Below are 72,089 nucleotides of genomic sequence, written 5' to 3'. Positions count from 1 at the left end.
AGAAGTTGTGTTGCACGTGCATGCAGCCATGTGAGTGGATGTGGTTCCCATAGGCTGTGTTTTTCTCTAGTGGTTGTGGTTTCGGTTCACCAGGAACAAGTGGACCCGCTAAGAACTCTCTTCACAAATAAACACTGGCTTTGGTTCCGTCCTCATCGTACCGGGGCTCTTCATCATGTTGAGCAGAAGGGAACTCATCGGAGGCTCTTAACTGATCATAATACTCAGGTTTGATGAGAAAAGTAAGAAACATGTTTTTCTTCTTTCTTTCTTTTTTTTTTAGGATTTTCTGACGGACCTAAAATAAATGAGTCGAAACAGATCGTTCCGGCTATGATAGCGAATTACCGGCAACAGATAGAAAATATGAAATTATAAATAAATGGTTAGATCAACGTTCGATTTCGGATACAGATTCGTCGGGCTATGATCTTTAACCAAAGATACATATTCACCACTCCGGATAATAAACCACGTCTAAGAACACCACTTGAGATGCCAAAATCAAGCTAGCAAAGGCAAGTCAATTCTACTCAAAATCCATTGAGAAAAGTTAAACAAAAAAACTTTTCATTAAAACATACACTAACTTTTGCATTTTACCATCTCTCGTACATATAGGAAATAAACAAAAGAAACTAACCCACTACTTATCGATGATCTCTAAACATGTGCAAAGTTAATAAAAATGAAATAAATAAACATGCAGAAAACAAATGCTGGAAATTGTAAACACAGAAACTGAATATTAATAATCTTGGAAGTGGCTGCTGATGAGTGTACGATTCATGGCGGGTCTTCGGGTACGGGTAATTATGCCCATTTGGTGATCTGGACCTGGACCTGATGTATAACACAAGCAATCTCTTTAGGTTCGGGTACGGGTAATGTAGTCGATTGATTGTTATCGTGTATTGGTGTTTGTAAGCATGTAGGCCTTGTGCCATGTTGATATATATTTACTATTTAGTTGGCCGTTAAAAAATATAGGTTTAAAATGTAACATGAAATTTCAACTCACGTAACATTCATCATAATCAAAGGTAGCCAATGGAACTTTAACAAGGTGTTCCAACACAATCAATAGTTACGTAAAATACAAAGCAGCTATTTAACTAAAATCTATGTTTAATCATGTGCTTTCGTATCATTCACTTCAACAACTGTTTTGTCATTAGCATCTGTTTGTGTTCGCCTTGCAAACCTGCCCCTTATACGAGGTCGAGTCTGTGCATATGTTTTCCTTGATGAATATATCATTTTCTTTTCATATTTCCTCACTTTCTTTTTCGCAAAATAACGTAGGATTCTATCTTGTCTGGTCATTGGAGAGTATTCAGGTTGTGTTTGTGAAGCATCTTGTGAAATTAGTTGTTGTGTCCCTAATGAGGATATGCTTGTGTTCAATGAGTTTGAATAGGTTCCAACTGCATCATCTATCAAATTTCCAGGATAAAAAGGTGAAAAGGAGAACTGGTAATTTGGTGCCCAATATTCTCGTGGCAAATCCATGATGCCAAATGTTGCCTCCGGTGCAATGCCAGCAACCATTGGTAGGAGAGATGTCTAATAGCATGTTAACACGCGCGTTTATTATGATAACAAAACAGTATTATTACAGTAATAACCTTTCTCATCTGTCCATATTATGAAGTTAATTTATGGTTTGCTGTGTTTGTAAAAACAATATTATTACAATAGCAATCTTTTCATCTTACCTATTATCAAAATTATGGTACGCGTTTAAGACCAAATATAATCCTGAAACTGTAAGCTTAGAAATGTATGTAATTAAGATATCCTGAAACTGTAAGCTTAGAAATGTTTGAAACAATATGGAAACCAAAACCGAAAAAGTATAGTGGATATACTGCACATAATACATGATCAAAAGAAAGATCCAAAGTTTAGTATTGGAATGGTTATTAAATTATTAACAAAGACATGTTGTGTTTAGAGAGTGTGTTATGTTTTGTATTTTATGTTAAAAAAGTGTCTGTATTTCACATGCATAGATATACAATAAAACAATATCATTAGAGTGAAAATTTCAGAGAGCATGCTCATGAATTAATCTCTAGAACGATAGAATCTTATGACATTCCATGTAAAGGGAAATTCAGAACATAACTCCTCATGCTATGTGATAAGCATGCATGCCCATGACAGATGGGAAAAACTTTTCTTCTCTCAAATTGGCAAATCAAAATTATCATATCTGGTGCTAGAACCTAATTGCATATAAGCCCATCAAAGAGAAAGAGAGGCTGTTAGTTCTTGTAGAATTAATTAAAAGCCAGAAACGATCAAGGAACTTACGCGTAAGAAGAAGAAGAAGAAGAAGAAGAAGAAGAAGAAGAAGAAGAAGAAGAAGAAGAAGAAGAAGAAGAAGAAGAAAACCCTTAGATATATATGATCCCTTATATGGTGTATGTCACCACTGGGCGTCCCCTGCCTATCGACTGATCTCAGGGTCAACATGAGGGAAGTAAATCACATGTCGCAGAGTAAATCGGGTGGTGCTAGGGTTTGATCGCTTGGCCTCCACAATAGAAATGATTTCTTAGGGATGAACTTTGGAGAACTATGTGTCGTATCTTTTTAACATTAACATATTCATTTAAAAAAAGACCGGAAACCTTACATTTTAGGAGTTATAAACTTGAAAATTTGCTGAAGATTGACCATAATTTCCATTTTATAATACCTGAAAGCCCTGAGTTTGCATCTGAATAAACTGACTCTGGTACTGACTTCCACCGCAGAAGTCGTAACTTTGAAGATTCATACTCCCATCCATCTGATCATTATCAGGGTTAGACAGCAACCACGAATCGACTTCATTTGTAGCCATTTGATAACTTTGATCACTAGCTTCTTGATCATAGATGGTGTTGTTTTCATAGGCACTTGGGTAATGTAAATAATTTGAATTTATGTGTACATTAGTGGTCATGGGGTTGGTACATGCGCAAGGCATTGTGGCAGTGTGACACATACAAACTGTATTATAACCAAAGCCATAATTAGTTGTATTATTTCCCCACATTGTGTTCTAGTGTTTTAGCAAGTATATATCTCCTTATATATGTATGTAACTTATGTGAAAAAGGGTGAATAATAGTAAAGTGAAGGGGCTGTGTTTGTGGCTGAGAAGACTACTGAATAAGCTTGTGGCAACCTATGCTTCTGGTGGGGTACCAATTCAAGAAGCCCATTAATGGTGTAAGGGGCCCATCATTCCCTCGTGGCCTTGTTGATTCTAATATTCACTTGTTGTGGCTTTTGTGTGTGTGTATGCCCTTTGGTTAAAGTGTGTGACATACAAGTGCATATTTTACCTAAGGTTGCTTGCTTTATATTAAAAACTTCTTGTGCGTAAGCAGACTGCATCATATGTGTTACGTTTCATTTATTTATATTTATGTTTTATTGTTATTATTATTAAGTTAGAGATTGGGGTTGGCTATTGGATTAGTTTGTGGGTGTCTATTGTAATTTGGATTTTTATTTAATTATGTACGTGATTAATGGATGATAAACTAGATTTGAGATAATATTCTTTCCCCTTATTCAAGTTTTTTTTTCTCAATTGGCTCTAAACCTACCAATATGCAAGTTCAACTTAGATGACTTATCAGAATATTACATAATTTATTATTATTTATTATTATTAGTTGTAAGATATGTATATCGTATTGCCCCTCTCTATTTTAGGATGTTATATCTTCATATTTAGTTTTCTGTATTCAGTTTCCCAGATTTACTCCATATTATATTTTTCATTCAAATCGCATGTTTCGACTAGGCAGAAATCGTTAATCTTCATCAACACAACTAGTTCTTTAAGAACTATCGATATTGTGCAATGGATCAAGACATGATGCAAGGGTTTTTTGATATCTACTTTTTTATTGATTTCTTCGGTTTGTTTATGCATTTCAACAATCAATAGAATTCTTTCGCTCCATCTAAATTCTTCAAAAATCGATTCAATTCGATGAAGACTGAGAACACGATGAATATGAAGAAAACGAAGAATACAAACTAGAAGAATAATGCCAACTGAATTTAAAGACTGAAATGCGTAACATTCAAAACTCTTTTATAGTACACTAAATGGTAGAATTCCAATCAAAACAACAAAAGAAGACTGCTACCGAAAAAATAAAAGTTACTTGTAAGAAGATGTGGAGACAAAAGTGTAGTTATATAAGCTTGAGGTTTACAGAAGACCGACGAATATTAGAGCTCAAGGGGTTGATGATGAGATTTGCATCTAAGTTCAACAACAAAAACTAAATAGCGTTTTAGATTAATCTTAGACTGTGTATGACTCGATACGAATGAATTCAACAATCATTTCATAAAAAATGAAGATGTGTCAGTACTTCGTTAAAGATTCGGAATAAATGGTATTGATCTTTTAAAAGTGTCAATGTTTCATTGAAAGGAACCTCAATTATCTTATATACATTCACAAACTTTAGTTCGTAGAAAAATCCGCATACGAACACTTGTGATTTCTCTGTGTTTTGCTCAAAGCTAGTCTCTCCCTAAACCTAATGTGCCCTCAATACATGTACGGTTTTCGTGTAAAATCAAGGCAATATTGGGTTAAAATACTACTTTTGGAAGTCATAAGAGACAATCAAAGTTTTATTCATGGTAAGGTTATCCGTTATGGTGGGGGGCTTCAAATCCCCTCAACAGTGTCACGTCAAGGTCACATCATCGTCTCGTAAAAAACGGGGCATCAAAGCCTGTCCCGCTATGGTTTAATGCCCCTTGGGCGCCCCAATATATATATATGTGTGTGTGTGTGTGTATGTGAGACACGAGAGAGAGAGAGAGAGCGCGCTAGAAGGGCACCGGTCGTCAGAACGGCTCCACAACCCCCCGGTGGTGTTCCCTCCTCCACGGCGCCCATAGCGTCCAGTCTAGTTGCTGATTATCAACAACCTATAAACATAATAATTCCGTTAACCTATTCAATGATAGTCATGGTTTCTGAGTTTGTTCGAGGCATGCCTTCCAAGTTTAAGAAATTAGATTGAGTTTTTGACGCCAAAGATCATTGAAGATGAACAATTTTACGAGAAATGAGTATTATATATGTCAAGGCTACACTACTGAAGAGTATGTTCGGTGCTCTCTTTGATGTTTGCCAAAATATCCACTTAGAAGCTATGAGATTATATTGAATTAAACTATGTTATAGAGAATATGATGTTTCAAGAAGAAGGTTTGGCTAGTAATGTCAGTATTAACACAATGATTGATTTAAGTAATATATATATATATATATATATATATATATATATATATATATATATATATATATATAGGGGGCAAGGTTAAAATAAAAACTCACTTGAGTTGTAAAAACTCTAGAAACTCTTTATCAACCACATGTTTTTAATTAAAATTTAAATCTTGTGGTCCACAGTTAAAGTGAATAAAAAATGTAAATATAAATATAACTTTTTCTCTCTTCTGAAAACATATATAAAAATTAGTAAAAAAATGTTAAAAAATAGCAAAACAAATTTTTTTTTAGTTTTCGATGTTTTGTATTAAATGTTACAACATATATTACGTGTGTAACAAAAAAAAACGATATTATATAGAGTTTTCAATGTTTTTCACAACTCAAGTGGGTTTTCATTCTATCATTCCCATATATATATATATATATATATATATATATATATATATATATATATATATATATATATATATATATGTTTAAGTTCATGAGAGAAATGAGATTACTGTGAGAAATGTGATAAATGAATATGGGCCACTAGTTTTATTTTATGTTTTAAATGTTTAAAAGTAAATAAAAAAAATGTAAATGCAACAATAAATGCATTCTCTCTCATCAATTAATACAACTAATATAACCATAATAAATCCTCTCTAATTAATAAATATCAAAACATAATAATTTTTTTTCAATTGATATACTTATAAAAATTATTGTTATAAATAATAATAAAAAATATCATATAAATGTGTTCATTAAATATAAATAATAAGTATACAACATACACTAAATTATATAACCTACACTTGTTTTGAGCAATAAAAATGTACAACATACAAAAAAGTATACAACTTACATATATAATTCGACGTCAACAATTATATAAACTAGACAAAGATACACATGTCCTATACATGTGTAGGTAATATGTTTTCATATTCTTAGAACAAGTGTATGTTATATGTTTTTGTGTATGTTGTATTTTTTTATTGACATTTAATGCTAACATATATAAGATAGTTTTTTGTATTATTCATAACAATGTACCTACATGTTGATGGATATTGATATATTGAGTTGGAAGAAATTGGTTTTGAATAGAAAAAAAATTTTAATGTATGATTAAATTGTATGTGTGTAGGATAAAATTTTCGAGTGTAAGTTATATGTTTTTCGTGTATAGGTTATACGTTTTCGTGTGCGTGTTTAGTTTCTTGATGCTGAATTTTGTGTGTCAGTTATATGTTTTTCGTGTGTAGGTTATATGTTTTTTTATTCTTAGAACAAGTGTAGGTTATATTTTTTGTGTAGGTTGTGTACTTTTTTGTTGATATTTAATACAAACTCGTGCAAGATAGTTTTTTGTATTATTCATCACAGTGTAACTACGTGTTGATGGATATTAATATATTGAGTTGGAAGAAATTGGTTTCGATAAAAAGTAATTTTAATATATGAATAAATTATACTTGTCTAGGATAAAAATTTAAGAGAGGGAGAAAATAAATTATAAAAATAAATGAATTCTTAATATTTTCCAATTTTAATAATTTAATTAGTTATATTAATTAAATAGATAACTGTAATATTTATTAGTTATATTAATTGAAGAGATAGCATGCATTAATATTTTCCTAATTTATCTTTAATCATTTAAAACCTAAAATAAAACTAGTGGCCCATATTTATTTCTCACATTTCTCACAGTAATCTCATTTCTCTCCCGAACCATCCCCTATATATATATATATATATATATATATATATATCTTTGACATGTGCGCATATCCAGATTTAACGAAAAAAAATTAATATGGTTAGTGCCAAAGGACGTAACATGAATAGGATTTGAAACATGAAGTATGTTTTCTGCCATTTCTTTTGTTAAAGGACGTCAATTGAAAAAACGATTAAACATAAATGAAATCTTTTGCTATTTCAGTCTATTATAAATATACACTCAATTATACCTATGAAAACAAATTCCAATGAAATTAACAAAAACAAAAAAAAATAAAAAGAAATAAGAATTACCAAACTATGTTTTCAAAAGAAACTGTATATCAGAATCACAACTGGGACCTCAATCAACTACAAGAACAAATTCAAACGTTGTTAAATAATACGATTCATGAAAATTAAGAACGATGAGTAAATAGTGATTATCGTCTCCGATGCTAAAAGGAGGGTTTCAACGACCAAATTAAGAGAAAACACCAAGCAAAATGGAAGAACCTAACCCATTCACACAAACCATCGACTCAAAGTCGCTGGAAGCAAAATTTAGAGAGAGAGAAAGCAAGCATGCAAGGAAAACGACTAGCAATCGGTATTTGATCGGCAACCATAAAACAACAACAATCAACAAAACAATCACCATCGCTACAAATCTAACACAACCGTGCAATCACAATTGTTCAGCAGATCGATTGAACCCATCCATGGCGATAGAGTCAAAACAAAGGGAGAGAGAGAGAGAGATCAAGAATCAAGAGGCATAAGGGGTCGATTAATCTTGACATGAATCAGTTAACACTTGTATATGCATTTCCTCCTTATTGAAAATCGGCCCTGTGTTCAGGGGCGGACCTATGATTCGACTACAAGAGTCGGCCCTACCCTAGCTATGAGAAAAAAATAATTAGTGTTATATATACGGAAAAATCCTGACCGATCCCTGTGAAATTTTGACACCGACCCTTGTGAAACACTGAAAAAAGAAAGAAGAAAAGATGGAACTGAGAAAAAGAATAAAGCCGAAAAATTTTCCAGTGAGTTTTGAGATGCAGAGGGAATGAATAAGTGAAAGGGGAGAGAAAAGTTGACTTGAAATTAATATTTTATTTTTTTTTATTTTTCTTTTTTTTTCTATAATGAGTCAATGACTCACATTTCTTTACATCTTTCTCTCTTTTTCAATTTTTTATTTTCAATAATAAATATCACATAAATATTAAATGACTCAAAATTAAATAAACTTAAGTTATTAAATTTTGTTTTAATCAAGTTACCGGATATTTCCTTTTTCTGAATTTTTTTTTACTTTAGTTTGTTTTCTTATTTTTTAATCTTTTTATTTTATACAATAGTATTATACTTTATATATATAGTAAAAGTTTTTGACTTTCGCGGTTTTGTTTTTATAAACAACATATAAAGTTTATTTCTTATTTTTATCATATACGTAAAACGGGACGCAAAATATATTCATATTTTTATCACATACGTAAAACGGTGCGCTTTTGCGCACCAACTGGGCCCTTGTTGCCTCAATGCGCCTCCCAGTTGACGTAATTTTGTTTTGTGTTTTTACAACTTAATTTTGTTATTTTTTTATGTGACCTGATCCAAAGATACCGGAAAAATTTAATATTCACCGGCATCCAAAATTTCCGACCCGTGTGAGAAATTTTTCTGAATCCGCCACTACATGTGTTTTTGATTATATGAATGTTTGCATAAATTACCGTATGTAATGTCACAATGCTAATACCTAATATAACTCAGTAAAACATAATAAGCCTTGTAATGGATCTAAGTAACATTTTAACCAAACACCCGTTAGTATTTAAATTATTTGTACAGAATGATTATGACACATAGTGTCATCGTTAAAATTATTCTTTTACTTCCAATTTAATCCTCCATCCTATACGTATTGCTAACATTATTTTTTGTTTTATGTCTCATGTCTAGGTTATTGGTTTGACGGCCCCCTTCTCTTCATGGGCTAATCTTTTTGGTTCCTGTTCACAGCTTTTATCAACGGCTCGCTTTCAACGGTCGAAAACCTCTATTACGTCTTTTCTATCTCCAAGCTGTTAATTCCTTCTATTAAGGATTCAATCTTTCAAATTGATCTTGTGGTTGGGCTATAAAAAGGAGTCTTGATATTCATTAAAAGAAACAACTATCAACAATATAGTCCTTAATCCTTTTGTTATTCTAGACGCGTTGGTTTCACAAAATTCGTGAGAATTCAAAGAAACTGGAATTAAAATCTTGTGACATGGCGTGTTCGTTTCGTTGAAATTGGAATCTTAATTCCATTTTAGTGTTTTCGGTTACTAAAGAATTGGAATTGAATTAGAATTCAATTCCTTCAAATTCCTTTATTTAAAGGGGTTCCAAATCTTTCCAAAATTTAGAGTATTTCAAGTAAATTCATTAGAATCTTTTCTTAATTTTTTTTTTGAACGAGGACAACAAAAAAAAAATTTAGTTTTTTTACTTTTTTTATTTTTTATTTATATTTTGAGTTATGAATTTTTTTATTTTTGAATAACTTTTTGAGAGCTTTTTTATCTTAATAGAAAAACCCATAAAAAATGTTTTAAAAATAATTAAAAAAATCATAACGCAAAATATAAATACAAAACAAAAAATCTAAAAAAACTAAAATGCTTCCGCAGTTATTCTCATTAAAAAGAAAAAAAACGATTCAAATTTATTTGTGGTGATAGATTAAAATTCATTTATCAAACGAACACATTAAGAATGGAACTGGATTTTAATTCCTTCCAATTCCATTTCCTATTGGAATGTTCATATTCCAAATCCAATTCTTTCCAATTTCAAATCCTATGCAAATTTCAAATTCAATTTCATTTCATTCTTTGAAACAAACGTGCTCGGTTTCATCTTCTTCATCTTTTAATCTGTATGAATTTGTTTTTCCTTTGATTATCATAAATAAAGAAGCCCTTATTTATTTGTTTATGACAGTCATCCATGGTAACTCATAGTGTGTATTACAGTAGTAGTCAATGTTCGGAACAAAGCGGCACGCGGAAGCGAAACAACACAAGTATGTTCAACGATAAACACGCATAAACGAAAATATAAACGACAAAAGAATTTAACGTGGTTCAGTCCCCGCGAGGGGACCTACATCCACGGCTACAACTAGGTTTTCTTATTAGCTCTAAACCAAGATTACAAATACATGATGGGTATATATAATATATAAGATTAGGGTTAAGCACAATTAGGAGCCAAAACCGGGCCCTAATAAAACAGGCCCAAAGGCCTTCATAACCCAACAATCTCCCACTTGAAGGCCTTGCAATAAATTTTAGCCCGACGTCCAAGCAAATAACAATAACCCAGTCATCCAATAACTCCATAATCTTCAGTAACATAAATCTACCAAGCCTCCATTTCCAAGAACAAGCTAAAACTTCAACAACAGAAGTTCTTCAAGCCTCCAGTTCCCTAGGAACAAGCTAAGATTTCCACCAATCCACCCTAATTGCAACGGCCCTTCTCATCAGTTACCTAAAATGCCCATTGAAGCTCCCGAGAGCTCCAATCCGGTCATCACTACCCAATCATGACAAAATCCGCCAATGACTCATCCTTAATCTTAACCGGACCTCACTTACTTACACTACCGGCTCCAAAGACTTCCAGAGGATAAACACTCTCCAAATCAGCAGACTATATCATGAGAGATTTTCACATTCGGATTCTCGGTCTTCCGAACCCAACGTCCCTTTGGAAACGAACCTAGAACACACTGCGTGCTCCCACTATTACCAAAACCCCGAACATGTTTAGACCTCCAAATACGCTCATGCTGACATCCCTGTGGCTCTAGGCTTCATGTCTGTAAACTGAAACCCCTTAGCTCTACCCGATTCAGCGAGCCAAGACCTTATAAATCGGAAGTTGGTTCACTTCTTCCGATGATACGAAAATCGTATCTTCCAAAGTCTTTAACTAAAAGATTCACCAATGCTTCACTGAAGTGAGTTACAAGAAATAAAACATACCAGAATCTTGAACCCAAGAGTCTTCACCGCCTTCACCGAGTCTCAGTGCATCAACCCCAAATACATTCTCAGAAGCAGAATTCTAAACCTTTTGATATCGACTCTTCAAATGTCCAACCTCCATGCAGCCTACCAAGTCAACTATACTCAGCTCCCACTATCTCTGTTATCCCAACCTATGCCACACCAATACACCATGAGATGAACCCCACTCGTACTTTCCCGGCAAGTAACTTTACCCAGCACAAGATCCTGACCCTCTCAAATGTTGTACCAGTGATCACCACCGAACAAGATATGACTTCACAATTCCAAACGAATAAGAAGTAATAATCACAGTTCCAAACCATCTAACATGCAAACAGTTATAACAGTAGTATAAATTTCATGGAAAGCAAGCGGTACCAAGGGTTCTATGACTGTACACACGACCAGTTAACGCAAACCCTAACCGAAAGATCATCCAAACGAGCAATAGTTCACATGACTTCCCATTGACCTCTTTTTTCACTTATGCCGTTACTAATACACCCGCCGGTTCCATTTTCTCCATGTTTATCCCATATCAGTACCACATCCAAGTTCCCTTTGACAAACCAACCAACCTAAATCTTTCACCATTGAACACTCCGATCACAACCATCCCGTCTTCAGCTATAACAATAACAAACAGGAACATATTGGAAACAGTGAAGAGACACATCAATAACACGGGCCTGAACTTGACGACTGTTCTACTAAACACTATCAAATTTAACCAATTTGCGCCTGTAGTAACCGATAAATCAAGTAACTATATAAATTAACTAGTTACCTCAGACAATCTCCTACAGATAAATCTTAACCCGAAGTGCTGAATTTTCACATAATTTGGTTCCTCAAATTTATGGTTGATAATAAACCGTCAATACTCAAACTCAGAAACAAAAAAACTCTACTTAGCCTACAACCCAAACTCGATCAACGACTGAATATCAAGGTAGTGGCTGCCCAAACCTAATCAGCGGCTCCAATGAAATTCAATAAAAAAATAACAGTGGCTAAATCTAAAGTTTTACCGATAACTAAACTTTCTAGTGGCCCCAATGAACAATTTAAATTCGGTCAAATCTTTATCCTTGGTCAAAAGAACAAAAACATGTTCTTATCTACTTGTGCGATGGCAGTAATGCTTAAAAAAAGGAACAAATCAAACTTACAGAAACAAAAGTGCCCACTAAGTCACTAACCTTGCAACTTGGGCCAGCCCAAATCGCTACACAAATTAGTCAACTTAGGTTTGCCTGGGTTCTTAACCTGGACGCTACTGCCACGATTTTCCCAGCCAACAAAATCTTTCTTCTTGTCGGCTCTATAACCAAAAAACCAGAAATCGGCGAAGCAAGGTTTCTGATGATTCCAGTCAACTTTAATCTGCTGACACACCAACCCAATCGCGACTTCAGAATTGACCTAGCGACTATGTTCCTTCGAATAGAAAAAGTATCACGGCTCCAAAGGCTCAAGCGTCGACACCAATAGCTAACCCTAACACATCCTAACCGACTTCAAAAACTCGAACGGGTTAAAAAAAACTCCTGCGAATCGTTACAGTACAAACCGTGTGTAAACAACGAGCCAAAGCTCTGATACCACTTGTTAGGAACAAAGCGGCACGCGGAAGCGAAACAACACAAGTATGCTCAACGATAAACACGCATAAACGAAAATATAAACGACACAAGAATTTAACGTGGTTCGGTCCCCACGAGGGGACCTACATCCACAGTTGCAACTAGGTTTTCTTATTAGCTCAAAACCAAGATTACAAATACATGATAGGTGTATATAATATATAAGATTAGGGTTAAGCACAATTAGGAGCCAAAACCGGGCCCTAATAAAACCGGCCCAAAGGCCTTCATAACCCAACAGTCAAATCATAAATTATGGTTAGACATAGTCAATAAACTCAAATCCCAACATTCGACGAACATGAATATAAATGGGCCGCTAAAACTTCATATGGCCCATCATAACCTATAATTATCCATTATCATATATAGCCCATTATAACCTATAATTATCCATTATCATATTTTTTTTCCTATTGTTTGTAACATTTTGTTCTCGATGTATATATCCACCCTTTTTTGGGCTTTACTCATAGGAAGTAGGATTTTATACCGGTCCATTAATTTTAGACAATGTTGTAAAAGTAAGTATTTAAGGTCGAGTATTCCCTGAGTATTCATTATAAAGTATGGCGTCGGGAAGAGTTTCTTTAACTCTGTTTAGTTACTAAGAATCGGTCAAATGTGGCCAACCTCAGCCAGAATCACATCTAGTCGGTTAACTTGGGCCGATTTTGACTTAAAAAATAAACATAATTCATATTTTTATAATTTTAAAAAAATATATATATATTTTGTTTAATGATTATCAAGTTTTAGAATAATTTAGTCTTTAAAAATGTATTTCTTTTATTTATATTGTTACTCATTTATTTTGTTATAACTATTAGCAATACTTGTGATATTTGACATATATATAATATCAAAAAATTAATTTTCTTTATATTTACCATTTCTAAGTACTCCCCGAGTACACCAACTCCTTAGTCGTCCGCCTAGCGACTTTTGCAACCTTGATTTTAGGCATGGAATCATGGATGGTTGAGACCTGAGATGATTTTAAAACGTTCATAACTTATTTCTACGACATTTAAAAATATCGTTATAACAAAGAACGTTTTTCATCTTTAATATGAGTACCATATTGCTATATAAAAATTATAAAAAAATAGTGGGTTGTTTACAAAATTGTGTTTTACTAAATTTTGTTTTACATAATGTATTCTCCATTGCGTTTTTTTCATAGTATTTTCAATGTTGAAAAACACAATTTATGGATAGGGCTGTAAATTTATGACACAAATATGTTAACATGATATGACACGAGTTTTAACGGGTTTGGGTTTATGCTTAACAGGTTTCGTGTCTTAAACAATTCGACCTAAGGCATATTTAAATTCTTGTCATAACAGGTAAAAGAACTGCTAACCAGTTAGTAACCGGTGTAGATTTTTAATTTAAAAAAATAAATAAATATACACTCCTAAAGTCTTAAAACTAAAGTTATATTTACATACGACATTTCCCTCATGCTCGTCAGAACCAGATATTATATTTTTAATAATGGATGTTATGATTTGCTTCTATATTTTTTTTTTGTTTCAAGTATGTTATGGATTTATGGTTTTTTGTTTCAACTATGTTATGGATTTGCGGTTTTTTGTTTAAATTAAGTTTATGAATTATGTATTAATTAAGAATTTTATGCTTGTTTTGAAACTTTTTGTTTCATTGGACACATATTATTCATTGTGTCTTTATGCATGTCCCTTAACAGGTCTTGACATGTTAACCTATTACTAAACAAGTTCGTGTTCTTGTTTGGAAAAAATGACACGATTTGTTATCGTGTCGTGTTCGTGTTTAGTACCATATGCCATCGTGAATCATTTTGTGTCTTATCGTGTCGTGTCCGACATGTTATGACAACCATAGTTATGGAGATGGTGATCGATTTTCCGGCTATGGAGATGACGACCGTTTTTCTGACGACAGGTTTTCCGTTTTTCTGACAATAGTATTCCAATTTCCATTGACTTTTTCGGTGACTTTTCTAGCAAACTTTTTCCGACGAGGTGGTGGCAGTGGTGGTGGAGTGGTGGCGATGGATGGTGGAATGGTTTAGGAAGTGGGTGAAGACGTAAGCGAGTTTTTTTTAGACGAAAGTGGTGTGGCTGGAAATTCGGGTCTTATCATGTTTAACAGGTTAGAAACGATATGCTTAATACAAGTATCAAACATGAATACGACTCGTTTAACTACTTTATATATCATGGCTATAAAACAGTTTTAAGTTTCATGTACTAATAAAGAGAAATGATGAAGCATAGCCTACTAATTCCAGTTAATTAAACTTTAAAGTATGTTTGGCAATTTCAGTTCATTATGTCAAAACTTAATTGTATGTTTGGCAATTTCACAAACTTTAAACTTATTCGAGTAAGTAACAGCAATATATCCACAACAAATAATTATAGAGATAACTACTCTCCAAAAAATTAATGTATTAAAGAAGAGACTTAAAGACATTTTTACTCTTTCGTTTTTTTCTCTAATTCCTATTACAAGGTATTTATAAGACTATAAATACTAAAAAAAATAGTAATGGAAAATACATGCATAAAAGGTAAAAGTAATATCATAGAAAACATTTATGGATTAAAATATTGAACATTTGAATTATGCAACTTGACTTGTGATTGTCATTCAACATTAATACACCATTTTGATCGGGTTATAAACTTTTTGATGAATCTTTATTATTGGTTATGTCATGCGTGGTCTGTATCATTCTCGTCTTCCATGTAAATCAAATCATATTATAGAATAAAGTCATCGTAAAGTCATCGACCTACAGAATAAAGTCGTTATCAGTTTGTGATCCTTCTTTAATCCTGCACCAAATCGTATGTATGGATAGTAAAAGACCTTGTATAATTTTGATTGGGTACTTAAATAAAAAATTTCACCAAACGTGTAAACATGCACTAAAAGAATAGTCTAATTTATTGCAACGATATTATAATAATGAGGCCACGTTGGATAATCAATGGAAAATGTCAATTTCCAAAGGTAATAAGAACAAGAATTTGGAGCTCACATAGTCTCTTTAAGCAACATGGATGATTGTAAGTCTTAGGTTTTACATGGGAATATGGGATACTTCTGATGACGTGTTGGTGCATATAAAAATCGATGAGCTTAATCAAAAGTATTAAAGATACAAAGTCTTTAGATCAAAAGTTGTTATTTGTTTAGTAACATTTAATGGAAAGATTGGTGTAAGTTTTGTTGTTTGCTTTGTTGTTTGTTGCTTTTGCATCTTGTTAGTTGTTTGAATGAAGTTGTCGTTAAAAAAAAGTTCTCTCTTTTAACCAATATGCATATCTAGTTATATACACAATAACAACTTAACAAGATTGGTCATAATTCATGTCAATTTTAAGTTTGATTAATTGATTCAAGAACAAGAATTTGGGTTGTGATGTTAAGTCGCCTATAGTTAATAAACAACCAGTATTCAAGCTGACATGTTTAACCATTTTGATTAAACAATTCGACTGTCAATCCCTTGAATATAGAATTAAAAATCTTAAAAACTGTTAAAAATCAACTCGTTTACACATTGTTTCACTCTTTTATTACATCTCAACAACTCGTTAACACTTTACAACCTTCTTACAACTTGTACGTATAACTCACCAACCCATTTACATCTCGTTAATCAATTTTACAACCCCTCATCCCATTTAGGTTACACAAGTCGTCTTCACGTCACATGATTACAAACACGCCTATGATTATGTGTACATCACAAATAAAAATATTTAAGTCCTAGTTGTTCATGAATTCAACCCGTAAACCCGATACAGTCTTCCTACAAAAAATAAAAAGAAAAATACACTATAGCATTCATAGTAACATATTGACCTTATTATTCATGAACCAAGTCAAAAAGCTTTCACCTTTACATTAAATGAATAGTTGATACCAAGATAAAGATGATTGGATTGGATTGGATCTTTCAAATTCAAACAACTGTCTTCATCCCCTTTTCTTTTCCAATTTTTATAAAGTTTTGACAGCTTGTAGCTGTGAATGTGATGGTGAACAGGTGAAGTCAGAGGAATTATTTGATTACTATACATGTGTTGAATTTGGAATGTAAATCACCAACTGTTTAGAGAATGAATATAATAAATGACTTAAATTAAGGAGGTCTGTTCCCTCTCTCTCTATATATATATATTAATTATTTATATGTATCTATATACACACACGCGCAAGAAACAGAGTATCAGTACCCCTGTGCTTTGGGTGTGTCAACTTCCCCAAATTGGTTCTTCTTTTTCAAAATATTTTACAAAATTATTAGATTTCGTGTTTTTTTTTTCAAGATTTTGATTTATAATTTTGGTTACTGAAACAGAGCATGAATGCCCCTGTGCTTTGAATGTGTCAAAATCTCCAAATTGGTTCCTTTTTTTGATCCGGGTAAGCTTTAATTAGCCTTGAATATACTTTGTGAAATTAACGAATTCGTTTTTTTTTTTTTTTAAGATTTTGATTTTTGAAGCTGGTTGAAACAGAGGCTGAATACACTCCTTTGTTTTTTAATGTCAAATTTCTCTTGTTTGGATATTGGTAAGATATAATTATATGCATGTACATTTTGAAACTGTTGTAATTCACTATTGGGCAAGGTGGCATTCATTGAGTGAACCCAAATTTTGGTTTTATTTTAACGGATTTACATCTAAACAGAGTTATCAACTTTAGTAATTCTTTTTCTTTAAACAATTACCTTCGAAGCCCATAACTCGTTTTCTTTTCTAATTTCCCACATTTTAGGTTTATTTTTGTTATATTTACATTTTCAAAATTCTTGAAATTTGTGTGTTTTTTTTTTCAAGATTTTGATTTGTGATTTGTTTTAACAGGGGTAAAATAGTAAAAATGGAGTCTTTTTCCAAAACTTTTGTAGAGGAGTGTGAAAGCAGTGAATCTGGATGGACAATGTACATTGGCTCCTCCACTTACGATGATGACGTCAGCAGAAGTGGTGGTGGGTACGATGGTTGTAACTGGAAAACGATGGTGGTGGAGAATGATGACATGGATACGGATGATTCGATGGCGTCGGACGCATCATCAGGGCCGGGTCTTGGTGAAACAGAGGATGGTAATGGAAAGTACAATACGTTGAGCAAGAAGTACAAGAAGCCACTGCAGAAGAAGAAAGTTGGGCGTGAAGAAAAAAAGGTTGTAGTAAATGACCAAAAAGGGATTACGGGCAGTGTTCAAAGTCGAAATAGTGTAGTATGGTTTTGTGGGAGAATAAAGTAATATTGTTTTCTTGATTTTTGATAGGTATTTTAAGGGTCTGGTCCCTAACATCTCAGATATTATAAGGGTCTGGTCCCTAACATCTCAGATATTATAAGAGTCTGGTCCCTATCATCTCAGATATTATAAGGGTCTGGTCCCTATCATAAGCGCATACTTTACTTGCCTTATGCATATAATATTTACATACACATTCATTCACATAACCATCCTATAGCAATAACTTTCAATGCATGATCATACACGCATCATATACCTACCACTTAAGATAAGCCTTTTAACTGCCACTTAGAAGTATGCACACAGCCCCGAAAACATAACAATGAAATGGGGCTAGAACTCACTTGGAGTCAGTTTCTCTCGCCGTTAATGGTAATGTCCTTCCTTAGTTGTGCACGGCTAACTGTACAATACATTATGCGTGTCAATTATCCATTACTCCTACTTCCTACATCTAAGTTAATGAAACTCTCAACTAACGGGGGTCCGGGGGCAGCGCCCCTGGTAGTGGGGTCTAGGGGCGGCAGCCCCTATCAGGGTCCAAGGGGTAGAGCCCCTGGCTGGGGTTGAGCTGCCAGGTCAGCTAGGAAAAAAATTATTTTCGTTAACAGTCCTTTAACAAAAACTCATCAGAAAATTAATCGGGTCACAGATTAAACAATTTCGCATGGGAGGTTTCGTTTCGCTTCACATGGGAGCGTTTCGCTTCGCAAGGCTGAGCGAAGCGAAATGCCTGTTTCGTTTCTCAAGGTTGAGCGAAGCGAAATGCCTTCATTTCTTTGTTTTTACCATTTTAAAGTCATTTTACGTCGTAGCTCTTCCTCATGACCTGATTTTTTTACTCTTTCCCAACTTTCGACACATTCTTACCCCATGCACCTAATCCTAAACCCATCTCTCAAAGTCCAAACACCACCTTTTTATCACAAAGTGCACCCAAGAGGTTATAACTTACCAAGTTTATATTTTTCTTACCTTTCACAACCCGATCTATCATTATATCTGTTTGCATGCCGATTCTAACCATAAAACTTAACCATTTAAACCGAAACCTACCTTTTGCTTCGGGTTCGAGTTCAGATCCGGACAATACGTAGATCTGGACGTGATTCTTGTTATTTAATGATGTCTACACACGAGATTCTTCCTCTTTTTACACAGATTTGGATCCGGAATGTAGAGAGAAAGTGTGTGTGTTCTTGAGTGTGTGTGTGTGTGTGGTGAAAGGTAACAAAATGGTGAAAAGGTGGAGAGGTTAGGCTTATATAGGGGGCCATGGGCCCCACAACCCACTCACAATTCCAAATCCAAATATTATCCAAACATTTAACACACGACTAACTTAACGACACACAGTTAATAACAAAACTTTAAGTCATTTATTATTTAACAAAAAGTTGGATGTTACAGTGACCGAGTCAAATATATTACTTGGGGAAGACCCGGGGTGAGGAGGCCCGTGTTGCATGTTTATGTCCCGGCGGGTCAAATATATTACTTGGGGAAGACCCAGGGTGAGGTGGCCCATCGTTCTACTAATCCGTGGTCGGGTCAAATATATTACTTGGGGAAGACCCAGGGTGAGGAGGCCCGTATCACGTGTTTAGGTTTGTTAAACCGTGACCGAGTCAAATAAATTACTTGGGGAAGACCCGGGGTGAAGAGGCTCGTGTTGCGTGATTTTTGTTTTATTAAACTGTGACCAAGTCAAATATATTACTTAGGGGACACGGGGTGAAGAGGCTCGTGTTGCATTGTTTTGTTGGTTTTTGTTAAACCGCGGCCGGGTCAAAAATATTACTCGGGGAAGACCCGGGGTGAGGAGGCCCCTGTTGCGTGTTTGACCAAGAGAAAAGTATTTATCTAATTACTTATGATTTTCTCCAAATCTTTTTAAATTTATTAAATAAATCTGATTTATAGATGTTACTTATAAAACTTGAACTCACTCAGCTCAAACTGACTTTGTGTGTATGTTAGATTTATTTTCAGGTTAGTAGGAGGATGCTTGCCGCTTGGACGTGCTCGAGACTACTTTGTCGGTTGAAGGCATATCTAGTCGGGGAAACTAACAATGAAGACTGTTTACTTTTAATTATTATTAAATGCCATTAAATTGGTTTTGGGCATACTTCCCGTTTTTTTTTTTTGGGGGAATTTGTTTTTGATACTTATGGATTTTCTGCTGAATATTTACTCTGATCTGGTTTTCAAATAAAATGAATTGCTTTGGGTTTTAAATTTTTTCAAAGTTTTGGATTATGATTACCAACTGTAGGATTCCCGGGATTCGGAGTCTTACAAATATTTATATATGTTTTCAGGAGAGAGAAAGTGTATATAAACTTTTATATTTTTTATTAACTTTAATTGTAGACCACAAGATTTAATGTTTAATTAAAAACATGTGGTTGAGAATGGATTTCTAGAGTTTTCACAACTCAAGTGGGTTTTTATTCTAACCTAACCCTATACACACACACACACACACACACACACACATATATATATATATATATGGGAAGTATAGAATGAAAATCCACTTGAGTTGTGAAAACCCGTGAAAACCCTATGTAACATCGTTTTTTTTCACATGTAATATATGTTGTAACATTTATTAATATACCTTATTATATATAATAAGGTATATTAATAATTTTGATCTATATATATATATATATATATATATATATATATATGTGTATGTATATATAATATTTATTAATATGGTAATCCTTATTACTTATATTATAATAGATCAAAATTATTAATATACCTTATTATATATTAGCTTGGTAATTATTGATTAGCCATATTACCTTACTAGCTAATGAAGGGTTTCCCCTTAGGCGTATATATATAGAGAATAAATTAGCATCATAATCTAATCTCACACACATAAAAAATTCATGTGCCTCATCTCTCTCTCTCTCTCTCTTTCTCCTAAAACCGGGTTGCTCTCAATAACCATAACCTCATCCTTAACTATACACCCTAAAGGGGAGCTCGACCAAGTTGACAATCATGTCGTCTACATCTTTCTCTGATGCGGTTACTAATCTCCATGTTGTAACAAGAACGCAAATAATTATAGGTTTATCATATTGTCATGTTTTACCATTACTAACACGAAGAACTGGTCAACATGTGGTATAAGAGCGATGTTGATAATCAGTTCTCATGTTTTCCCTAAATTTGGAATTAAAATCAAAAGTCATGAATTATGATTAAAGCCCTATTTTTTTGGTTTTCCGTTATGTTTTGTTAAGAAAGCTGGTTATAATTGCCAAAATTCATATTTAAACTCTAATATACTCAAAATCTGTTCAAAATATGTTTAAGATTTCGATTCCAGATAAAACTGACTAAAGATTCTTCAAATATGTTCTTCATGTTCATCATAAAATTCAAAGAATCGTCCTTATTTTGGATGAATCGTAGGAATAAAATATGTTGTTTTCAATTTTGATTGATTTTTATCTATTGAAAAATTTTGAAACATGATATAGTTTCATCAATAAAAGATTTCAAAAATCTTGGATAACTATAATTAAATCATTAAATTAGAAAACAAGATAATTCATTAAAATTCGAATTCCATTTACATCATAACTTAGTTTATGGGATTTAAAAATAATTTTTGTGATAAAATAATTTATGGGTTAAAAATAGTTTATGGGTTAAGGATTTAAATAGATTTTGGTTTTTTCTAAATTGGTTTCGGTTTACCAAAATCCTGAAAACCTTATAAAACCAGAAAACTCTCATAATCCCGAAAACTCACTAAAAGTCGGGCTCACTAAAATTACATGCTAACTCATAATTCCCAGGAACTCAAAAGTCTCGATAACTAATTTTCAGAGAACTCTAATTTTCCCATAAAGTGTTCATAATTAAATGTTTTGTAAACAATTAAATCTTATAAAATTTTGCAAAACATAAAAAGTTTAACTTGAGTGAATTTGATGTATCACTTCTATCCAAAGGTGATGTGTTGCAGTTACCATATCATTTAAGTCTAATTAAAAGCTTTTGTTAGTTTTTGTCTAACATGATACAAATGTCTCACCTCTGCCCAAAGGTGTTGTGTTACATTTTTATTTAGCAAAACTAGCCCGTGCATAATTAAAATAATTGTCTCACTTTTGTCTAAAGACGATGTGTTACAATTGTTTTGTGCACATACTTAAATCAATTTTAATTCTGCCTAAAGGTGATTTATTTTTTGTTTAACTAGAACTTTTAATTATACTCTATTAGTTTAAAGTTAATAATAGACACATCGCATCTTCAATAAAATATAATGATTCTTACATTAATGATCCTTCATTAATCTAATGATAATAAATTTTAATCTGCATTATTTTAATATCCCATAACATTACTCACTATAATTTTCTTCTATATATAACTTTCGCATCCAAATCATCCACTTTAATATTAAAACATAATATAAGTTTTACATCATAAAAAGTTTCAATAAGATATGACTATCTTACTACTCTTTCTAAAATAACAATCAGTCTATTGAAAACTAGAGCATAACAAATGAGAAAGTCAAACATAATGTCTCTTATGATATCGATAATCAAGAACTTATTTAAATATAAATGTTATCACTAGAGTTATTCTAGATTTAGTTTTTTCTAAGATTAATCAAATAACTCTTAAAATGCATGCATCCCTTCTAAATTCTAACTATAATGTTAAATGGTATCCCTGAATACATCATAATGTACAATACCATGACCTATAAATTAAGGGCTTACACATGGAATAATTGCCCCTTTACGGTGCATTACATACTAAAATTTGACTAGTATAATTTGATGCCTCAAGAATCAACTATAACACTCAGAAGTACCAAAGGAAAATGAGTGTGTTAATCAGCAGCATATGTACAAGAAAAGAAATGTTTGGCATTGGAAATAAGATGTTATTCAACTCACTACCACTAAAACTTAAAAAAGTTTAACTCTAAGGTTTATAAACAAAATACAAATATTAATTCCAACTTTAAGTTTTCTAAGGAGAAGTCTCATTGCAAAAATATGTCATCAGATTAGGCATAAGCAACAAGACTATCCACAATTCAAAAGAACAACTGCTAAATTTGATAGTGTATATTAATGATACTTAAATCTGCTAATTCTAATATTCCCATTAACGCATGATTGGTTGAGTCTAGTTATATATGTTTACCTAAAATCAACAAATAACTAACATGAGTGTTAGTGACAAATTTAAATGTTAAGTATAACAAACCATAAAACAATCCAAAAAGAAATAAAATAATTAAAAGAAGATGTAAAGAAATTAGAAGAAAAAGAGAAGAAATAAAACAAAGGAAGAATGGAGAATGTAAAGAAAGAAAAAATTCCATCCCACATTGGTGGAGGAAATAAAATGGAAGGCTTCTACAATGGTATAAATAGGATTCCTAATTCTTGTCTCACATCGCCAGAATACAAAACTTGTAAGCTCTTTATAAGGAAGAGAGCTCACATGATAATATTCTTGTGTGCCAAATCACACCCAGTAGTCCTCGCGGAGGGTGCGAAGCACCCGACGTGCGCTCGGGATCGGGCGAAGTGCAATGGGCGCAATGTGACGAAGGAGTGAGCTTAACTTTCTTCGTGCTATGCTAAGTTGTAACAGTTATCCAAAAAGTCTTTTGTCCTTCGCGTGATGCGACGTGGAACTCAGGAAACGATTGCACATTGCCTGACACGTGTCGTGCCACATGGCATAGCTGGGGATGACTCGGCAACCCTACATCTACTTCGCGTGACGCGAAGATGTTCAATTTCAAATATAAATAGATTAGAATCCATGCTTTCATTCCTCGTTCATTTTCACATTCTCTCCCAAAATTTTTTATATATAAGCCTAGTATTATACTCGAGTAGTTGTTACGGTACCTCTCTGATTGAAAGGAACTTATACACGAATCCAAAAGCTCTACCTAACCAAGGTATGACATTGTGCCATCGTGTAAAGTTTCAAGTCTCATTAGTATTGTTATAATTATGGCTTTATACTAATATAGATATACTACATTGTGCTTAATTTAGGTGCTTAACATCAAAAGGCTTGTTAAATACAAACTTTCAAGGTGAGACATTCGAGTTTCTCCAAAACTCACATTTGCTTTTCCAACACTATCATGATGCTTTTCTAAAACCATAAAACTCGTGACAGATAGTCTAAATATTTTCAAAGGATTTTAAATACGTTACAATGATTAAGTCTCTGTAGACTTACGGGATGGTTACTACTGGTATTGTGGGGTTTTGTATACAAGGCTTGCCTACTGGGCTATTACACGTTACTTATTGGACAAGTGTTAGCCAATAAGTAATATGACCACAGTCACAGTACCTTTTGGTAATTTGTAAGCAGGCAGATGTAAAAACATCTTAATGCTGTAACTATAAAATGTGTCATTTATAAATAAGTGTACTCACCAGTATTTCCTACTGATAAAATATTTTTAAACATGTTTCAGGTGACTTGTTAGAGACAAAGGAATGATGACTGCGGGCTTTCAGTTTAAATAAGTGGCTTGTCACCAGAATAAAGAAACATGTTTTGTAAATTAGGGTTTATCCCTATAAAACCTACGTTTGTATAAAAGTGGGTTTAACCCCAATTTATGAAATAAGAATTATGGTGTTTTTATAACTCTGATTATTTTTCCTAATTACAGCTCTGATGAAATATTCAGCTGCAAATTATTTTAATAAACACCGATACCACCACTCAACGTTCACGGCTCCCCTCCGAGGGTATAGAGGTCGAGGACTGTGACAGCTGAAGTGGTATCAGAGCCACTAGTTTAAACAATGTAGATATTTTAACAATACCTTATTAATTGTTAGGAAATAAATGTGTTAGCTTATGTGTCAACTCTATGGATAAGATTCTAACTATACATAAATATAAATTATATGATTTTTCTTTTGGAGTTTATTGTTTTATTATTTTTTATTAACAGCATGAGTAAGCTTATAGAAGCTTTTGAGAACATATCTGTCAATACGGAAGAAATGGAAATGGGAAACCCATCAACCGATGAAAAACCAAATGAGCCAGTGGTGTTCACTGCCCAGTCCTCAACCTCAAATTAACCAAAACAAAAAAAATGAGAAAGATATATAGGTTGGAAAAGGGAATAAAGAAACAAAAGAAAAGAGTCATGATTCCCGTACCACAACCACAACCTCAACCACCAACCGAACCACAACCCCCTCAAACACAACCTCTTGCTAAAATCCCCATGGAAGAAAGGTTAGGCCTATGCCTAGACCAATGTGAATTCTTTCAACCTATAGTTAATGACATGGGAGCAGGAACCTCAACCAACCCAGCTATACCAACCCAAAACCAAGAAAACCCACGTACCTCTGATGAACTCATAAATCAATCTCAGCTTGAAGAATGGTGGACGAATGAATGGCAATTTCACACGATGACGACGAATCTGTACGCACCATTCCAACCCGAAACTGCCAACTATCCCACGATGACACCGGAGATGACCACACAACTCCGTCATTATGGGGAAGAGCTTGTGGAAACCGCCAACCGACTAAGAGACATCGGGGAAAGCATGACATGGAGATATTATGACAGAGAACCATATATATAATATAACTAATATATATATATATATATATATATATATATATGTATGTATATATATATGTATGTTTATGTTTGTTATCGTAATTTCCTTTTTGTAAAAAAAATGGTCTGTATGTATAAAATATAGTGATGCATATATAGATTAGATGTAGAATATAGTGATGCATATGTGTGTGTGTGTGTGTCTATATATATATAAGAGTAAATGTCACAAAGCTCGACGATTTTGACATATTCTGTGCATATGTGTTAACATGTTTTGTGCTTATGTGTTATTAATATCTTGCTTATTTTATTATTTAATTAAGATATTAATATTCCTTCCTTGTTTGGAATTCAGATGTCAAATGAAGTTTCTGTTAATAACCGTGAAAATAATCATGACAATTCCAATCAAGAAAATGCTCTGAATATGAATGCTATTGACAATATGATAATTCAGAGAAGCAATTCCTCAAATTGCTGAAGCCATTAGACAACCTGTAAATGTGATTAGGGAAAAAACCAAGAGTAACAAACGGAAGTCTGACGCTGAAGCTAGTAACAGTGTGAATGGAGGAAATAGAAATAAACTACCTAAAAAGTCAAAAACTAATGGTTGTACTTACAAGGATTTCTTGGCCTGTAAGCCAACCGAATTTTCTGGGAATGAAGGAGCCATTTCAGCATTACGCTAATACGCTAGTTAGAAAAGACAGAAGATGTTATAAGAATTAGTAAATGTGCTGAAGAAGATAAAATATTGTATGCTTCTAATCTCTTTATTAATGAAGCATTAGAATGGTGGAATACAGTCCTCCAGGTACAAGGAAGAAACATAGTTTACATTATGACCTGGGGAGAATTCAAATAAATAGTAGAAAGGAAATTTTGTCATCCACATGAAAGAAAAAAGATTGCTGCTATGTTCTTGAACAACAAAATGGAAGGTGTGAAATGTCGTGAGTATACGACAAAATTTTTTGAATATGCAAGAATGGTACCGACTTTGTCTTCGCCAGAAACAATACTAATTTCTCGTTGTATTTGGGGATTAGTAAGCGAAATCCGTGATCTGGTAAAATCGGCTAGACCTCAGACTATTAAGGAAGCAGTTGAACTAGCCAATACCATGACAGAAGGATTAATCCGAACACAGGAAGAGAACAAAAAGAAGAATTTAGCCCAGAAAATTTCTCAGGAATTTCAAAAGAAAGGAACAGGGCAATCATATGCTCATCCGTTCTGTAAAATCTGTAGAAAGATGCATTCAGGAAAATGTGCTTTTAAAAAGACTAAATACTGCAACTATTGCAAGATGGCCGGTCACACAGATGAAGAATGTAGAAGAAAAGAAACTCATGTTTGCTATAACTGCAAAGAACCTAGCCAAATCCGTCTAGAAAGCCCAAAGTTGGCAAAAGTGCATGACAACAAAGCTAAGAATACAGATGGACCTAAGAAGAGTGCACAAGCTTTTCAACTTACTGCACAAGAGGCAGCAATGATTCCGGACGTCATTGTGGGTACGTTTCTTATTAATGATGTTTGCGCTAAAGTATTGTTTGATTATGGAGCAAATCAAAGTTTCATAAACAAGAACTTTTGTCAAGCCCTAAATCAACCATTAACCAAACTTAATCAAGTCTGCATAGTAGAAACAGCCGATGGGAATTCCACTTATATTCATGAAGTTCTTCAAGGAAAGAATATAGACTTACTAGGTCACAAGTTCAAAGCAAATTTGCTTCCAATGAATTCGGTCGGATTCGACATTATATTAGGAATGGAGTGATTAGCAGCTAATCATGCTCGAATCCTATGTAATAAGAATTCTATTGAAATTCGTATGCCAACAGGAGAGACTATTACAATTCAAGGAGACAAAGTTCCTAGACCTACAAAGTTTATATCAATAATGAAAGCAGCAAACTACTTAAGAAAGCAAGGCATAGTATATATGATTTCTGTAATCATTAGAACCAAAGGAAATGAGCTAAAAGAAATTCCGGTAGTATCGGAATATTCTAATGTTTTTCCAAAACATTTACCGAGGGACAACCACCTGATCGTGAAGTAGAATTCAGAATTCATGTAATTCCAGGAACAACACCAATTGCTAAAGCACCGTATCGCTTAGCGCCAACAGAAATGTTACAATTGAAAAAGCAATTAGACGATTTGCTAGAAAAAGGTTTCATACAACCAAGCTCATCACCCTGGGGAGCACCAGTGCTGTTTGTTAAAAAGAAAGATGGATCGATGCGTATGTGTATCGATTATAGAGAATTAAACAAGGTCACAATTAAGAATCGGTATCCCTTACCGAGAATTGATGATCTATTTGATCAACTTCAAGGAGCTCGGTATTTTTCAAAGATCGATTTACGCTCAGGATACCATCAGTTAAAGGTGCAGGAAGAAGGCATTCCTAAAACTGCTTTTAGGTCAAGATATGGTCACTAAGAGTTTACAGTTATGCCGTTTGGTTTAACCAATACACCAGCTGCATTCATGGATATGATGAATTGGATATGTAAACCGTATCTGGATAAATTTGAAATTGTTTTTATAGACGATATACTTATTTATTCCAAAACTAGTGATGATCATGTCAAACATTTTCATACACTTTTCGCACTATTGAGGAAAGAGATGCTTTATGCTAAATTATCAAAGTGTGAGTTTTGGTTACAAGAAGTGCAATTTCTAGATCACTTGATTAACCATGAAGGTCATGTGGACCCTACCAAAATAGAAGCGATCGTTAAATGGAATATTCCTAAAACTCCTATAGAAATTCGAAGTTTTCTTAGGTTTAGCAGGATATTATAGACGCTTCATCCAAGATTTTTCCCGAATAGCAGTTCCGTTAACAAAGTTAACATGCAAAAATGTTAAATTCGAATGAGGACCCAAGCAAGAAGAAGCTTTTGTAACATTGAAGCAAAAGTTAACGAATGCCCCAATACTTGCATTGCCATAAGGAACCGAAGATTTCAAAGTATGTTGTGATGCTTCCAAATCAGGATTAGGATATGTATTAATGCAACGTGAAAAAGTTATTGCTTATGCATCCAGATAATTGAAGAAGCATGAAGAGAATTACACAACACACGATTTAGAATTGGGAGCAATAATTTTTGCCCTAAATATCTGGAGACATTATTTGTATGGTAGTAAGTTTACTGTATTCACAGATCACAAAAGTTTAGAATATATATTTGGGAAAAAGGAGCTTAACATGAGGCAAAGACGTTGGATGGAAATTCTAAGCGACTATGATTGTGAAATCCAGTAACGTGAAGGTAAGGATAATGTAGTAGCCGATGCATTAAGCAGAAAAGAGCACGAGAAACCTAAAAGATTACGAGCTTTAAGATTAGAAGTTCAAATTAATTTAAATGATGAAGTGAAAAATGTTCAGAAACAAGCAATGGATGGAAACATTACTGATAAAAAAAGAAATGGTACAATTGATCAACTGATCAAAGGAAGTGATGAGATTCTCCGAATTGGGGAATAGAATCTGGGTACCAATCATTGAAAATCTACGAGAAAGGATTGTCGAGGAAGCTAATAAATCCAAGTATACGATGCATCCCGGAAAAGATAAAATGTATCAAGATTTGAAGAAAACCTATTGGTGGATAGGAATGAAAAAGGATGTAGCTAATTATGTTTTGAAATGCATAACTTGTTTGCAAGTTAAAGTTGAACATCAAAAGCCATCTGGATTACTTCAATAATTAGAAATGCCAGAATGGAAATGGAAATTAATAACAATGGATTTTGTTACTACATTGCCAACAATGAGAAGAGGTAATGACACAATATGGATGATTGTGGATAGATTAACAAAGTCAACTCATTTCATACCAATGAAGGAAACTTTCAAAATGGAACAATTAGCTAAACTATATGTAGATAAAGTTTTCTCATTACATGGAGTTCCATTATCCATTGTATCTGATCGGGATAGCCGTTTTACTTCTCATTTTTGGAAAAGTTTCCAAGTAGCCATGGGAACACGGTTAAAGTTGAGCACAGCATACCATCCACAGACTGACGGTCAAAGTGAAAGGACCATACAAACATTGGATGATATGCTAAGAGCTTGTGTGATAGATTTTGGTGGAAATTGCGATGACCACTGATAGAATTCTCCTACAATAACAGTTATCATACAAGTATTAATCCTGCCCCAGTTGAAGCACTTTATGGATGAAAATGCAGAACACCAGTGTGTTGGGCAGAAATAGGAGAAATACAATTATCGGGTCTTGTAACAGCCCAGCTACCGCCGCACCATAATATTGTCCGCTTTGGCCGAGACGTACCACCATTGCCTCACGGAATTGCTTTTGGTTGCCCAGGTGAAGACTTCCCAGGAGGTCACCCAACCTGATACTACTCCCACCTGAGCACGCTTTACTGTGGAGTTCTCCTCTCATCCACTACCATTAATCGCCCAAAACGCGTTATGATGGGGGAAGGTATCCACCTTCTTATAAAGAAGGCTTAGTTCTCCTCCCCAACCGATGTGGGATGTCACAGGTCCTGAAATCATACAAGAAACTACTGATAAGATAATTCAAGTCAAAGAAAGATTAAAAACTGCACGAGATCGCCAGAAGAGTTATGCAGGTCATAGACGCAAACCATTAGAATTCCAACTTGGAGATAAAGTGCTACTGAAGGTATCTCCATTGAAAGGAGTAGTCCGATTCGGTAAGAAGGGAAAGTTAAGTCCAAGGATTGTTGGACCATTCCAAATTAATAAACGAGTTGGACCAGTAGCCTATCAGCTAAAGTTACCAGAAGAAATGATAGGCATACATGATGTATTTCATGTAAGCAACCTAAGGAAATGCTTGGCTGACGAATCGTTAAAAGTACCCCTTCAAGATATAAAGGTAAACGAAAAATTGAACTTCTTTGAGAAACCACTACAAATTGAAGATAAAAAGATCAAGAATCTCAAGCATAAAGGAATAATAATGGTCAAAGTGAAGTAGGATTCAAGATGTGGACCAGAATATACTTGGGAATTGGAATCAGAAATGAAACGGAAGTACTCACACCTATTCCAATAAATCTCGAGGACGAGATTCAAGATTAGAAGTGGAGGCTATAACAAACAATAAAACAATCCACAAAAGAAATAAAATAATTAAAAGAAGAGGTGAAGAAATTAGAAGAAAAAGAGAAGAAATAAAATAAAGAAAGAATGGAGAATGTAAAGAAAAAAAAAATTCCATCCCACATTGGTGGAGGAAAGAAAATGAAAGGCTTCTACCATGGTATAAATAGGATTCCTAATTCTTGTCCCACATCGCTAGAATACAAAACTTGTAAGCTCTTTATAAGGAAGAGAGCTCACATGATAACATTCTTGTGTACCAAATCACACCCAGTAGTCCTAGTGGAGGGTATGAAGCACCGACGCGCACGTGCTCGAGTGAAGTGCGATAGGCGCAATGTGGCGCTTTGATGGCGCACTTTGCACTTCGCACGCTCGCATCACCGCTTAAGGGTCGCCTTAGTATTTTTGTTCCTTCACGCGATGCGAAGGAGTGAGCTTAAGATTCTTCGCGCTATGCTAAGTTGTAACAGCTATCCAAAAAGTCTTTTGTCCTTCACGCAACGTGAAGATGTTCTTCGTGCGACGCAACATGGAAGTCACGCAACGGTGACACGTTGCGTAACATGTGTCGCGCCATGTGGCATAGCTAGGGCTTACTCAGCAACCCTACATCTACTTTGTGCGACGCGAAGGTTTCTTCGCGCGACACGAAGATGCTCAATTTCAAGTATAAATAGATTGGAATCCATGCCTTCATTCCTCGTTCATTTCACATTCTCTCTCAAAATTTCTTATATATAAGCCTAGTATTATACCCGAGTAGTTGTAACGGTACCTCTCCGATTGAAAGGAATTTATACACGAATCCAAAGCTCTACCTAACCAAGGTATGACATTGTGCCATCGTGTAAAGTTTCATGTCTCGTTATTATCGTTATAATTATGGCTTTATACTAATATAGATATACTACATTGTGCTTAATTTAGGTGCTTAACATCAGAAGGCTTGTTAAATATAAACTTTCAAGGTGAGAAATTCGAGTTTCTGCACAACTCACATTACTTTTCCAACACTGTCATGATGCTTTTCTAAAACCATAAAACTCGTGACTGATAGTCTAAATATTTTCAAAGGATTTTAAATACGTTACAGTGATTAAGTCTCTGTAGACTTACGGGATAGTTACTACTGGTACTTTTGGGTTTTGTATACAAGGCTTGCCTAATGGGCTATTACACGTTACTTATTGGGCAAGTGTTAGCCAATAAGTAATATGACCACAATCATAGTACCTTCCAGTAATTTGTAAGCAGACAGATGTAAAAACATCTTAATACTGTAATTGTATTTATAAATGAATAGTACCTTCCACGTTACTTATTGGACAAGTGTTAGCCAATAAGTAATATGACCACAGTCACAGTACCTTTCGGTAATTTGTAAGCAGGCAGATGTAAAAACATCTTAATGCTGTAACTATAAAATGTGTCATTTATAAATAAGTGTACTCACCAGTATTTCCTACTGATAAAATATTTTTAAACATGTTTCAGGTGGCTGGTTAGAGACAAAGGAATGATGCCTGCGGGCTTTCAGCTTAAATAAGTGACTTGTCACCAGAATAAAGAAACATGTTTTGTAAATTAGGGTTTATCCCTATAAAACCTATGTTTGTATAAAAGTGGGTCCAGTTTATGAAATAAGAATTATGGTGTTTTTATAACTCTGATTATTTTTCCTAACTACGGTTCTGATGAAATATTCCGCTGCAAATTAATTTAATAAACATCGATTCCACCACTCAACGTTCCCGGCTCCCCTCCCGGAGTATAGGGGTCAGGGGCTGTGACATTATGGTTATTAGAACCATGATAAACAGTCTTCTACTTAAGCTTTATGATACCTTAAATATTCTGGAAATTAATCATAATTTAGTATCAATACTTAAGCTACATTATGACAGTTATGAGGTTTGCGTAGCCAACATAAAGTCATTCTTACCTTAAACTCTCATATTTTTGTTATCTATATCTGGATTGAAATATTTATAAAAATAGAACTAGATGATACTATATACTTTCACAACTTTTGTTATCATGCAAATAAAAATTTAACAAAAGACAAATGAGACCTATAATATTCATCAACTAAAAACCAAATTTCATGAGAAATCATGCTATGGTTGATGAGGGTGATTTTTCATATAATTTCATTCTTAGTGATTTTAAATCTGTGTTAGATGCCTTAAACATTACCTGGCTTAAGAAATAAGTATGACTCCTCCAGAAGTTATATTTCACTACATTCGTGGAACTTATTCAAAGGAATATTCAGACATAATTCATTTATCATTTAAAAGGTTATTTACTTGTATCTAATTTATCTTCTGTGATCCACGGTCTTAAAGAGATACATTCATATATACTTAATACAATTTCTTCTAAATATGTCCCTAAGTTTATTATGGCATCTGGACGTTAATGAAATCAAATCAATTCAAACATATACACGACAGATTCCCACATCACGTACATCATTAAAACTTCTCTTGTATTTTTTCTAGAGATATTATATATCAGTGGGAGCCTTAAATGTTTCAATCAGAACTTACAAGATTTTTAAGAGGCGGGGGAGTGAAAACTTGATATTATCTCAATTACACCTCTTATATAAGACATTGTCCCATCACAACACTATTCCATTAAAGCTTATCTCTTTAGAATTTACTACTACTCTTACAAAAGTTTCATTGTTTCTTAAATGTGGGCATACTCCGATTTCTTACTAAACTAATCCTCACCAAGAGAAACTATAACGACTTACATCATTAACTTGTTTTTCTATTAGAACCTATTGGTTTTTAAATATTGACCCTAAACATGCAACTTTCCTAAAGGCTTCTAAGGTCAGTTGGAGCAGTAAAAGTCCATATAATGACTTGTTAGAAGTACAAGAGGCGGGGGGAGAGAGTCATTAAATTTTACTCTAGATTTAACTCCGATTACACCTCTTGTACACCATACTGCACCAACTTTTACACACTTAGAATCCTGAGAATTATAGCAACCTAACCAAGAGCTAATCAATAAAACTGAAACTTCTAATACCCAATAATCAACTCAGGAGGTCATCTAGGTTTTAAAACCTACTAACTTTGATGATTATGTAACATTCCTAACTAAAGTTGAAATGGATATTGGAAAGTTTACTGGTCATACCTATTCTAATAAACCATTAATATCAATCAATCTTCGAATTGGAATAAAGCTATTATTAGCAAAATTGACTCCATCAGTCAGAGTAATAATTGAGATTCAGTTGAATCACCTAAGAGTGTTTATAACTAAACTAAATCCCAATACAAAACGTTAAGAGTAAGAAGCACGATTGATTGCTAAAGGTTATATTTAAGGAGAAACCAACTATTAAAGAATCTTCTTACTTATATTACAATAGATTTCTTTAAGGATCATTACTGGTCTTGTAGCTTAAAATAGTTAAGAGCTGCATTAGATGAACATTAAACCAACTTTTCCTAATAACCGACTTACATATTTATATGTTCATAAAACAACCTAAAAGTTTTAAACTGAAGGTTAAAGAACATTTAGTTTGTAAGTCAATAACATCCATATATGGGTTAATGCAAACATCAAAATGTGATGAAATCTTTATACAATTATTTTCATCAAACCAGGTGGATTAATATGCCTACCTCAAGATGAGTGGGAGCAACTAAAAACAAACTTGTCCTTATATAGATGACATTCTTCTAACAGGTATATGTTACATAAGTGAAAGCATTGTTCACACATACTTTGATATGATAGATCTCAGAGATATTCCTTACACATGTAACAAACAATACCGCTCTACTTTAGAGGACAATAGGATCACATAGATTATTTAGATTATTTCCCTATGCTTCATTAAGTAGAAGCCTTATGTAAGTTCAAGTCTATACTCGCTCAGATATTACTCAAAATTGCAACACATTAGATATGTATAGGTTAATGTGAAGCATCTAAAAGAGTATTAAAATATCTTTAAAGGAAATGAGAGACTATAATTTAAAAGAAGAAGTGAGAACTCATATCGATTTATTACTCTAAACTTTGTTATATTCAAGATAACAAAATGTAATTTTCGTGATATATTCTTATTTCAGCAAATAAATCTATCTATGGAGGATTCATAATGAACTGATAACAATTAGCCTAAGTAATAACGACATAATATGTTGATTAATCATAAAGCAATTGTCAATAAATGTTGTTGAAAATTTATCAGTTGACTCCTAAGTTTATTAATTCCATATAAATTATATATTGATGACTTACTGTGATAAAGTCAGCTATCATGTTTTCTCAAACAGTAACAGTTTAAGAGGTGCTGCACTAAAAATTTTGATATGAAATCAATCATTCGTTTATGAACTAAATGAGGAAAATAAATTTTTGTATCGAATACATTCATGATATGCTTAAGGATTCGATAACTAAAAGTCTATCACCCATAAGTCTTATGTAAGCGCTTAATAATTAAGACAGGATTACTCATGACCATGCATAATTGCATATCGTACTATGAATGACTAATTATTAAGTTTCCTCAATTTTGATTTTGTATGTCTCTTAATATGTTCTGCACGCATAATAACATATAGACAAATTATAATACAAATCAAACGTTTTGAAGGGCTTACTTGAAAATTTGATCATAACTACTTAGATTTTAAATAAGGACTGTAGTATGATTAATGGGGGTCTTGAGTCGATGTTCAATTCAATGATTGTATTTCTCTGCTCCAGTTTGAGTTTAAAGTTAAAATGCATGTTAACTCCTTATCAGGCTTATCTAATACGTATAATAAATTATTACTCGGCCAAGTGGGAGAATGTGAGAATATATATATATATATATATATATATATATATATATATATATATATATAATGAAAACTTTGTTGAGTTGTGAAACTATAGAAACTCAAATGGATGGTTAAGATGATGCCACATCTCTAATTTGCTTATTTTAACTCAAATAATCATAAAGGACATATTGGTTTTTTTTCATAGCTTCTCTCTCTTCTCTTGTACTTTCTGATTATTTAATAAGATCTTCAAACCCTTTTTTCACCTTATCTTCAAATCCATAGTCTCTCTCTCTATATATATATATATATATATTGGGGAGGGATAATTTAAGAACCTTTCTAAGTTTTAAAAACTTAAGAACTCCATTCTTGAACACATATTTAATTAAATAGATTAGACTATGTGGCTGATATTAAATGTGATTAAAAAATTAAAGTATGAGAGAGAATAAAGATGTACAGTGATTACACTAATTTTTACGTACGTTACCCATATGTAAAATGTCGACTCGAGGCATAAAAAATTGTGTAATTTTTTTATGTACATGTAGCCTACGTATATTACGTATGTGTAAAAAAATTCAAAAAAAAATTGTTATGTTGAGTTTTTTCGAGTTCTTAAAACTCAAAGTGTTTCTCATTTGATATCTCCCATACATACATACATACATATATTACAAAACAACAATGGAGGTCGGTTTGGGGAAAGCTGAAGCAACAATGGAGGTCAGCAATCCAGAACCGATTGTAACGTCCTCGTTTCGTTAAATAAATAAATATTCCGGGTTTATTTTAGTTGTCGTGTCGAGATACGTCAATAAAATAAATTAAATAATAAGATAGGATAAGATTATTGTGGTTAATGGACTTAAACATATTTTGGGCCTAAAAGCCTTTAAGCTTTGCCTCTTCAAACCCTAAAACCCTAAATCTATCCTTATCCTCATCATTCCATCATCATTCTTCCAATCATTATCACACACATGCACACACACAACCTCCTGTACACCAAACATTCCAAATCCAATTCCGTCCATTCAAGATCTAGTTAATCACACCTAAAGGTAAAGGTTATATTTTAAGATTTAATCATCCTTTCGTTTCATTCTATTTTCGTTAATACAGTTAAGACAATCATAAATGAACAAAGAATTTTGAGAAACTAACACGAAACCGACATAAAGGAATCAACATAAAACGAACCGAGATAAACAAGTTTCAAACAAATCAAATCGTAATAATCACCATAATATCATGAGGTTTAGCTGAATACAATAACAATAATGATCAGTGTAAACGGGTTCAACGAGACCCGAGTTCCAAGCTGACTTGGCTCGGGTTAAAGGGGTTCGAACCAGAGAACGTGAAACAGAACCCAAACAGGCCTGGGGTGCGTGAGTTCGAACCCAGATCTGAGCGGCGGCGGAACCCGAAATGAAACCCCCTTCGTGTTAGTCACAAACGACCTAGTGCCGTCGGAAACATCTGAACGAACTCAGATCTGCGAGGATACAACCCGAGTCCAAAGAAGAACGGCCAACACCAAACTGCCCGGTAACCTAGATCTGGAATAACCCTTATGCGACGTGCAAATTTCCTGTGCGAAACCCCCTTCCTGCGAATTGATGGTTTCGCATCCCATGCGAACCTCTTCGTGTGAATTGATGGTTTCACATCTCGTGCGAATTGTTGGATTCGCATCCCATGCGAATCATGGTGTGCGAATCCTTGTTATGCGACCCATTACCGGAAATAGGGAAGGGAGCAGCGAAGAGGATAGGCCGGCAGCTAGAGCTTCTTGGTGAGAATGGGGTGTTTAAGGGTCTGCTCATGGATGATAAAGGTAGGGTGCAGGGGGTTGCCGGAAGCGCGGAGGGCCGGCGGCGACGGTGGCTGCTTGTCTGTGAAGGGAAGAGAGAAGGAGGGAAGGAAGAAGAATATATGGGGGGGGGGGGGGGAGGGTTTTGTAAGAAAGGGGGTTTGGTGGGTTATATAATAATAATAATAATAATAATAATAATAACGATAATAACAAACTTTATTGATTAATAATAATAAAATACTTGGATGCTAAACTTAAACAAAACCCAAACCCAAGACCCGACTCGTCTAACAACCTGTAACCCGCCTTATGCCAAACCAATAATTTATGGGACCCGTTCAGTAACACTTGAACATAAAAGTTCGTTATACCAAAGGAGGAAGTGAAAGGAACGTACGAACGTAAGATAACTTGTAAAATATTATGAACGTATTTATAATAACATAAAGTGTGAAGACAAGAACTTAAGACGAGTTAGAATGTGAATTAAAATAATAGTGAAATAATATGGTAATAGATATGCATACGATAATAATAAATATCGTTAAATATGCAAATTAATGAAGTCGGTTCAATAATAAAATAAGGATTTAAAAGTATATTAAAGTAATACGAACGGTTAAGGAAGAATACATGTCGGTTCGGTTAACTTAAAAGTTTACCCCGTTAACTTAAGAATTGAATATCGAGAGATTATAGATGATTAATATGTGTACATTATTAAATAGTTAGCCGCGCACAACTCAGGAAGGGAATTTCTATTAACAATGAACGTAACAGAATCCTGGTGAGTTCTAGCCCCTTTTATGTGTTATGTTTTCGGGGCTGTGTGCATACTACGATGTGTTTAGATTTTTAAACTTAACTTAAATGGTAAGTGTATATTAGATATATGTTTGCTTATGAACGTGAATGTTATGGATCGATTAACTAGTATACACGTAGTTGTTATATTAGTTATGATTGAAGGAAGTAGAAAGGAACACATGTAATGAAGTAGTATTGTATGGTATGTTAGAGGGCACCGGGCCCTAATAATAACCAAGGTATGTAGGGTTTGGACCCTTATAATATCCAAGGTATGTAGGACACCGGATCTTAATAGTATATGAGGTATGTAGGGTCTAAACCCACCCTTATAATATCCAAGGTATGTAGAACACCGAATCTTTATAGTATCCGAGGTATGTAGGGTCTGGACCCTTTTAGTATCCAAGGTATGTAGGATACCAGATCCTTATTAGTTCCAAGGTATGTAGGGACTGGACCCTTATAATATCCAAGGTATGTGGGGACCGGATCCTTATAGTATCCGAGGTATGTGGAAAGTATGAAGTATGAATGTATATATCTAAGTATGATAAATGATAAATAAACAGGAAAGTATTAATACGTATCTTCGGACGCGTATTAGTGAGTAAGTGAACGTAATGTAAGTTAGTTAACAAGAACTCACTCAGCGTAGCTGACTTTTAGTATGCACGCATGCACGTAGAATGAGATAAGTTGCTTGATGAGGACACGTGGCAATAAGAGGAAGACTGGCATTGCTTTGAAGAAGACTATCGTGTCATTTATGTTTTATGTTTAAGACTTATGTTATATTATTTTAAGACAAGATGTTTATGTTATGTATGAATTAATGACTTTTATTTCCGCGAAATGTTTTAATTAACTCTGATTTTACGAATTATGTGAATAAGTAAATCCAATCAGCGTGAAAATAGGGCACCCGGGTCGGGGGCCTTACACCGATGGTCGGCGTTGTCTCCAAGATGCCACTTCCAATCCGTTGTCGTCTCCAAGGTGTCAGCCAGTCCGCCCAAACAGTTACACTAGCGGATCTGCGGTGGTGGATCTGGTGGCTATATGCGGCGGTGGATCTGGTGGATTTGATGTATATGTTGGCTGTCCTCGAACATTTATTTGTCGTCGTCTATGGCGATGCTAGTGTTGGTCTCATGGTTAGATAAGATCTAATCTTTGGAGTCCACCACGACTGAAGAGCAAGTTCATGTATCTATATCCAAGACTTGCAGCCCAAACATAAGCCCAGTAGATTCATCTATCTATATCCACCAGTCCACCACGATAGTAATCTCCCTAATTCCTAGATTTGTTATGGATAACTCGGATCCTATAGTACAAATTTAAAATATAGATTAGATATAATATACGAAAGAGAATAATTGTTTGAAATAATTGATTTTGAGTTTTGTGGTTATAGGTTCGTTTGTGTATTTTATAATTGCTCGTTTGTTTGTGTTTATTTTTATATCATGCTTGCGTTTCATTTTATGTTTTAAGACAAGTTGGTAATTTGTTTTATTTTATATCATGCTTGTGTTTTATTTTATGTTTTAAGACCAGTTGGTAATTTGTTTAACATAAATCCATTATAAATCTTTTATTTATTTATTTATTTGTAACTTATATCAATCTAAATCTTGGCTTAAAAATCTTGTTGAAGGAGGGGACGACTTATGTTTTATTGAATATAAGTCATAGCATTGTACATACGTTTTTTGTTGTTTCTATTATATTGTTTTTTTAAACAATTAACATATGCTTTTAAACATATGTTTTAAACAATTAACATACTTCTAGACTGGAAACCAGCTAAGAGATCGACTTTTGGTGTGACGGATTTTCAAAGAGTGCCGAAAAACGTAGATTTGTGTTGAAAGATGGCTGGAAACTTGTGAAGAGAGATTGTGATATAGAGAGAGAGAGAGAGGAAAGAGAAAACGTATGAAAGAGAAAGTTGAAATGATAGGATGAAAGAGAAAGTTGAAAAATGGTTAGAGGAAATTTACTAGATTACCCTTTTTATATTAAATTAAATATTTATTGAAATTGATTATGGTTTTTTATTCACTTTAATGTGGACCACACAAAGCAATTAAATTATTTTAATATATGGTTCAGGTAGAGTTTCAATGGTTTTCACAACTTAACAATGTTTTCATTATAACCAAACCAAATGTATGTATGTATGTATGTATATATGTATAATTTATTAATATGACCATCATCATTTATATTCTAATAGATCAAAATTATTAATATACATTATTATATGTTAGTTTGGTAATTTTTGATGGGCCATATTACCCTTAATAAAGGGTTTTCCTTTGGCTGCATATATAGAAAGAATAAATTATCATCATAACTTAGGGGTGTTAAGGATTTCTTATTTTACTTCCTTATAACTTTTCATTAAGTTAATAAATTACAAAAGTGTAACTTATGAAACTTTTCCGCTCACAATATAAACAATCCCAAACACCTTATTACTTTTCAAAAAGTTAATAAGCTGTAATTTGATGAAAATAAGCAATCCCAAACACCCCCTTAATCTCACACACATAAGAAATTTATGTGTCTCCTCTCTCTCCTAAAATCGGGTTCCTCTCAAGAACCCTAACCCCATCCTTAACTATACATCCTAAAGGGGGAGCTCGATCAAGCTGGCAATCATGTCGTCTACATCCTTCTCTAATGCGGTTACTAATCTCCATGCTGTAACATGTACGCATATAGTTATAGGTTTATCATATTATCATGTTTTTTCATTACTAACACCAAGAATTGATCAACAATGTGTTTAATACCACTTGAAATGATTGTGTTGGATTGACTTAGGTACAATACACAAAGTTCGGGATCAAATAAGCAAGCTGAAAATGCAGAAATAGAAAATTTGGGCTGCAAAGCTGTAGGGGAGAGAGAAGCTATGCTGAATCCTTAACTATATAAGATGGAGGTTACGTTTACCTAGTGTAGCCTACGTTGGCCCGGCGTAAGCTACGTACGATGGGCATGGTATAAACTTGGATTTTCCATATTTTGGTTATGCACGTATTATGTATCATAAATGCTAATCGTGGTGTATAATGTTATAGGAATAGGCCTGTTCCTAGCTCGGGATTGTAATGGGAGCATGAATATGAGGTCTCGTAAAAGAAGAAAAGATCATGCTTACAACATTGTTTGGTAGGATGATTAATCGAGACGATACAAGAATATCAAGCAAAAAGTGTTCATGTCATGTGAAATGATCAAAGGTATAGCTTCGTGGTAGAAAGGCTCATGTAAAGGTTTCGGATCGGTCCAAAAAAGATGCTTCATAAAAATCAACCGAATACGTTCAAAATCACGTGTGGATAACAAATTTGCTAAGTACTTTTTGTAAAGATGTGTTAGTACAAGTTGAAATAAAAATCTTTGGACAATGTCTTTTAAAGATTTAATCAAATTCTAAGGTTATATTAATATTTATCAACTATAATAATACTAAAGCATATTAAATTTGGAAACTTTTTCCACTTCGTAATTCATGTTTGTAAGGAGTTCCTAATTCATCCAATTCTTTCCTGGCACGGATTTTTGATAATCCAGCTATGAATTTGAAATGGTGCTTCATCTTTCTTCATGGAATCAATGAAATGGTGCGATCATAAAACCTATGTGTTTTGTGGTTTGAGAAAGTACCCGATCAAAATCATGGAGAGAGGTGGTAACCAAATGAATGAATCAAATATGAACTGAGAGCAATGTGCTGGTAGCATGACGAAAACTAGAGAGAAATAAGAAGAAACCAGATAAATTCAACATCATATCTAATCGAAAGATTACATTACATAATAATATTAATACAATAGAAAAGCTTAAAGCCCGTAACAATCGGATTGGGCCATAAATTAGTCTGGATTCATAACAAAATTCTATTTAATCATTTATATTATATATATATATATAGGGGTGGGATCTAGAGAGAACTCCTCTTAAAGAGAGAACTAGATAACTAATAAAAACTATTTTTAACTTTTTTAAAAAAATATTTTGTGATTTTTTTTTCTTTCCTCCTAATAAGATGATATTGTTTCAAAAATTAAAAAAAAACGGCGATGTAGTGCATATGTGCACTAATGTGTATTGCATATATACGATAGTGTTTTATTGCATATAATACAACACAATTGCATTATACAATACACACTATTGAATATATGTAAATACAAACACTAATAATTGTACTCGAAACAAACTATCGCATATATGTAATACAACACTAATGTACATATGCACTATATTGTTTTTTTTTGGTATTTTTGTATATAATATAACACTATTGCACTAATACAATACAAAAAATTGCATATATGTTATTCAACATTATTGCACATATCAAAAAACATATTAGTGCACATATGCAATAAAAAAAGTCGATGTATTGCATATGTGCACTACAACGAGTTTTTATATATATATATATATATATATATATTTCGAATAAATGGTAACATAATATAAGAATAATGGCAAAAATGGAAATTTAAAAATATATTTTTTAATTAAATTAAAAATATTTCTTTATTAATTCTCTAATTCTCTCTTTAAGAAGGAGTTCTCTCTTGATCCTCTCCCTATATATATATATATATATATATATTTCACTTACAAATTTTAAAATATGATGTTTTCTTAAATGCCAAATACACCGTTACGAAATCCTTATTTTTATCTTTGTTTTTTGTACGTACAAGTTCCGGTCAAAAACAATCTAGGCCAAATATAATATACTTTAACTTCTTTTTTTTCACAACATAATGTTGTTCTAAATTTCAAATACATCGTTATCGCGCTAATATTTCTATATACGTCTCAATATAACAAGCGCCCGCAACATATGACCAAAACATATGGATAAATATCATTTAATTGTTTTCTTTATGGCAACTTAAATTTTTATAAAGACAATATCAATTTTATCATTTATTAACGTTCCTATCACGATACGTGAGTTTACGTGTATCAACGTTCCTGTTGTAACATGCAAGGATGCTTACTGGTTACTACTTTAAAAAAAAACCTCAAAACAGTTTTAAACTTTTAACTTAGAGTAAACTGTGGTTTTCGTCCCTATGGTTTGTTCAAATATGTGGTTTTAGTCCAGTAGTTTCAAATTTTTTGATTTTTGTCCTTGTGGTTTTATTTCACTTGATTATGCTCCTGCGGAAGTATCTACTCGTTACGGAATCTCAGGTGTCAAAGCAACTAAACCTGAATTCATTAACCCTGTTAAGTCTGGTTGTTAAAACCCATCAACGTGCCCCTCACGTGAGGGGAAATTTTGTCCTTTTTCTCCCAAATAAACCCTAGTAATAATTCGCAAGCCCCTCGTGTGAGGGGCTGGGGTGTATTTGGGGGGGAAAGCACACGACTGCCACTCACGTGAAGGGTACGCTGATGAGTTTAACGACTAGACTTAACAAGATTAATAAATTCGGGTTTGATTGCAAGTGAAATGAATTTAAAACTGCTTAAAGATTTGTACAAACTATAAAACAGCTAACTCTTTGACTTATTATACAAACACAATTAGGTTAAAGTGGAACGGAAGTTGTCTAGTTGGGTGTTTCTTTGTTTGAAAGCCAGCACAGTAGTAGTAACGAGTAGAAGCCAATATCTTCTTCTTAAAGCCAAACTTGTTGAAACTGAAACCTAATTCTAATTCCACCAATATGTTCTTCCAACGACTCTTTGCGATGGCTAATTACTCGTCTTCTTCCTCTAAATCTTCTTCAATTCAAGGTGTATACAACACCTGCAAGAACAATTTGGCGCCTTCAACCTCACCGCCGCCTCCCAAACTCATCCGAGATCTCTCTTCTAAACTCGGTACCAATATTAATTAATTTTAATTACAATTCATTGCACTTAATTACGTTTTAATTATTTTGGGCTTATATGCATTAATTTCACACTACGCAACCCGAGCATGGCTCGTTTAACATGAGCTCGACCCAAGCTTGGTCACGTTAAGGTTTTTCTCAAAATATATAAAAATAGTTAAAAATGCATATAAATTAATTTACAAATAATAAACGAGCTTTAGAAAAAGAGCTCGAAACAAGCTGACTAGCTGAGCTTGAGCTTGAGCTCTCGTGGGTAGGCCTGTAAACGAACCGAAAGAACACGAACAAGGGTATGTTCGTGTTCGTTCATTTAAATTTAAACGAACATGAACACTTAATCGAACAGCTGTATTGTGTTTATGCTCGTTTATTTTAAAAATGAACATGTTCGTGTTCATTTATGTTTGTTTGTTTGTTTAAAATCTAAACGAACAGTTTGTGAACATAAATGAACATAGCGGAACAAAGGTAAACAAACATAAATGAACATATATGAACAAATGTAAATGAGCACGGACAAACATAAATGAACACAAATTAGCAAATATAAAACTTGTAAGTAGATGTTTCGTCTACATAATATTTAATTATTTTCTAATAATGCATAAACGAACATAAATGAACATTATAAATAAACGAACATAAACGAGCGTTCATGAACATATATGAATGACGAAACATGTGTTCATGTTCGTTCGTTTAATTAAACGAATACAAATTAACAAATATAAAACTTTTAAGTTAATGTCTCATCTACATAATATTTAATTATTTTCTAATAACACATAAATGAACATAAATAAATGGACATAAACAAGCATAAATAAACAAACATAAATGAACATTCATGAACATAAATGAACGAACGAAACATGTGTTCATGTTCGTTCGTTTATTAAATAAACGAGCATAAACGAATCCCGCCGAAAGGCTCCCGAACAGTTCACCGAGCGTCCGGTTCGTTAGGGCTGGCTCTCAAGGAGGGCAGGGTGGTCGACGGACCCTGGATCTACACCCCGCTAGGTCCGAAATTTTTTTTAAGAAAATTATATATATTTTTATGAAAAAGAATATGTATTTTTAATTTTTAAACTCAATTACTTAACCGCTAGCTTGATCTACTGGCAAAGAGGTGTGACTCCCAACCAAAAGGTTGGGGGTTATAGTCTCACTTGAGACATGTTTAAGCCTATTTTTATTTATACAAGTTTTTTACACAACCCAAAGCATAACCAAGAAGCCAATTTAAAAATTAAATTGTTTAAACCCAACGAAAAAACCCTTTTTACTTAAGGCCCCCATTTTTTTTTCGCCTTCGGCCCAAAAATTTTTGGCAATTCTCGGAGACATCCCTGTGTTTCATTTACAGGCCTGCTCGTAGGTTTGTGGTATTAGCATATCTGATTACCTATCATCGTTAGATATATAATATTAGGTATTGATATATAATATTTTGCAGATACAATTGGTCCTGCTGATGTTGGGCTAACAGAACAACACCAAGAAGATGACCGAGGTCATGGTTTTTCTACCTCCAATACTCTCGGTAGGGTTAACCGTTGGGCCCAGCCGATAACATATGTGGACCTAAGTGAAAATGATAGTTTTACCGTAAGCCCGATTCTTTCCCCCTCACTAGCTGCTAATAAAACATAACCAAACACATCATTGAGAAAAAAAAAAATTGGAAGTTTAAATTGTTTCATAGTAATTTCAGGCATGTTTTAAAAGAAGGCAATTTTAATGCAGATGTGTATGTTTATCTTTCCCACTTCATCAGTTATACCGCTACATGACCATCCAGGAATGACTGTTTTGAGCAAGGTCTTGTACGGTTCTTTGCATGTTAAAGGTTATGATTGGGTTGAACCAGCTTGCATCAAGGTTTCAAAGGAAGTTTCTCGAGCTCCAGGTTCTTTTTTGGAACATACTATTAACTGCTACTATTAACTTTAGTTACAAATTCAAAATATTTATGGAATTTGTTTAATAGTTAGATTAGCAAAGCTGTCAGTGGACAAAGTTCTTTCAGCGCCTTGTACTACTTCAGTTTTGTATCCAAACACAGGAGGAAATCTTCATTGTTTCACTGCTGTTACTTCTTGTGCGGTTCTTGATATTCTCACACCGCCGTATGAAGAATCTGCAGGCAGAAAATGTACTTATTACCGTGATTACCCCTACTCTAGCTTCGGTAAGTTATTACTCTTTTTTGTAACAATATGGTTTTATTAATTGTAACTAGTTGCATTAAATACTTATAAAAAGTTCCAACAAACGCGTGCAAATTTTTTTCTATTTATTTATTTATTTTATACATCAGCAAGCGGAGATGAGGCGATTGATGGAAATGAAGATGAGTATGCATGGCTGGAAGAGATAGAGACACCGGATGATCTCTATATGCGACAAGGGGTGTATGCGGGCCCACCTATTCAAAGCTGATACAAATACTAGGAAGTGTGGTTAGTAAATGAAGTCATAAACTTTGTGTATTTTTTATGGCCTAACTAGTGTTTATTATTACTTGTGTTTTTTTTATTCATTGTTGCCTTTACTTATATTTAACAATATGAAAAAAAAAATTAAAAAATATTTAAAGTGCGGCTTTCGTATTCAGGTATATATGGCTTTGCACCTTTTGTCCTTTGCGTTTATTAATTGTAGGAATTATTTTTACATTTAGGGTTTGCTATAGATTTCATCATTTACGCCATGCTTGCGGTGCACGCATATAATATATATATGGGTGAACCATCGGGTGGGCAAAAGTGAAATTACACTAATGTTGACGTTATTTTACTAATCTCGTGAAAATAACGTTAAAAAGTGACGGAAGGTTAATCAGGCATCATGTGGTGGCGTTGATAGCCAAAAGACAAGGGTACATGTACCAATCGACCGGTGTGCCGATGGTTGAGTGTTATGTGCCTTATATCCAAGGCTTGATGTAAAACTACTATCGAGCCGGGGGTCTCACCGGAAGCAGTCTCTCTATTCCTACGGGATAGAGGTAAGGTTGTCTACATCTTACCCTCCTCAGACCCTACCATAGCTTTGCTATTGGTGGGATATACTGAGTACGATGATGATGATGAGTAAGGGCGCGAGGGCAAATCTTAATGGGAGATTTGGGGGGTCATGGATTAATCGTTCACACACTTACAATTCTTGGTTGGATTGCTTAAATAAAAAATCAACATCGTTTTATGGTTCGCTACAAAACCACATAGTCAAGCTCCTCAGGTTCATGTCAAAAGGATCCAAGCATGATTTTTAGTTTATTAAAATCCTTGATAACTCAATAGTCAAATCAGCTTATCACCTAGAACCGCAATGTTAACAAGGGCTCGACGTGCACTGCTTCATTGTATCTTGAAAAACAATGTCAAAAGTACAAATACAAAGTTTCAATCAACAAAACATGCAATAACTTCTCATGTCCACAACCTTAAACATCTTGTTATTTCACAAATAATAAAAGCCTAGTAAGGTTTACAACTAAGGTTCTCTATAGAGAATTTGAAGAGCTGTATAGTATCTTGCTCCACACATTATTTCCGACTCAATGTTTAATTCTCATGGCAATCTGAATGCTTCACCTGCATAACGGACATTTCCAAGTTCCTCTTCAATGCGAAGAAGCTGCACACAAGCAAATAAAATAGATTAATCGACACTCGAGAGGTTAAACAACTCTCCCGCGATAACCAACTCTCCAATGATGTCAAAATTACTCTCATTTAAGCAAAATGAGATTGCAACCCTAAATCCATGTTTGTAATTAGATATTAAGAACAATACCTGGTTATACTTGGCCAATCGCTCACTTCGGCAAGGGGCGCCAGTCTTAATCTAAAAATTGAAAAATAATCCATAATTTAGAGCAAAATCAATAATACTGAAAACATGCAAATGATGATGGAGAAATAAAAGATGGAATTAATGACACCTGTCCGCTAGCCAAACCAACTGAAAGATCTGCAATGAAGTTATCCTCGGTTTCACCACTGCGGTGGCTAACCATCACACCCCATCCTGCAGCTTTTGAGTCTAGAGCTGCTTGTATAGATTCAGTTACTGTACCTATCTGGTTAACCTGAAAAAAATTAAATAAGTTTAAACAAATAAATATTGTTAAGGGCTGTCAAGTTCAGAATTATAAAAGCATAAAACATAACATTTGTGACGAAATATATAATTCTTGTACTTACCTTTAACAGCAGAGCATTGCAGGCCTTTTTCTGAATACCTTCTGCAATTCTCTTTGGATTTGTGACCAACAAATCATCCCCAACAAGTTGAATATCAACTGAAGATTGTAGTGAAGTCCACGAGGACCAATCATCTTGGTCAAAGGGATCTTCAATTGATGCAATCGGGAAATCTCTCACAAATTCTCTGTATAAATCACCAAGACTTGGAGCTGAGAGAACATGAGCTCCATCATTTGGTTGATTCTTGAAATCGAGATCGTATTTACCATCTTTTGTTAAAAACTCAGAAGCAGCAACATCCATTCCTATTTTAATCTGCAAAATTTCTTTTTTTATATCAACAATAACTGGAATATTCAAAATGCTGCATGTCATTTACCTTGCCAGTGTAACCAGCCTTTTCAATTGCATCAATGAGCAACACAAGTCCTTCCCTGTTATCCTGCACATTGGGAGCAAAACCGCCTTCATCTCCAACATTGCATGCATCTTGTCCGTATTTTGCTTTAATGATTCCCTTCAGTGTGTGATAAACTGTAATTATAAATCAGAAATCTAGCACAATTAGTAATGAATAGCTTTTGTCAGTCTATGACATTTTAGCATTTCTGCTTCTAACCATAAAAGTTGTGCATTTATTACTCAGATTCCTGTATCATACACACGGTAGAGTTTATGATGACAAGAACTAGTCTTTTGTCATCAACTAAGGGATTGACCCAAGTATGCAAATGTTTGACGAGAAATACAAATCAAGAACACAAATCATCTAGGGCTGTAAACGAACCGAACGAACACGAACACGGCCTTGTTCATGTTCGTTCGTTAAGAAAATAATGTGTTCACGAACACTTACCAAACGAAATTTTATGTTCGTGTTCGTTCATTAAGGAAATTAGTGTGTTCACGAACGTTTCACGAACACAAACGAACACAAATAAAATCGGCAAAGCCTATAGATTTAGACCGATGTATTCATCAATGTGAATAATGAAAGCCTGTAAACGAATAGAATGAACACGAACAAGGACATGTTCGTGTTCGTTCTTTTAACTTTAAAAGAACACATACAACAAATATTTATGTTCATGCTCGTTTATTTAAAAATGGACATTTGTGTTCATTTGTTTAAAATCTAAACAAACATAAGTGAACAAAGATAAACGAATATATATATATAAACAAACGTAACTGAACACAAACAAACATAAATGAACTTAAATAAAAACACTTAAATGAACACAAATTAACAAATATAAAACCTTTAATCAAATGACCTATCCAGATAATATTTAATTTTTTTTCTATTAGTACATAAACGAACATAAATAAACGAACATAAACGAACGTTCATGAACATAAATGAGCGAGCAGAACATGTGTTCATGTTCGTTCGTTTAATTAAACGAACACAAAAATTTTTTCATGTTCGTTCGTTTATTAAAGAAACGAACATAAGCGAACTTCCCGCCGAACGGTTCACGAACAGTTCACCGAACGTTCGGTTCGTTTACAGGCCTAAAATCATCTTTCTAACTTGTTATTCACCATTTAGAGATAAAAACATAATAAAAGTGAAACATTCATAAGTTAATATTTTAAAAATGCAGCTTCAACCAATGATGCATAGAGGTATGAACTGAAATGATAACTAATTTTGAAAGATTTGGGAAATATGCTAACCTTCACTGCCAATACGCAGAGCCTCAGCAAATGAAGATGCGCCAACTGGCAGAATCATAAACTCTTGCATGGCAAGATTATTGCCAGCATGGCTACCACCATTGATCACATTGAAAGCTGGAACCGGCATAACAAGCTCTTTTGTTCCTGATATCTCTTGAATGTGCTTGTACAATGGTATGCTTTTTGCTCCTGCACCAGCTCTGCACACACTCAGGGACACTCCAAGTATTGCATTAGCTCCAAGTTTTGACTTGTTTGGAGTTCCATCAATCTCTAGCATGATGCCATCAAATTCGGCTTGATTCCTTGATGCACAAAAAAATAATCAAATCGACATTCACTTACAAGCTATCAGTTTCTCTAAGCCTAACCTAAAGAAAGCATAACTAGGCCACTATCAAATTAATATTCTATTACAAGCTATTATAGTCATTTCATTGCTTGATAGTTTCTCTATCCCTAAGACCACCTAATCAGAGGGGCTCTCACCAACTTTCCTTTCAATACTGTGTAATGGTTTAACTACTTGCTAATGATTTGCTAATCATGAATTTTAATTTATTCAAATATATTGTTTTCATTAACATTAAAAAACGACAATATATACATATTAAAAAAATTACAAGAAAAAAAACATTTATATAAGTCTTAAAAAAATTACAATTAACTAATTTGAGCACAATCAAGCTATCAGTTTAGAATATCGGTACCGATAATATCAACGATATTGAACGGTATTTGACCCAAATATTGGACTAATATTTGACCAATATATCACCGATATTCCCGATATCAGTGTTTTAAGTCTTAATTATCAACTTTTAGTGTTCAATGTTATTGTTTGAAGTCTTAATCCATTCTTACTTGCTACGATTGTTAGTGTTTAGCAATTTGCAAAAGGTTAATTTGTTAATGGTAAGAGACTATACTGAATTATTAGTGTTAAATTGCTATATATATGAATTTTACATGATATTAAAATTACCGATATCCCACCGATATCTCATTGCGATATCTCAGATATCCGATATCCGATAGACCGATATTTTTCCTCATTAACTGCTTAGATTATAATCATTTCATCGGTTTCACTAATCCTAACCTAAAATATGCATAATTAGAGAAACATCATTAACATTTTATTAAAAGCTATTAGTGATCTGCTTGAGTTTCACTAATCCTAACCTAAAATCAGTATAACTAGGGATTTAGGTCACGATCAAATTAACACTAATAACATTCTATTAGGGCAAAACAATCATACTTAACATCCAAACTATGATCCAAAACCCTCACCTAACATCCACACCAACGAGTTTGGGTCCCAGAAGCTCATTAATATTCCTGACGGCATTCAGAACACCTTTCCCGCCATAAACACTCTTATCACCGTCTCTAAGCTCCAACGCCTCGTAGATCCCGGTGGAGGCGCCGCTAGGCACCGCAGATCTGTAGAGATGATCGCCGGTCACGAGATCAACCTCCACCGTCGGATTGCCTCTGCTGTCGATGATCTGCCTCGCCTTCACGGACTTCACCGTCGATGACGCGGTTGACGCCACGGACGGTGACTGAGCCACGGACACGGAGTTCCGTACGGTGAAAGGCGTCCGTGAGGAGGTGCGTAGGGTGATGAATGGTGATGAGACTGAAGGTTTGGAGAGTGAGGTGGTGGGAGGAAGTAAGGCCATTGGTCAGTTGAGTGAAGACGAAGAGTGTATGTGTGTGTGTGTGGAGAATGTATAATATGAATGGAGGAATGGTGGAGAAGTCCGCCGTGGGTGGCGGCGATAGCAGAGTGAGTTTTATAAGAGGTTAATGGTGGTAGGTGGAGGCCTTCTGAAAAGCCAAAGGCCAGCTAGCTGATGTGTAATAATATTATAATGCATTGCGTTACACGTGGAAAATCTATATTTTCTGTATAATAAAGTTTCAAAATATTGCATGACGAAATCTAATTGCTTTTGGGAAATATATTAAATTCTAGGCATCCTCATACATCAACTGTATGTATTCTTACGCGTTACATTTTGTCCACACTACTTGTATAGGGCTATACGGTTTATATAGGGCTATACGGTTTATATAGGGCACATGAGTTGTGCTAGTTTGTGTCAAACATTATGGGTCATTGTTTTCCGGTGCCTCGTATAGCCCTTTACCAATGTTTTCATAATCGAATCGGACAGTAAACCGGACGGGCAACCGGTTCAATCGGTCAAAAAGGCCGAACAACTTTAGTCAAAAAAATGGCAGGTAGGCTGAAAAAAAGATTTTTCAAAAAAAAAGAAATTCGTAGTAAACCGGTTCAACCGGTCTGGTTTTCTGGTCGAACCAGTTCGGATCGGCCGGTTCTCTGGGAGCCGAGCGAACTACACAGAGCTGGACCGGTTAGTTGACCAAATCCCGGTCGGGCCAGCCGATTTGGTCCGATCTCAACAACACTACCCTTTACGGGCTGTATAGACCTATACGGGTCGTATAGATAAAAAAAAAATATTTTTTAGACACTTTTATAATGTGTTTTGCTATCTTTATTTTGAAAATTAGAGAGAGTGTAAATGCACTGTCTTACGAGGTTATATTTACATAAATGACTTAAATATGAGAAAATTATTGAAAATGTTGAATAATGTAATAGGATAAATTGAATTTAAATTTATATAACTTACTTGGCTAAGTAATTTGTAGTTGTACCCCGAGAACCTTCATTTAAGAATATATTGTGACGTTTTTCTTCAAAAGTTTTCTATACGCTCGTATAGCCCTAAACGACCCGTATAGGTTTTATGGTGTACCAAGTGCTATACGAGCAATTAAATACATATACGGCCCGTATAGGCCTATACAAGGCGTATAAGCATGTCCAATCAGCATAGGGGTGGTGTATGAAGATCATATCCCTAATCATATCATCAAGTATTTATGTTGTACCAATGGGGTGATGGTCTATTGACAAAGTTAAAGTTTTTAAACACCTTGGTTTGAAAGCGAGGTCTTGAGTTCAACTCTAGGATTAAAAATAAATTCGTTGTTGAAAAAAAAAAAAGAAGTATTTAAGTTGTTGTAAGTGAATTAAACAGAAACAACGGATTATGCTGAAGATATAAGAATATCGTAAATGGGTAACGGGTTGGCTATTTAAAATTATTGGTTTATGTACTTCATGTTATTTTAAATGTGATTTTAAAGAGGTTGTGAGTGGAGTTGAGAAGGTGGTCCTTTTTGCTACAACCATTATAAAATGTGATTATTAAGTATAAAGTAAACTCAACAACACAAAACAAATTCTTATAGTTTATTTGTATATAACCTATATATTAATTTTATTTGAAGATTGGTAATGCATTTAAAACAAAATAAGAGTAAAAAGTATGATTCTTTTCATTAAGAGATAGATGCTTATAGAATTATAGTATTGGTAGCGAGAAATGAAGAGAAAAAAAATAGACAAGTTCGAAAAACACCAACTTTTAAAAAATATTTGGATGGATGGTTTTCTTAACCATCAATATATTAAAAAATCTTGATTATTAATAATCAAATAAACACAGAAAATTTGTATTAAGTTTTATGAAATGAAATTAGGTTAGAATTTTTCTTCAATTACGTTTGAAATTCTGAAAATTAGGTAAATTTAGTTCTAACTTTAATGAATTTTCAACAGAGAAGTGTGGGTGTAAACGAGTCTAAAACCCTTTTGAAGTATTGCAGATTGATTCATTAAAAGAGAGAATATTAAACGACCTCAGGGTTAAATTTGAGTTCATTTAAGAAACAAGGGTACCAAGCCTATCTAAATATTCACAGCCGAAATGACCCTGCAATTTATATAAATTGAATGTATTATAATACTTAATATGATAAATACACAATAATGTATATGCATGCGTATGTATACTCAAGTATGTTTATGCGTATGCATATTAAGCGAGCATAGCTCGAGCTTGAAAATCATTCATGAGCCGAGCACGGGCTTTAGACGTAAACGCTAAAACAAGTCAAACTGTAGCTCTCTTAAGTTAAAGTCAAGGTTGAGCTTCGGCAGCTCAGGCTCAGCCAGACTTGTTTACACTCTTACCTAAAATTAATTGCTAAATTGGTTAAAAGTATAGCAGACAGTTGAAACTATAAACCTATATAAATTTGCAGCTCATATACAGATTGAAATTCAAAGGTACACCAAGGATTGATGTTTTGCAAACAGGTAACTATAGGAACTCAGAAGATCAACATAAGCAAATGACAATTAATCTTGTTATAAATCATACATGCAATCTAAGGGCAATTAAGGTTTTACTTAAGAAAGGTACATCCAAGAAACAAAAAGACGTATACTACCAATGAAGTCAAGAGCTCCAGGGTCCAAGTTGGTTGCCAAATGGCTGCAGGAATCATAGGCACCACACATGAACCACAAATCCACCCAACCACTAAGGATCCGAATCTGCACATCAATGTCAAAATGGGTCGGGTTAAATCAACAGTTACTTATATTAACAATATACAAACTGTAGATTTGAATAAACAACAATAATGGTTATTTAATTCATTATTGCATGTCAAACTATGAGGCAATGGGAGTGGTTATTGTGTAAGAGAACACTATCCATACACCTATTCGTGTTGTATCAATCGTAATTCAGACACACTTAAAATCATATAACCTAGATGCAGCCCGTATAACCTGTTTATCTATACAGGGATGGGTCAGTGAGGCAGCCTGTTTAAAATTCAACATGATAACCAAATTAAAAGGTAAAAAAACCATCTAGCATATCGATCTGTTTGTTAAGCGAGTTTGACCGCCCAGCCCAAAATTTGATATTTACATGTCAGGTCGTGTCGAAAAATGCGACTCCTAGATAGCATGTCAACTTCAAAATTCACTATTAGTGCTTAAATATTACAAATTATTTTTTTATGACATGTAAAAGAACTAGGACGTATGACGTAGCACTAGCATGTAGCAGTAGACATCATATACGTTAACTAAAGTTATAGTTAGAATTAGTTGAATTAGTAATTAGTAAGTTGAGCATTAGTTGATCTCATTACCAACTTAAATTTACATCCGCAGTTATTTGATTGGCCTTTTTTGGAAGAAATCAAAAAACATTATAAAAAACTAGAGAAACAAAGGATGAAACTGGTTAGAGAAAATTGAAATACTATTCACTGAGTTATAATTCACAAATGACTAATCTTTTTTCTGGTTTTATAGGTGGTTAATCCAAAAATCAATAGATTGATGAGAAAACTTATTAGGCTTTAATGGCTTTTCTTTATAAACTCACCCAATAACAGACGCCCGTGCTATGCTCTTTGACTTGTCATTGAGGAAGTAAATGCAAGCAAACAGTGACAGTGCCACCTGCATCATATATAAAGACCGAATCAGGATAAAATACTAAACACCAGTTCAAGATATGTATAACATCTAAAACTATAAACACAAAGTTGCACTCCCTGAATTTAAATTACTTATTTTTCCACCATCACTAATAATATAACACTGATGACTATAATTTAGGTCAATAACTTGATATTTATTGAAAAAAAGAACATCAAACCTGGAATGCAGGACCACCCTCAGCAGAGTTCATCACACTCCAAAACGCCATAAACGTGAACAAAAACAATCTTCTGAGGATAATAATCCTCTCGGGAAGTTCTACAAAAGTGAGCAAGTTCTGAACCCAAGGTGGAGACTCTTCTACTTTCTTCTTCAGCCTTGTTTTCAAGTTGATTTTTGTCTTTTTTCTGTTCTCGAAGCTTTTCATAAGTATTTTCTCGAAAGCAGCTTCTATTGACTCTGCACTTCTTTCATGGCCACCATACTGACTTAAAAGAAAGTTCCTAGAACTCCATACTTCCTCCTCAGAAGCATCAGTTGTTATACCAAGACGTTTGTAAGGATCCCAAACGTTACTTCTAGGGTATTTTGCAATGTTACCTAAACAAATAAAAAAATTAGATATTAATCTTTACTTAAGGGAAAACAGAAACATTGCAGGCTGGTTAAATGAGTATAAACAGTACACAATACAGAATTAGTTACTTATACTTGAAATTATACGATGAATTTAGAGATTTCAAGGTCAAGATATTATATCCATGTTTTTGGAATGTTAATAATCCGATAGTATTGGATATCAGTGACTAGGAGTGTGCATGAAACCAAACCAAACCAAAACAAAAACCGACGGTTTTGTTTTATGTTTTTGTAAAAAACGAAAACGAACTTACAGTATGTTTTGGTTTTTCATGTAATAAGAACCAAAAGGAAAAAAAACGAACCGAATTTATATATTTTTATTCCAAGTAATTTATAAGAATTTAATAAATATGTAACCCAAATAATTTAGACGCAAATAAATTCATAATTTTGCGCCAATTTTAATTTTTCGGCCCGAAGTTTTCAAGCTCAAATGGCAAAACCAAACCTAATCCAAAAGGAATAACTGAAACCGAAGGATTTATTAAACTTCAAAACCGACCGAAACCGAACTGTGCACATCCCTGATGTCATTTAAATGAGGTCAACGGTACAGGTATGAATAAATAGTTACTATTATTTGCAACTATCCAATGAATTTAGAGATTTCAAGGTCAAAATTAGAGCCAATTAATTGCAAGTACTATAAACCCTAACAAAGCAATGCAAAATTCGGTCAAAATCAGGTCAAATATTATGTCATCCATAATAATAAGAGAATTAAAGTACCTCCATATGTAGAATCAGCAGCAGCAGCACACCTAGGGCTTCTAAACACCAACGGCTTCCGTAACTTTCCGTTAATCGAACTGAACACACAAATTAAGAAGACGAGCCAGATAAATACAAATTTAACTAATATCCTGTCATTAATATGTGGATAAGGTGATTAAAAAACTTACAGATGGAACGGAGATGAGATAACTGGATTGGAAAGAAGAAGAGAAGCCATAATAATAACAAAAGTATGAACCCTAGATATCGTATTTATTTGATGCTATGAAGAATTGGGAGTCATAGAACGGATACAAGAGCCACAGTGGACCTTATTTGTTTGCTGCAAGGAAGATGTGTTCGGTGAGTTTGGGTCTTATTATTATTTGGATTTTGGATGCGATTCATTTATCGTTCAATTTTTACCAAGCCACATGAATTTTACCTGAACATGTGACTAGTTGGTATATTAAATACATATCACTTTCTTGGTGAATATGTGCGGTATACGAACCTCCATTGTATTCATAGTAGAGTGTTAACTCTAGACAACAACATTGACGGTCAATTTGAACACATCTACATATGTTGTCAACCAACTCGGAATAATTGATCTGTTGGGTAACTAAGAACGTAGTGCTACGAGTTCCCGAAGCACCCATAACAACCCCTTGTGTGTATGACACTTCACCCCCATAATATAACTGTACTACAAAGTTTTGAATGACAAAGAAAAAGACATTTGATGCTTGAATGAGGAAGTGGAATGAGGGTTGAATTAAAAAGTGGAAGGATGGTGGTAATTAATGCAATGCTCCCCACCATGAAGAAGTCAAAGACCAGAAAAAAATTTTCCTAATTCGCCATTACAAATAGCGGTTTAGGTTTTAAAAAAAAAAATTAATGTTGCGTTTGGTAAACATATTCATAACATTTCTTTAAGATGGGTTTTCCAGTTTATTTTGGTGGTTCTTCCAATTTAAAAAGTTGGTAGGTTGAAAATGTCTCAAGTGTGAATTTAGTTTGTGCGGTTCCATCAAATATTTATTTTCATCGTTTTTATCATAATCTTACTTATTTAACCAGTATATTTTAAAAACAAGTAAATGTTATATGAAGACCTAACAAACCAAACCAATTGTTCATCTTTGTTAGGCATCAGTCCCTATGACCACATAAAACCAAATATGTTAATTAATTCCTTTTAAGATTTATCATTTCCTTCTTCAAAACCTAGTTATAACATAAAGAAATTTATTACTTTAATAGTTATTTTAATATTTTATGTTATTGATATCGTATAAAGATAAACTAGGTTTATTAATAAAAAAAATATATTTTTACATGTGCTGAATTTAAAGTTACAATCTACATAATTATTTAATGTCTATGCGGATGGCGGATCAAACAGCCACCCGTGCCACAACCAACTGGTCTTGGATGTCTTCGTGGTTGTGCACGTTTATGTTCTGGCTCTTGACGCTCTTTATCACTTGGTGGACTGGAGCCTTCGGGTTGAGTCAGCTGTAGGTCCAAGCTCATTTGAACCGGAGTTAAATGTTGGTAATGCGGTTGTTGTACACTAACACCGGTATAATCGTAATTCTGGAAGTGTCCCGGGTTGTTCGTGTACATCGCAGGAATCATATTACTAGTAGGAGTGTAGTCAAACAAAGAGGATACCCAATTGTTTTCTTGGTTGTTGTTAACATTCGACTGGGTACCTTGTTGAATGCTTGATGATCCCTGTCCAACATTTTGAAACGAAGGTCGATAACTGGCTTGCCAATCCAGTGTTGCCCCTCCAAAATTTGATGGACCCTCTCCATAGTTGGGAGTATGGCCTCCAAAATTTGAGGGACCATCCCCATAGTTGGCTGTAGACCCTCCAAAATTTGAGGGACCCTCCCTATAGTTGGCTCTGGGCCCTCCAAAATTTGAGAGACCCTCCCCCTCATCATCATCATGTACGAGGTTTACCCGAGGTCTTTGTCGACCACGACGCCCCTGACCACGCGGAGCATGTTGGGGGAGCGTGTTATCATGTCTCAAATCCGGTTCATTAGTCTGTATATATGAAGGCTGATCAACATGATTAACAGATTCAATTAGCTGAGAAGCCATGCCTTGGACCCCTCCAAAATTTTCATAGTAATGTTCAGAGCCTATGTTCTGCATTCTGATGGCTTCTTGACCAATGAAGCCTAATCCATCCACCTACAAAACCAAAAATAATTAAAACCCAAATGCATTACTTATTTATTAAATTTAATTTTACATTAGTAATTATACTAACCAAGTATCTTGCCGTTCCACCGTGATCATCGAATCCAGTATGTACAACACCAGGGACGTGCCTCGGGTCCTTTATATATAACACAGTATGTCGATGGAACCAGTCATTGTAAGTATGGAGTGTCGTAGGCGTGTTGGTCGGCGCACCTTGCACCACATTTGCGTGTCTATGGTTCCAATTTTCGACATACTCGGCATGAAACGCAGACCGATTTGTGCCCAACCTCCCTTTCCGTATTGTCTTACGGAGTATCCGAAGCACTTCACGTGAAAAAGGGAATGGGTTAGGGACCTCCTGAAGAAATCCAAACTGTCTCATCACCCTTTCCACCAGATGATATTCAACGACGTTCCAGTAAATTAGAAAACATTGTGACCTCCAACTGTTTATGCCTGTTAGACACATTTGCGGGAGTCTATGCATCACATCCCGATAAGGCATCCAATCAAACTGTTAAAATAAAAAAAAATGTTAATATTTAGTATTTACAATCTATTTAAAAAACTTTTATGGTTAAGGAAAAAATACTTCGGCCTCTCGTAGATTTTGTAGTGTTGTCCGGTGGGCCTTCAGCACGTGTGAAGGAGTCTCCCTGTTACTAATGGTATGCTCCGCCCACCTTCAGGAAGACAATAATAAGTGTTAGAATATTAATAATTATATTAGTATTACAATGGTACGTAATTACCTTGCTCCATATGGATTTTTCCAATCGATTTGTTGATCGACAATTATGGCTCTCAATGGTCGAATCCGGATCCATGCCCATATTTGTAGCAATAACATTGGGCCGCCAACTGCCTTTATTTGTGGTCTGGTTCCCTTATATAGTTCTATATACAAACACGCTAGGGTAGTAGCACCTCAACTCAATCGCCCACTTACTTCAAAGTCAGTCAAATGAGTTAATAAATGTAATGACGCGTACCCATTATTTGTATCTCCTAATATGTTATTAGTAGCCACTATTAGGTAGACACAACGGGCACACTACATACATTGTTCATCAGTAGATTCATTGGTTATTGGGTTATCTAACATAAATGTTAGCATAGTATTGAGTTTTAAAAATTGATTTCTATAATCAGATTGTTGTGTATCAAAACTCAAATAAGTTAGGCACATTTGCCTCCATTCGTTGTAGTCAAACGAACCCTCGTACCCAGTTAACGCCTCACCATCAATGGGTAACCCCCATAGAACGTTAACATCCTCCAAGGTGACAGTCGCCTCGCCAAATGGCAGGTGAAATGTGTTCGTTTCAGGCCGCCACCTTTCAACCAGTGCTTCTATCAAGGCTCAGTCAACTCTCCTATAACCACAACGTACGATACCGCCAAATCCAACTAAACGGATAAACCTCAAAACTCTACCCGTTAGAGTAATGTCACCGTCCATAACTCACTCCAAAATGAACCATCCCCACATTTAAAATCCATTATAGACCTCTCCCCCTCTAGTGGATTGAGGAACAAATTTCTGGCTCGGTGTTCGGCTCCTAGGTACAAGAGACTTTCATCCCTTGGACCCGGGTTGAGATACAAGTTCCTATTCATTTTCTTGGTTGAATTTGGGTGTGGGTTGGGTGAGAGTCTTCAAAGTGTTGGATGAGGTTTGTGAGTTTGAGTGTTGAAGTGTGGGTTTGAAGTGTGGGTGTGTGTGGTATTTATATAGAATATAGTAGATTATTATAACTTGTATTTTTTTGTTTTTGTTTTTTATTTTCATAAAGTAAATTATAAGAGTTATTAGTCTAGATTTTAAGGTGTTAGAATTAAACAAACTATAATTAAGCAAACTAGAATTAAACAAACAACTTGATTCAAAACAAATAACAAAACACATAACAACTTTATTAAAAACACATAAAAAAAACATAACAACTTTATTAAAACATAGATTACTTCCAGTGACAATCGTCATTTGACCACTCGGAATCCGATGAGTGCTCTCCAGGACACGGGTCATGGTGGTACTCCGGTTCAACTTCTTTCCCTTCGTTTTCATAAACACTCTTCAGTACATCTGGGTCTTCTAACAAATCAGGATTCAATTGGTCAAAAGTTAACTCCGGTGAGGGGGTTGTGAGGGGGGGGGTGTACTTGTGCTTCAGGCTAAGGAAGATCACACTTACACTAAGAAAACAGATACGGAAGATCACACTTACACTAACAAAACAGATATGTAATTACTAAATTAAAAGAAATATTGTATCAAGAAAATAAATATATAAACACTTACACAATATAGGGTCCACGTCATGCAAATCATACGGTAGTAAGTAGGAGCACGACATAGGTAACATAACTCCTTGGGTATGACTCCTTGGCAGCCTTGCATTGAAACCTTTGTCTGTGTGGACACCATTCATGGCAGCCTTGCATTGAAACCTTTGCAGCTTTAATATTTTATTTGTGTTTAGCAGATGAATTATGGATGCAGTACAATAATAATAAGGGGGTAGAAACCTTTGTGTGGACACCATTCCTGGCAGCCTTGCATTGAAACCTTTGTCTGTGTGGACACCATTCATGGCAGCCTTGCAATTACACCTTTGCAGCTTTAATATTTTGTTTGTGTTTGGCAGATGAATTATGGATGCAGTACAATAATAATAAGGGGGTAGAATCCAAAGTTATGTTAGTTTGGTTAGTGGGGTTAGTTTGGTTGTTTGGTTTCTTAACTGGGTTATCTCCTAATCCGCTATTCTCAATAGCGGACTACTGGAGTTGCAGGTGATCCGTCGTTCACAATGGCGGATCCAAAATATTTTTCCTCCTAATCCGCTATTCTCAATAGCGGATACACCAAAACCCTTTTTTTTAATTCACCGTTAACCTAATTTTTTTTGTAACACACACCATTATATATATACAATTAGCAACTTTAGTATGCATCATGATTTGTACCATGGGTTTTAATTTGTTGTACCCACTTTTAGTTTTTCTTTTTCGTTTTTTTTTTGTATGTAATACTTTAGTTTTAATCCAATACTTCAGCATCTTTTACAATTTAATCCTAACACTTTTCACTTTCAACTTTGGTCCACTAAACTTTTCATATTTTACACATTTTACGTTTTACGTTTCGGTCTACACTTTGCAAGTTAACACGTTGCAACGCGTATGCATGATTCAACGTTGTTACGTTTATTTTTTCCCGTTTCATGAGCCCGTCGTAACATACAGCTCCTAGATCGACTTAGTTATTGTTTCGCGTGCGTGGTTTAATGTTCTACGTCTACTGTCGTTTGGTTTAACCTTTATGTTTTTTATCTATTTCTTTATACAAGTTTTTTCTAGTGTTGGTTGTCATTGCGGTGGTGTGACATGGATGCTACTTGGTATGATTTTACGTCCCTACCGCAACGCGAGGGGCATAATTCTAGTTTCAAAAAAAATTCATGTTTATCTGGTGTTAGAATTTGCCTCGTCCAATGAATCAGACTAACATGTAATGAATTAACTTAGTTAATTGTGGTGTATAGTGAAACTAATAAAAATTAATCATTTTTAAAAGACTCCATAAATTGCATACAATAACACCATTTAATTTAGTAAAAAGGCATTCAATCCGATAAAAGAATACCTGAAGCTCGTTTCGGACACAACCCGTTATAATCTGTGTTAGGCATTTTAGTCACAGCCTGTTTTGACCTATACCAATTGACCATTAACCAAAACTGCTAATTTCAATCCGTACTTGTATTGGTCTCAACCGGTCACCCTGCCTGACTTGATCCGCCCATTTTGCAATGTAGCTAGTTGAGGAAGAGATTGTCAAGGACGTGTGCTAAACTTTTAAGCAGATTAACTGTTTGCTATGTAGTCCCAGAAAGACAATGCACATTCAAATACAACGTATAAAACAAAACCATTCTAGTATTCTACTGCTTTTAGGTAAATATCAATCTTGGAACTTCCATTGACACCTAAAGTACAAGAATCCAAAAGGAAAATCAGCAACCAGAAACAGAAACCCTAAACCTTAAACCTTGTTTTGACACCATGCTGAATAACAAGTGATGTGTAAATGGTGGTTCAAGATTTCAGTGTAGACCGACAACGGGTATATAGATTAGAACATACTTTAAGATTGTATTCTTCTTCAGTCTCTCCTTTTCCTCTTCTCCCTCTTGCTATCTCTATACTCTTTATCTGAATGTCTAGATCTGCTAGAAGCTTCATGACGTCTGCTAGACGATTCATGATGTCTGTGCTTCGAGTGGTTTCTATCTTCCTTTTTCCTTCCTTTATGTCTCGACCTATGTCGGTCCCTATAACCATCAGACGAGTCACTTGGACTATCATAATCCCGTTTGGATCGTTTTCTTCTTTTCTCATCATCCGAAGAGCTTTTGTACCTTTTAACCTTGGTCTCTTTTTTCATATTTTCATCATTAAACTCTTTACTACTACTTTGTCTACCAATGTTTTTATGTGCACCAGAATCAACTGGTTCATGTTTCTGAGAGATATCCTGAACTGTCGGTTTTTGAGTCGGTTCGGGTTGTTTATATGGTGGTTTATCAGGTGGGACCTCGAGGCCTAACTCTTTCCCTAATGACTCCAGAAAATCACCAGCCACTAAACGACTTAAAGCCGTATTAGCAACTTCTATTTTCTTTGTGGGATCTTCCTGTTGAGTTATGTTAATATTTTCCTCTTCGTCATCTGAATCATCAGAGAATATAGCCTGCAAGCATATCAAATTGTAAGCATTTGAAGGTTAGACTTATCAAAATGATATGAGCAAAAGTTACCTTATAAAGATCAACCGGTATCTCAACATTTTCAACTTCAACCTTTTCTTCCACATCCATAACATTTGTTCTAATTTCATCTACTTGAGATAATGATATGTTGTTCGAGGTTGTATTTTTGTCTCCTGTTGCAGCCTTAACATAGTCTGGCATGAATATAAGAGAAGAAAACTTGCTCCTCGACCTTGGAGGAGGTGGTGGCTGCAAACAATAACTTCTAATTATTTTATGTTACAGTACTATTACACGAATTTTTATAATATTATTTGAGAAAACGCACCTTTCCCATGTAAGGATCGATTAAATCAAAGCGCTTGCACAAAATAGGTGCAGGTCGCCACTGAAATTCTTCACGTTTTGGGAGCATACTCTTTTTTATAACCTCTTCAGTTTGGCTAACTCCGTTTATCTGTTAAGTGTTAAATAAACGATTAAATTAAGATCATAAATCTAATACAAAGCGATTATACAAAAACTATTATGCATACCTCTGATCCACCAGAAGTGAACTGTAGCCCTCCTAGACCAGCTGATGCACCCAATATCGGTTGACTTGAAGGTTGAGTTTCTTTTCCCCATTTTCCCTGTTTTATTGCCTCCGCAGCAGTCTCAAATTCCAATCTTTCTCGAGCACGAGCAGCTTCTGACATTTTACTTGATCCACCAGCATCCATCGTCCGAAGACCTCCACGATATTTCTCCTTTAAGTACTGCTCAAAACGTTCTTGTTTTGCAGGGTCATGCTGGAACGGTTTTGATATTTCAGTGGGCTCCACCTAAAATCAAAATTGTCTAAAAGATTAGGTTAAATTTCTATTAATGAGCAAATAGTGTGCAATAAAATCTAAATGCACAAACATCTCAGAATAGAAATAGGCGTGTGCATAAGGACAGGTTGGTTTTGGGCTCAAACTGAACCTAAAACCGAAAACTTGGTTTTCGGGTTTTTAAAAACCGTTTGTTTTGGTTCTCATAATGGGTTCAATTCTATTTTGGTTTCTTCGGTTTTGCCATTTGGGCTCGAAAATTTGAGCCAAAGAATGTCCCAAAATAATGAATTTGGGCCTTATAACATTGAGCATATGTTTTTTTGTTGATTAAGGATTAACTGATTACTACACATTGAGCCTAAAATTTTTATCTACACCATTTATTATTTTTTTATAAATTACTTAGCTTGCACAAAATAAAATTATAATCCACAAATTCAATTAACAAAAGTCGGCTTTTGCGAGTTCGATTTGGTTTTTTCAATTTTCCGGCACATGCGAAACCGAAACCGAACTGGAAATTCGGTTAAAAAATATAAAACCAAAGTGTCGGTTTTGGGTTAGGTTCAGTGATTCCAGTTTCATGCACAAACTAGAGGTGTCGGTTTCGACCCGTTTACTTATGGATGAGTGGATTTGGGTTGTGTTCTATCTAAAAAGGGTCAAACTGTCAACTTAGCTACATAGGAAACGAGAGAAACATGTTGAAAGTAGGCCAAAGTTTTCTTTAATGCATAAAACACGAGGAGTCATTGTTTGTGATATAATTACCACAATAGTTATTTATAAAAACGTATTTAACAAATGAAGATATAATGTTTGTGTACACCCATCCAAATCATCTTGTGACATCTAAGATATAAGCTAAAAGCAACAAATTTAGTGACTCACAAACGATGCAGGCTCAGTGAATGTATCTGACAACTGGAACTGAAGATTAACATTATCAGTGGCAGGAACAACCAGTTTCAAATCTTTAACGGTTCTGTTCAAAGGTTTTTCTCCTAGCATATGTCCACGGGTTTCGGCTGTCATCTTTTGAGCATTTGGATCTACTTTTTCCTTCAGCAATGGTTTGGTTTTGTCACCATGTTTTTGTCTTGCCTCCCATAGCTTCCTTCTATAGTAATCATTTCCATTTCTGCCATTAAGAAAGTCAAATAGTGGATTTGACTGGTTTTTCTCTCTAGAAAGTTCCTCAAATAATGGACCACAACGAGCCACCAGAGTTGCAACCCCTTCTATTAAAACCTTCAAATTGCTATCCTCGGGTTGAGGAACCTCGGGTGGAGGAACCTCGGTCGACTTTTGGTTGACCTCATGTGCAGCAGAAAACTTGTGGCGCGCCACAAAATCCTTTGGAACTACAGGAGGGTCAAATCTGAGAACACAAAGTATCAAATATAAGAATGTAATTGAATTTTAAACGATAATGATTAATCAATGTGATGTTATAAGTTGTAAAGATGTGAAAAGAAAATGTAACCTTTCTAACTGGTAGTCAGTATTGGATGCAGCTTTAAAACCAGGCAGAATACCATGTTGTTTTGACGTGGGCTTCTATTATCCTCAATAGCCAATCTTGTAGGCTCCTCAACTTCTTCAACAAAAGCTTCAAAATCATAACCTGTTGCCCAAAAGTAACAACTTGTTTAATTATCCATCAATGAAGAAAATCTTGCTGACATCATCTCTCAAAATTGTATCTAATGACGAACTTTATTTATTAATGTGAGTGCGTGTGTGTAGATTGCAACAAACGCTTATATTATGAATTATCCTTTTCCACCCTAACCTATCATAGTATGTCACTTTTCAACTTCTTCATTTCCTATATCTTAGGTTTTGTTAAATCTATACTCTTTAATAAAAACAAGTTTTGCCACTTGTCACTCCCACATTAAATGTCACCCTTTTTAATAAATTTATAATAACAATAATCCTAAAATTTATGCTTCAAAAATTGTTAATTTAATATTCACTTTCCTTTTTAATAAATTAATAATAATAATAATAATGCTTACTATTACTAAAATAAAAAACTGTTAATTTAACATTCACTTCCTATTTTTTTGCAAATATTTCAAATTTATAATTATCTTTTAGTTTATAAAAAAACTTAGTGTTTGATAGGTTTATTGTTTGTTGTATTAAATATTACATTTTCATGAATTACCCATGTAGTACATGGGTAAATTATATAATATACTGTATTTTCTTTTAACAATCATCATTAAAAAGAACTTCTAAAAAGGTTTAGTGTGACCCTAAGATTGAACTTCGTTATATCTTATAGTATGCTTTTAATAACTAAAAACAATAACAAATGTATTAACTACTTTACATCCTAATGTTTATATTACCCATTTCATAATCAATTAACTACAAAACAAATATAAATAATAAGTATTTTAAAACTGACATAATTTTCCATCTACTAGAACTATGATATTTATAACAAACCATAAACTATAATCCCAATAGACCCAGATTTGTAAACAACATAGAAGAATGAAGTGAAATCATAATTTCTTAGGTGTATTTATTTATTTATTTAACAAGTACAAAATAAGAACATATAAATCTGAATCTCTCTCTAATCTTTATCTAGGACAAAACCCAACTTTACCGACATAGTTTCAAAAGAGATTTGAATATTCTGATGCAGTATCCTATGTTCTATTATAGCATCTCTATAAAACGATTGAATTATGTTTCGACACTACCAAAAGTTTTGTGATGGTTTCTCATGAAATTTCAGGATGTCGTTAAATACAGCACTTGCTAGATGAATGATATATGGGTCTTTTAATTATGTGATGGTTTCTCATGAATTTCCAGTTTTTTATTTAGTCTGTGTTACATGAGTCTTTAAAGTTTAAACTAGTATCAGAATCAATTCTACAGCAGATAAACACCATACTCTAAATCAAATTGAGTAATGCACAAGAAATATAAACTCATCCTAAAATATTTATTAATATTATATGCAAGTAGAAAACTGTCATAGTCTATAGCCAAAAGCTATATTATATGTATAAACCAGCAAACCATCTAGACTCATGTCATAAGATGATAAGATGCTTCACCTAATTATTTACATTATACTACTATATACTACTGTCCATATTCAGGGATATAAAGCCAGTAGTAAATAGGTGCTAATCAGTGTTGAGTAATACGAATATATTACCCACTGCAACATATAAGCAAAAAAACATGACAATATGGCACGCTACAAAAAACAAAAGATAACTCAGCTAATAACCTGACGCATATACATCCTCGTCTTCAGCATCAAGCTCTTCAAGGGCTCCAATGCCAAAACCAGGTGCAACATTTTTTGCTGATAAAATCAAGCCAACACAAATTATAAAGCCGCAAAGAAAAACTTACACAGCATGTAATCACATGAAAATAATAAACAAGAAACATATCATTAACACAAAAGATACATGTGCCATACATTTGAAAGAAAAGAGACCGTCTTTCTTTGGAAGCAACTTTTTGTGCCCAGACTCCCTATTCCCAGGTAAATGTGACCTTCTGTTGTCTGAAGTTATGACAAAAATTGGTGAGCGAAATAGTTTTTAGATAACAACTTAGCTGGCTAGCTTCTGGGAGTTACATACCCCTAAATTCAGGAGCCCCTTTGAATGGGTCATAGCCTAGACCATACATGTCCTGCTTTGGATTTAGCACATAAACCTGAAAAGAGAACAAAATTATAACACCATAATGTAAAGCCACTCATAATGCATATGATGATAATTACAATGATAGGGAGATCTAGAACTGAATTAGCTAAATAAGTCAAACTGCTTCAGGAGGCTAAGTATAACCAGATTGGCATAAAGTAATTTATATATGTATTATATATACGCACCGGAGTACTTTTTTGAAGCTGACTAATATCATCAGTAGGGAGCTCTGCAGCAGTGTCCATGGCTTCTTCAACTTCAGCATCATCAGGACCCGCAAAAGCAAGAAAAGCTTTTCTAGCTTCTCTGCGAGCATCTGCAATTAAGAATGGTCATTGATTAGCATCTTATCTCTTTTTCTTTTGACTGCATGTCTTCTTTAGATTGTGAATAAATTATGCTCGACTTGTAACTTTAACCAGCTTTGACAAATACTATATACTTCAAGCATATTTTATGAAAAGCATACCATAATGTGCACTCTTTGAGTTTTTTATTGATTGACCACGACGCCATCCCATTTTCAGCATTAATCGGACACCTAGTCACCAACAACATGAAGTCGTGAGGAGACATTGTAAGAAATGAAATGATACACACAAATATATTAGCAGAGACAAACCGATGGGATCTGTGGCTGGAACAACCAGTTCATCAGGAGCAGGTCCAGGAATAGCTGATGGCCTGCAACACATTAAGATGGTACTTGAGACTAGTTTGTTCGGGTTTTTTTTTTCAATTTTTTATGATAATTCATTTTGCACCTAAGGTATCCCAATTTTCATATCCTCATGAATTGATGGTTAATAATTTGAGGCATGGTTAAACATGCAAAAACACCATGAAATTTTGAACATGTTCTTGATTATACAGAAGCATATATGCGAGAAGGGTAAAATACACGTAGGAATATCATGTTAAGCTAACTTTTTTTAAATTGGTATTTGGTAACAAAAAAATCAACAATGTGTTGTAGTTTGGTCATAGCGAAGCAGAAATTTGAACATTGCAGAAACTTCTGCTAAACTGAAGTTGACAATTAAGCAAACCAAATACTGATTTTAAAACCAGCTATAAAAAATCAACCATATTTCACAAAAACTGATTAATCGCACCTCTCATTTTGTTCCTTCTCAGATTGCTTCCTAGCTATTTCTGATGCAGTAAAACCAAAAGTGTCAAACTGCATAGATGTCCCCAAAGAATTGCCTTCCAGTTCCTAGATTAGAAAAACAAAATATACATGCCTCAGAAATAAGTAAAATAAACCTCAAACTTCTAATAACTTTAAATGCATGGTCAGCAACGATGTAACATTGATGGCCATTCACACACTATATTCATATAACTTTTTTGTATGTGAATAAGTTAATATAAAACTTCAATGCAAAAAAAAAAATTCATCATTTGTATACAAATATTAAAGTCCAACAAAAATACAAACCCACATACAGCTTTCTCATCATCATCCAAAAAGTTTGTAAGATCTTGTTGTTTAATCTCAGCTCTATTTTTCCTTGACGATGTAAATGTTTGTGGTGTCCATCCTGTAAATTTGTTAATAAAGTAAAGTAAGAATCACCTCCAAAAAAAGCTTCAGAACTTAGTCAAGCAACGCATATTGTTCTAAAGCATGTCATTATTTACCCCCTTTAGAGCCCACCGTGTTATAGTAACCAGCAGAAAAACCTCCACTAAATGCCCCGTGAAACCTTCTTCTTCCTTCTTCATCTCTAACCTAAAATGCATATCATACAATAAGTAGTTCTCTATAAAACGCAACACAAACGTACGGTGAACTCTTCGTGAACCGTACATCGGGAAGTTCGTTTATTTAATAAACGAACGAACATGAACAAAAAATTTGTGTCCATTTAATTAAACGAACGAACATGAACACATGTTTCGTTCGTTCATTTATGTTCGTGAACGCTCGTTTATTTATGTTCGTTTATGTTCGTTTATGTTTGTTTGCATATTAATAGAAAATAATTAAATATTATGTGGAAGTCATCTACATAATGATTTTATATTTGTTCATTTGTGTTCATTTAAGTGTGTTTATATATGTTCGTTTACGTTGTCTGTGCTCATTTATGTTTGTTTATCTTTGTTCAGTTATGTTCATTTACATTCATTTTTTAAATAAACAAACATGAACACAAAATATGTGCTCATTTAAGTGTTTGTGTTCGTTCAAAGTTAAATGAACGAACACAAACATACCCTTGTTCGTCTTTGTTTGGTTCGTTTACAGACCTAGGGTGGCGCCCCATGCCACCTCACCACAAAAGAGCGTTAACCACCATAACACCAAAAGTAGGGCGCAAGAGCGGGCACGAGGGCTCTTTTTGTTGAGCCACATCCTTTTCCAGTCAATCACATACTCCCACTCACATTTTATATAAAGAGAAAAAGACTAAAAAACAATTGTTTTTCAGTTAACTGCTACATGTTTCTAAAGGAAATGAGAGCCCTCGTGCCTACGTGGCAGTGACGCGTAATGTGCTTTTTAATTGAAAGTTTAAAACCTAAACCATCTAAACAGTGAAATAAAAACGCATAGCCTATGCACTGTGTATTGATTGTGCAAGTACTTGATATACTTATGGCATTAGTAGGAATCAGAAACCCTAAGTGAACCTCTAGCTCGTCTCGAATCGATGGAAATCAACAATTCATAACCAAATAACAGAAGCTAAACAAACTTGAGTTAAATTGAGCAAGCATGTGTTAGAAATGGAATATCCAAACCTCTTGTTTCCAAGGAGCTAGGGTTCGAAGCTGACCAGAAGCTTCTGCAATCGATTTCTTCTTGCGGCTGATTGTATCTTCTTCTCGCTCGATTGGAGTTCCGATGAACATGAAATCCTCTTCGTCACTCGCCATTATTAATCACCGGCGTATGGATTGACGCCAAAATACAGAAAATTGTATTGTGTCACAGAGCACCAAGAGTGATTCTGTTCGGTTTCTAAAAACTAAAAACCCTATTGAAGTTCAACGATCCAACTCAATGGTTGCAATTATTCGGGCTGTTCACGAGTAGAGCTCGAAATTAAACGAGAAAACTAAGGTAGACTCGAGTTTGATTTTGAAGTTACACGAGTCAACGAGTCGAGACATGACCCGAGCTGAGCTTGGGACGAGTGCGGCTCGGTTACAAGAATGATCCAACCCGGATTAAATTGTTTCAAATCAAGTTTTTAAACTAGTTTATTCGAGTTAGCTACGAGATTTTTGAACTAGTTTCATTTAGAAGGTTACCATATATCTAAGTAAATTATGTTTTTTTAACGGATAATTTGTATCACTGACGGGTCACCGACCCTAGTGTTGGACATAGCTTAGGAGGAGGCTACCCCTCAATGTTTTGTCGGTAGTGTAAAAAAAAATAATTGATTTTCGTGTTTCGTTACCCCTAAAAAAAAATAACGTTACCAACTTACCCCTATGTATTTAAGCCCAACCAAAGTAATACTTAAACCCAACAAAAGCTAACTTAAATTATAAAGGCCAAACCAAAAAACTCAATAACCCAAATAATCCTTTTAATTAACAATAAAAAAAAAGCGAACCTCAGGACCTGGTACTTTGCTCACGGCTCACAACATTGCAACCAGCCACCACGACACCACGGTTACCGCCACCTACCGCCAGTCAGCCACTTCCACCTCCGGCCTCTCCATCTTTCCGGTAAGATTTCTTGTATTTACGGATTTAAGGTTATGTTTAAATTGGAATAATTTGGGATTTAGGGTTTATATTTAAATTGGAATTGATTCGGTATTTAGGGTTATGTTTAAATTTGAATTAATTAGGGATTTAGCT

At 34.3% G+C, this 72,089-nt stretch overlaps 3 protein-coding genes and 1 pseudogene across 4 annotated transcripts; 1 reads left to right on the top strand and 3 right to left on the bottom strand.

Moving 5' to 3' along the window:
- The first annotated feature begins 39,167 nt into the window (after window positions 1–39,167).
- Window positions 39,168–46,664, top strand: LOC143535723 (plant cysteine oxidase 3-like). Its single transcript, XM_077029901.1, has 6 exons — window positions 39,168–39,377; window positions 43,899–44,097; window positions 45,574–45,725; window positions 45,864–46,026; window positions 46,108–46,308; window positions 46,438–46,664. The coding sequence occupies exons 1-6, from the start codon at window positions 39,168–39,170 to the stop codon at window positions 46,557–46,559; spliced, it is 1,047 nt and encodes a 348-aa protein (XP_076886016.1). The 3' UTR covers window positions 46,560–46,664.
- Window positions 46,665–47,592: 928 nt separating this feature from the next.
- Window positions 47,593–51,708, bottom strand: LOC143535712 (enolase 1, chloroplastic-like). Its single transcript, XM_077029892.1, has 7 exons — window positions 51,314–51,708; window positions 50,015–50,322; window positions 48,711–48,865; window positions 48,329–48,646; window positions 48,067–48,213; window positions 47,919–47,969; window positions 47,593–47,759 (listed from the first exon to the last, which is right to left on the bottom strand). The coding sequence occupies exons 1-7, from the start codon at window positions 51,706–51,708 to the stop codon at window positions 47,694–47,696; spliced, it is 1,440 nt and encodes a 479-aa protein (XP_076886007.1). The 3' UTR covers window positions 47,593–47,693.
- A 2,521-nt stretch (window positions 51,709–54,229) lies between these two features.
- On the bottom strand, window positions 54,230–56,967 carry LOC143535722 (protein CHAPERONE-LIKE PROTEIN OF POR1, chloroplastic-like). The gene is made up of 5 exons (XM_077029899.1): window positions 56,918–56,967; window positions 56,745–56,824; window positions 55,591–55,973; window positions 55,315–55,391; window positions 54,230–54,464 (listed from the first exon to the last, which is right to left on the bottom strand). Exons 1-5 carry the CDS (start codon window positions 56,965–56,967, stop codon window positions 54,314–54,316), a joined length of 741 nt encoding a protein of 246 aa, XP_076886014.1. The 3' UTR covers window positions 54,230–54,313.
- Window positions 56,968–63,096: 6,129 nt separating this feature from the next.
- On the bottom strand, window positions 63,097–71,147 carry LOC143535711 (G patch domain-containing protein TGH-like; annotated as a pseudogene). Its single transcript, XR_013135754.1, has 16 exons — window positions 71,013–71,147; window positions 69,906–69,996; window positions 69,711–69,805; window positions 69,374–69,477; window positions 68,881–68,942; window positions 68,728–68,799; window positions 68,444–68,574; window positions 68,190–68,265; window positions 68,024–68,110; window positions 67,826–67,903; window positions 66,044–66,184; window positions 65,449–65,938; window positions 64,276–64,563; window positions 64,068–64,196; window positions 63,788–63,988; window positions 63,097–63,720 (listed from the first exon to the last, which is right to left on the bottom strand). The product of XR_013135754.1 is annotated as a G patch domain-containing protein TGH-like (transcript).
- Window positions 71,148–72,089: the final 942 nt, after the last annotated feature.

Source organism: Bidens hawaiensis, unplaced genomic scaffold (genome assembly GCF_021521415.1).
Source record: "Bidens hawaiensis isolate Kalapana, Puna unplaced genomic scaffold, B.hawaiensis_p1.1 tig00010577_1, whole genome shotgun sequence".
NCBI lineage: Eukaryota > Viridiplantae > Streptophyta > Magnoliopsida > Asterales > Asteraceae > Bidens > Bidens hawaiensis.
Note: the sequence above shows the minus strand (reverse complement) of the source record. Positions and strands in the feature narration are given on the sequence as shown.

Bases quoted from the DNA above. Each gene is read 5' to 3' on its own strand.
- LOC143535723 (XM_077029901.1), top strand. From the start codon at position 39,168: ATGGTCGGCGTTGTCTCCAAGATGCCACTTCCAATCCGTTGTCGTCTC. The intron at 39,378-43,898 runs GTTAGATAAGAT...TTCTTCTTAAAG, and splicing joins ATGCTAGTGTTGGTCTCATG to CCAAACTTGTTGAAACTGAA. The intron at 46,309-46,437 runs GTAAGTTATTAC...TTTATACATCAG, and splicing joins TTACCCCTACTCTAGCTTCG to CAAGCGGAGATGAGGCGATT.
- LOC143535712 (XM_077029892.1), bottom strand. From the start codon at position 51,708: ATGGCCTTACTTCCTCCCACCACCTCACTCTCCAAACCTTCAGTCTCA. The intron at 47,970-48,066 runs GTGTCATTAATT...TTCAATTTTTAG, and splicing joins TTGGTTTGGCTAGCGGACAG to ATTAAGACTGGCGCCCCTTG. The intron at 47,760-47,918 runs GTATTGTTCTTA...GCTTGTGTGCAG, and splicing joins GATTGGCCAAGTATAACCAG to CTTCTTCGCATTGAAGAGGA.
- LOC143535722 (XM_077029899.1), bottom strand. From the start codon at position 56,967: ATGGCTTCTCTTCTTCTTTCCAATCCAGTTATCTCATCTCCGTTCCAT. The intron at 55,392-55,590 runs GTTTGATGTTCT...TATATGATGCAG, and splicing joins AGGGTGGTCCTGCATTCCAG to GTGGCACTGTCACTGTTTGC. The intron at 54,465-55,314 runs GTGAGTTTATAA...ATTGATGTGCAG, and splicing joins GCACGGGCGTCTGTTATTGG to ATTCGGATCCTTAGTGGTTG.